Raw genomic sequence first — 52,805 nt, 5'->3', positions numbered from 1 at the left:
AAAAGCTCTAATACTGTTAATCTATAGGGCTAAACATGATTGTGATAAGAGTTAATTGCGTTATTGTTGCATTAGCAACAGCTGTTGATATACCATAAGTACCACAGTAACTACTGCGTATAGATATAAAAAATGTCAGAGCTGAATATAGACAGGCTGGTATCTCAGACATTATAAAGTAGAGTGGCAGAAGTTATAACAGCAGTTGTAATATTTGTCTGGAAAACATGCAGAGAAAAATACACAAGAAGAATGTTTGATGTGAGCTGAGAAGTATAAAATTCTGTGTACTTTTAGAAAGCTTTAGCTAAAATAGTATATATTCAAAACTTAATTTATTCACACTATAATTATTATTCACACTTCAACAGTTGCTACATTTTGTGATAGGTTCTAGTAAATTTGGAGCAGAGGTCCAAATAAATGTAAGGAATGAGGTTTAAAAACTTTAATAGAAACTTCAAATCTCTAAGCCTTTCATTTGGTCACCCAACTTTTCCCTGCTGTCAAAATATTTTCGAAGAGTCGCTGTCTGATTCGGTCATGCTGCAGTCTTGCTCTTTTGGAGGGTGCTTCTAGTTTTGGGCAACAGAAATGGTACATCAAAACTATTTTTACTTGTCTACCCCTTGTCATATAATGATTATTGTTACAGGTTTCATTTCCTCTCTGTCATGAGATGGAATCTGGTACAGCAAAAAACCAAAAATCACTTCAACATTCCCATGCAGTTTTATAGAATAAACTAAATGAATGCCAGAGGCAAATTGATAGAACTCATGGCACACGATTGCTAATAACCGATATACTATCACACTCAAGCCACAACCGTATGCTGTCTTAGCCAGCCGCATTGACGGACTGCAAGACACACCCAGCTAGCAGCAATACTTATAATTATATTGTTACATTTTATTCAACATTTCCTAACTACCCAACTCGTTTATGCTCATTCCATTTCTATACTTAACAAATCCATTTGGCTAAAAAAACTCGCTGTTTTACAAATATAATTGTGCTCACAAAGTAAATGGTTGTAAATTTTAACTATATTTTAATGGATAATAATATTAAAAAATAGTGTACATATTGATATCTAAAAGTATCAATTCAATAATATTGCAATTTAATTATAATAGATTTATATTAAATAAGTTTGCCATCACAGAGTTCGAGGAGAGTGAAAACTGGGTGACCAGTTACAAATACGTGTAGGCCTACTAAAGCTGACACAAGTGTGTGGAAAGGTTCTTTATTCGCGTTACTTGTAGAAGCTTTCTTATAGCAAGTTTTTGTTAGTGAATGAGGTCAATTGTAGCCTTTCCATGCATACGAGTTTACAGGACCCATCTCTCTGTAAATCGAGTTCCGTTGAGTTCTGTTTGTGTCTGGAGCTTTTTTGCCGCCATCTTCAGTCAATCTACTCACCTAAAAATCAATTTTTAATTCAAACTAGATGAAACAAACACAGACTTATATGAAGCGATGACCCATTTACTGCTGCCATCTACGTTGCTATGTCAAATTTCGAATACTGCAAAACATACAGAAACTAAACGTTCATGATTGGGGTGTAAAATGGATATTATTGTTTGTTTACATAGGTTCTGACACTGTTTGCTAAGGGAGGAAATGCCGTCTATACAAGTACAATGACTCTGATTGAAAATCAACCCAAGATTTCACGCACACAAAACCGAACTTCATGTAAAACAAAAGAAACACTCAGATAAAATTACCTTTTTGTTAAAAAGAAGACAGCTCCAATTTCATGTCAGCAAGTGATTTTGTTACATTTAAAATTCCTACTATTGTTATCTTTCCTTATTAAAAACAACAGTTTTTCAACACTGTTTTGTTGATTTTAATCGTTCATAATATATTTTATAAAACCGTTGCCACACTCTATAAAAATGTTTAATAATAAAAAAGCATCGGAATATTCAGTTTGTGAGAGAGGCCTAGGTCATAATAAAATTCTAATGAACCTTTTAAAGGTTTTTAATATTTTAAAAATTTAAATCAGGGGTGAGTAAATAGAATAATATCTGAAAATTCTTATATTTTCATTTGTTTTTTGGTATAGCCTTCTTGCTTGCTGTCACTGTACAACCATGATAGCAATTGAACATGCTCTGAATAACTAATGAGTTCAAACCGGCTAATTTGAGATATCCATTAACCATAATAGATAAATAGGCGTATCATGGTTTAAACTATCATGGAAGCTTGACCTTGTCAGTAGATCATAGTGTACAATCAACTCTGTACAATTGAGATGTTTAACCTTGAGTTAACTTTGTACAATCACTGCTTATATTAAAACTGTGAGACCTTTGATGAAACAATGATGACCATAAACATACCATATTGAAAGAGTCTTACCATGGTTTCTATTTGTGAAGAGCTCATTGGTCTACCTTGATGTCTATGGTATTCCCTTTCACGATAAGATTTTGTAGTGTACAGTCTGTTCATACTCTGTTCTAGTTCAAACTTAGTCATCTTCTGATAACCCATTCCAAAACTTGGTTTCAGTATTGTTCCCCAGGGCTGCTTTGAGCTTTCCGGTCGAACAGATGAACGTATGGTTGTCGCCATCTCAGAATCTTTTCTATTACCTCTATAAAAACCTCTATTATCTTTTTATTATCCTCTAAAACCTTTCTATTACCTCTATAAGTTCTCATATGCTTTTTGAATGGAGGTCAATAAGCAATAATTCATGCGACTTATGGTATCAAAGAAACTTTATTTAACTGTGAATAGCTCTTTGGCAGACTAAATTAGAAATGAGGCACTATTTTAGAGCTATCATATGTACATTAATGCATGAGCTACCATTTGCATGCACTACATAGTTCAAGCAAATGACAGCTCATACAGTAGCATAGTGCACTACATAGTGCATTATGTATGCACTACAATGCATGCATTACATAGCGCATGCAATCAGTGCCTATTGTATGCAACCAGATGGTAGAGCTGGGTGCCTTCTTAGTGGCACGTCAACAGATGCCTGTTATATATCACCTAAGCTCTAGCCTAGCAGTACTAGTAAAATGTTCCCATGTATATGTGAAAACCCTAAGCTTTGCACAGGTATAGCTATGCTATACCTACATGAAGTTATAGTGCTGCATTTTAAAGATAGCCTATGGTGCAAGTAAGTCAATCTTCCACAGTTCCCATGCAAAATAGTCTGTCTAGGACATGACATCAAGCCCCACATCTTTCACTCACTTCCACTCACTGTTCTACTAGTAAATACTTCTTACTATCTTTCACTCATTGATGTACCTACACTTACAAGACATACTCTTTCACTCACTGGTCTACCTGTACCTACAAGACATATTCTTTCACTAATTGATGTACCTACACTTACAAGACATACTCATTCACTAACCCTGCCTTGGCACTGAATCTGTGCCTATAGTTCATCACTCGTTACGCCCTACACTTGCTAACATACTTACATCCTCACTGATGCCCTGGCACTTACATACCATATCCTGCTACTTACCTCCGCTCTGAATGTGTCAGCACTGAGCAGCAGTCCCTTACTCACGTGTACTCTGTAGTGTACCTGTATTTATGAGACAGAGTGTCTGCGTATTGATTGGCGCCGACTTCATACTGCATGGCTTTGAACAAATTTATTTGCTAAACCAAATTAAATCTGTATTGACTTCTCAAACATAAAGCCAAATGAAGGAATGGCGGCTTAGCGTTTGATCAGGAAGCTATTGTTCTTTAACATAAAAGCCATTTATTATGATTGGTTAAAGTGGGGGTCATTAAAATATTCGTGATCAGATTAATATAAAGCCATTACTCGTTCCGAAAGTCTGTGAAACAAAAATATTACAAAGGTATTAGCTGAACCCGTACATTGATAAAGAGCTGACATACGCAAGTATCTTTTATTAAGAATTATTGTATCATTTCTATACATATAATATATAGTCTTTGTAGCTGCCTTATAACAAAAATTGTTTTAACAGCCTAATTTACTCAAATGGTGCTGATAGAAAATCATGTGAAATTTGAACTAGCTCGTGTTCTCTCTAAAATATATCACAAATGTAAATTCAGGAGGACAGACCAGCGGCTATATTTATGTTTTGCATTCCTCAACATAGAGGTTGTCTTATGTCTATAACTTCATGCATAGACACTAAATTAATTCCATTAATTACATGCAATCATTCATGCAGGTTACAAGGATATTAACTTCTGTGAAACTTCATTTTTATAAGGCATTTTTAATCAAAATAAACTTTGACAATGACAACTCTGTCAAACGCTTTTGTCAATTTTACACACAACATATTTTTCTTGCAACATTTTATGGCAAATAATAGGAATGTTTATCTCCAGAAATGACCCCGCTTTTCTGTGAGTCTCATCGGATGGTGTATTAAAATGGGAACACCAGTTTAATCTCATTGTTTCTCGGCTGGCTGGGAATGTTCTTCTGTTCAGACTTGTGTATATAACTCATTGTAACTCCCAGTTATATCAAATGAATTCGCTCAAGGAAATGTAGTGTTGGTAAGTCTATGACTAGACCTCATACTCTTTGTACTACAAACTTCAACCAATTCCAGTGTAAGACGATTAACTCATAATTTTACAATTCACTCTGACTAGAAAGCAGACATCACCATTATGTAATGTTATACAAATTGGAAACAATATGACACAAATATTCATTTCTTTATACTAATCTATATCCATATATAAATCTCAGTGTTTGTATTTTTTGTTAACCCCTGTGTTCATTAACAGCAATTAAAATCTAGATATGATAACTTCGTCCACCACCAGATTTGATCTTGGGACCTATGCTACAAAGAATGCAATGGATTAATTGGGCAAATAGCCATTACATTGGTTAAGATACGCTTAAAGCACTTGCTTGGGATTAATGACTAGCACTGTTGACCTTTACACCGTGTAACGATTGTTAAGCTGGTCCAAAACATGGGTATTGTTTTAGTAAAGATTTAGCTTTCCAGGGAAATTACTTAAATTCATTACATAATTTAATTATTCTATTACGTACTTATGCAGTGCTGGGCATTCAACTAGCCTTTACTATAATGAGAGTCGTGTCCACCTTTCCAATGCCATGGTTGTGAGTTAGTATGAATGATTGAATCGAATGGGTTTCAAACTCTCAACTTTCAGCATGGTACCGCCCATTGGATTTGTAGAATAATCGCACAAATATTTAACAGACAAGACTGGCGGAGTTGTAAAAATTGTATAAAATTAATAATTTCAGCATTAAAACAGTAGCTGCAACATCAGCTACAAGTCTGTGCCTTTCTGCCCTAGTCAACAGAGTTAACTCAACACACAAAGTCCTTACGAATATCAATGCTTGTGTCATTCTTGTTATTCCCATTAATAAATTGTAACGTCATCGAGAGACGTGCTTATGAAAACCAGGCAGCGATTTACTAATTATTGAGCTGCTGCCAAACAATGCAAAATACTATACTCAACAGTCTGCCACCAACAAACCACATGAAATGCCTTCAAATTTTCAAACAAAAACTTATGAAAAACCTGAACACAACTGTGTAAGAAATACTGATTATCAAAATTTTATAGGTTACTAATTGAGCAATTTCAAATCACCAAACAGCCCATTGAAAGAGCAAACAATATTTCAAAGATTAGCCTAGTCTACATACATAGCTGATGGAGATACCATGCCCTGTAACAGCCATGCGATGTGCTGAATATAGTAGAAGTGGTGCCTCTCAAGATTGGGCATTCCAACAAACAGTTACGTAAAGTGCGATCGTACGTAGATACGAGGCAGTGAGCGCTGGTAAAGTCAGGGCCTCTCTGGCAGTGTCAGCACCTTTCTGGTAAAGTCAACTGCTTTCTGGAAACAAATTTCCGGGCTGATATTGAGAATTGTAGAGCTTATGTTTCTGAATGTAGTCTATGACGGCGTCTGGTGTAAGGTATTTTACACTCTCGTTCCTCTTTATAGCCCTCCTGTACAGATACAGAAGTCTCAGTAAGATAGCAGCACGATTGATATTTCAACTTTGTAAACAAGAATATGAAGCTATAACAGCGGAAAATGATGAGCTTTGCTCAGAGCTATAGACATTCCTATAATTCTAAGTTTTCAAATTCATACGTGCTTTCTCATGCTCATGAGCAACATTCACCACTTGACCAGCAGAAGAGAACATAAACATATATTGGCAAAAATACAATTCTAGCCTTTATTTGAACGTCACCTCTAACAAAGCGCCACTCTAAGAAAAGGGTTGAAAAAGAGAGCGCCATGGCGTTCAAATAGAGGTTTGATGGCCTATGTATTGGTTATGGCAATCCAGCTACAAAGCACTGTAAGAGGGCAGCGTTAGACATTTTAACCTGCCAAGAATATAAACTTTGACAAGCACCTACTAGACAGTCAATGAATGACAGAAACAGTTTTGCTTATAGGTAACTTTCCTGTCACCCAACTTCATAAAGTTGTTTTTTCATGATGGATTTATTTACATGCCATATAGCTAGTCTTATCGATACTTTGTGAGAAAAATTTTCTCAGCAGTTTCCGCTACAAATGATCTTTATTTAAACGATGAGACGCATGAGACTCTGACGACTGACACTATTCAAACGCTTTATAATCCTGGCTATAGAGGTCGATGTTCTGTAGCAATGAAAGGTACTTCAGAAGGCATTGGCACTAGATTGAATTGGCTTGTCTAGATTCAAAATGCTTTTGTAACGCTATACATATACTATAAAGCTGGTTAATCCGTTAGCAACGAGCGCTTGCTTTATGTTGTCGAAAGTTACTAGCGACAAGAAGCTAGTCACTAATTATTTCTAGTCATTCTAAAAAAAGGATAACCAAAAACAGCTTAAAAAACTCAGTTTAGTTGGTCAATCAGCATAGGAATATCGAACAGCATTTTATAGGAAGTAAAGGAGAGAAAACCCCAGCAATATTAATCATTCACATCAACTAATTCAATTAGGTTTAGCTGGAGTTAAAAAATGAGGTGCATTGATCGACCTTGAATAAACTGTTATCTGAGCATGACAGACTGCACATTTCTACAAGGCGGTTTCTGCTCCACCTGGTTCTCTATCATATCTGCCAAGAGGATCTTTAGGCACATGCCCACACAACCACAAAGCCCAGGTGCATTTTACCCACAGTCACCTGACATCAGTAATAATTTAGGGTTGTTTTGCTGCCTCTGGTTCTGGTCAGCTTCAAGTTATTGATGGGACTATTAATTCAGCAAAGTACTGTAAATGAAAATGCTGCCATCGACCATTGGATAAATCTTCAAAAACAATGGAACAATGGATATCTCAGCAAGTTCAAAGCAGTCCATTATTTTTAATACCATTGTATATCTCGGGTTAGAAACTCTGGTTTCTTGGTTGATATACTACTAAGTCAGTCTTAGGATAGCGAGGTATTGATATGATAGGTCGATATACGTCAAAGCTAGTCTTAGAATAGCTAGATATTGATATGATTGGTCGATACATTTCTAAATCGGTCTTTGCGTAGCTAAGTATTGATATAATTGGTCGACATACTTCTAAACGAGTCTTATGATAGCTAGGTATTGATATGCTCACCTCATCTTAGTAGAGGACAGATCATCTCCTATCATATCATAAACAATGTCTATGTTATGCGTGTACTTGGATAGCATGTCACTCTCATATATGTACTTTTGTGGATTACTTCCTTCCCGTACTATTACCACCATTCCAAAGTCTCGTGCAATGCTCTCCATCTGTCAAAGAATGTAAGGGTTTGAAATACTTCTCACCAGGCCAATCAACAGCTACCAACAGCTACCGTGGTATTATAGTTCAGTGGAAACCAGTTTGTTCAAAGTTCTCCAATTGACAATGTGTCAAACCTGACAATCTCTAGCAGGTATAAAGCTACCAAATCACAAAAAACAATCTCAGACAAGCCAAGTATGTTGTAAATGCTCTGTAGCCATACATAATGTGCGGCCATACAGAATATTGATTATGCACATGCACAAGGAGTAAATCTATGACTTCTATCTTTAGTGTAGTAAGTCTATGAAGGGAGACAGCTTTATGGTAACCTGGGCATGGCTCTCGTGGGGGATTGGGAGAGAGAGCCTGGGACACATAACAACACGCGGGGAAGACAACTCTAAAAGTCGACTTCTGCAGTCGCTAATATCACAATCGATATTTCCAAAGGAGTATCATGTGACGGTCTTATTTATGATCTACGCGAGTATTATGTATTATTTTTAATCTGAATTGGCAGCAAACAAACGCTGGTTAGTAAGTATGAAATGTTGGTTGCATAATAAATCAATCCCGGGAGTTATATTATTTCATATATTCAATTAATTGTTTTGATTTAAGCATAACAAAAAATTAAATCAATTAAATGAAAAAAATCACAATAAAAATACAAACATAGCAAACGTATAGCAATAGAACAACAAAAATGAATTGCAAGCTGCTAGTAAAGAAAAGTTTATCTAGTAAAAAGTAATTTCAGTTTTATTTTACTCGCGAGTATTATGATTACTCGCGACAGTTATTATGAACAACTCGGACCTACCACTGCAAAACGGTGCCATCTGAAAGCAAATACTCTTTCCGAGGCCAGTAGAAAGAACTATAAATTGGTCAGAACCTGCGATAATAAGTTGTGAAGCTTGACACTGTTCTGATCTCAGTGTGACTATGTCTAGCTTTGATAGTAATTTTGAAACGCTCCATTTTTTGATCAGTATATGAAATGAAACTGCTAACGTGAAAACGCAAGAGAATAGTAACCTATGGTTTTTATCATTTTATTATCAAACGGGGTACTACGTAACCACCCAGCCTATCAAAAACATTGGACCTTTTACTAGATCAAGTCACGTGACCATGACGATAGGTTCTTAAACCCGCCACATCTAATACATCGTGAGATCTGAAATTAATGACACGCTTCCATTAGTATCAGTCTGAGCGTCATATGTAACATATGTCGCTAGTTTTGCAGAAGTTATCTTACCTTTTTTTCGCTATGTGTCCCAGGCTCTCTCTCCCAATCCCCTACGAGAGCCATGCCCAGGCTAGATTTATGGTAAGCTGAACCAATACCGTAAGCATATCAAGAGTAGCTCCATGGTTTTTATTCTTTATTTTGTAAGGAAATGAAAAGCATATCTATGATTTTTATTCTCTATTTTATAAAGATACTGGCCAAATGCTCAGCATTATACGGGTATTAAAAACCAGCTTATAAACAGTGACGGGTAATGTAGTTGCCTGGCACTTGCCATGAGCCTGGCATATTGCTAATGACTAATTTGAGTAAGCTATGATTTGAATTGCTAAACTTACAAATAAAAACCGTGAGAGCAAGCTTTAGTGACATTGGGTAACACCGAGAGCTCTGCATATTTTAACCGAAATAATGGCTCATATCGCCCAATGAATCCATTGCATCTAACGTAGCTTAATTGGTTAGGTTATCACCTGATGAATGGGAGGTTCTGAGATCAAACTCAACATGGCACAGATATTTCATGCCTAGATTTTAATAGCTATAGCTGAAAATACCGAACGACAGACTTTGAGATTTATATATAGATGGAAAGGTGTTTCGATGGTTTTTATTTCGAAGGAGGATCCATATATCGATGGTTTTTATTCTCAATTTTATACGGATATGAAAAGTATATCTATGGTTTTTATTCCCAAATTTATACAAATCTGAAAAGTATATCTATGGTTTTTATTCCCAATTTTATCAGAATATAAAAAGTATATCTATGGTTTTTATTCCCAATTTTATATGGATATGAAGAGTACATCTATGATTTTTAACCCAACTTTATAAGGACATGAAGAGTATATCTATGGTTTTCATTCTCTATTTTTATGAGGATATGAAAAGTTGATCTATGGTTTAACCCATGACAAACCTCTACTTATGATCGACTCTGTATTTGATTTTTCGATAACCAAAGTAATATTTGAGCAAATATTGTCTCGCCATACCAAGTAAATTTTAACTTACATCAGAAATTGCTTCAAGCATTACAGTTTTGTAGACGAAATTAAAAATGCTGATACCAATTAACAATCAAATGAAAAGTAATAAAACTATATCAAGTAAATTGATGTAAACTACTGTATATCTAGTGTAAGCTCCGTTGCACTTATTTGTCACTACAACTGACCCTACGCAATGCCAAGCCTTTGCTCTGGTCAACAATAAAAAACCTTTTATTTTTCATTTAGTTTTTAAATATAGGCTAGTTTAGATCCTTACATTTAGTTTCTCACATAGTTTTCCAAAATTCATGTGTAAATTACTTGAAGTATTTAACCTTTTTAAGGTCTGAAAAAAAAAAAATATTTCCATAAAATTATCTGCTTTAACAAGTAATGATTTTGTCATGCAAAACAAAAATCAGAATGGACTAGCTTGATATGTTAAAGGTTGACTTGCAACAAAATTCACATTACGGTTATTTGGTATCAAAAGATTCACCATGTCTTACTCTGCTGTGTTGTAGGTGCAAAATATGTGGAAATGTGATAAAAGCTCTTAAAAGCTACAAAATGAACAGTTAATCGCAGTCACACGAGATTGCCGTAGTTTGGAATCTCTTTCCAAAACGGCTCAAATGGGACGTAGTTGTACAAGATGGCTTCTGTTTACATTTTCACGCAAACTCATTTGTCGAAATATTTTTACAAATATACTTCACGCATTCAATAAAACCATGTCTATTGTTCTTACGCGTCTATTTCATCGTCATTGTAATGCTGTCACATTCAGCACTGATATCCTATAACCTACCGTAAAAATTCGTTTAAATTTTCAACCTTAGCTCGAATGAGTACATATCATTGTCTGATAATCATGGCGAGCCTGTTGGTCACTTGTGATAATCGAAAAATGCTGCAGAAATTAATCACGAAGTATGGGTCACATGATCAGATTACAATTAGACGATTAGACCAAGCCGAAACAAACTGTGAAGTAGCGAGCATCTATATTTGATACGGGGTCTTCGGTAAAACTGAAGTGTTGGTCATAAACTAGTGCTACGAGAAGTTTTATATTGAGCCTTTTATTGGCCTTTCAATTTACGTCAGAATATACGTGACAAAACAATAACCAAATGTAATGACTACGTCAGAGAAATAAAGATATTCCAATCTACGGCGGCTTTTCGTTTTTGAGCTTTTAAGAGCTCGTAATCACATTTCCACATATTTTGCACCTACAACACAGCAAAGTAAGACAGTGAATCTTTTGATACCAAATAACTGTAATAAGAATTTTGTTGCAAGTCAAACTTTAAGGTTTGACTGTATCCAAATGACTGCACAATTGGCTGCAACAAGTTTTGCCAAATGAATAAGTTGCTGCCGCTCAAAGAAATATTTAGAAGACTGACAGCAAGGGCTACTCACATGATCTGTAGCCCAAAGTTCCGGCACTGAGAAGGACTCCAACACATCACCTCCGATAAGTAGTCGCACCTGAGTTTCACTCGACAGCACATCTAATTTTGCATTTTCCTCGCCTGAATGCAACCAAACAGACACAATTAGCTCGACAAGGCATAATTAGAGCCTCACGATGTGGCGATTTAATTGCTTGGTGGCAATTTTAAGGTACAAGATTTGAAAATTGCTACCAATTAAAGTGATATCACCAATCGTATATATAAACGATATAATAGTGCAATGGCGATTTATCTCGTCTCTAACGATTTTTAGAGTGAGTGATACTGGAACTGAAACGCATGTATAGTTCTATAATAAGTTATAGTTCTATAATAAGCTCATTTCATGGCCTTTTACACACACAGGAATTCATGAAATAAATGTTTCTAATTATCATGTAGGCAAAACAGCTTCGCTTTAAATCTAAATATACAAAAAATATTAACACGAATTTTAAGTTATTTTACATAGTAATAATATCGTGATATATCGTGAATCGTCCATTTGCAATATCGAATCGCTTGATGATTTTGGGAAATCATGAAGCTCAAAGCAGAACTCTAACTAGATACACGTATTTGTATCATATATTGATGGTAACGTAAAGATGTAGTCAGTATTCAAAAGAGTTTAGAGTGCTTCCCCCTAAATCTCTAGCAAAATGCAACAAATAGGCATCAGTCAGAAAGGACACATACAATCACACGAGCAACATGCCATGTGGTATTCGCAATATAATGAAAAACATTTAAATCGCTACAACATTTGGTGGAGTAACTAACTTTGCCTTCGGCGTTTGGACTGTGGTTCCTCACTGACAGTCTTAAGCTCTTGCCCTATCACAGACAGAGAGCCTGAGGCTATCCTTTCCCTGAGATTGCATAAGGCTATCTGTGTTGGTGTCCAACCAGACTGCTCCATTTCCCAAGAGTCCACACTAAAATAAGCAACAAAATAGTATGCTTGCACATTCTTTTTCTTCTTTCCTAACTGTCTTTCATTACATTCCTCCCAAACCCTTTCCCATCTCCCCTTCCTCCTCACTCTCCCTCCCTCTCTATTTCTCTTCCTCACTCTCTCTATCCGTCTTTTTTCCTCTCCCTCTTCGTCACTCTCTCTCTTCATCCCCTTTTCTCCTTCACCAGTTCTTCCTTTTTCTCACTTTGTCTCAACATCTGCATTCCTCTCTCACCATCTCTCTTGCTCCTTCACCCTTTCCTCTTGTTTGTACTCTCAAACTGTTTCCCCTCTCTTACATTCCCCCAATTGTTTTGTTTCATTCACCCTCTTTGCCCTCTCTCTTTCATTGTTTTGTCCCTCGCTGTAACTACTGTCGCTACTGTAGCTAGTGTCCCCCACTCTCTTGATTGCTTCAACTTCTATCTATTGACACCTGTGGTCTAGTTATCTATTGTTTACTAATTCCTGATCAGCTTTCCTCTCATTTGGTTTCTATCACATTCTCTGACTAACTCACCAAAGCCATGGATTAGACTTAACAGCTAGTTTGGCCATTTCATATCTGTGGGTGGCTGGTAAGAGACCCTGCAACATACACACAATATGCAAACTAGGGTATTTGTTACTAATGCAATACCACACATCCAAACAAATATTTACACACAGTACTTGTAAGAAATTAAGAACTAGAAGTAAACGTACAGCTGCAGAAAAATACTTTTGGAGATTGCAAGAGAAAATAACACCAAGCCTTAGGTATTGGATCCAAAACTCATGTTATCTTCAGAAACACAATGTGCAAACGCAAATAATGATATAACTAAAAAAAGCATATGTACCAACATTACAAGAACATATTTGCGAAGACCAGTTACTGAGTGTGTAACAGCTAGCTGACCTGCTTAATATTTAACTAATTGATAGAAAACAATTCTGAACATGTGATACTGCCATCGCAGCGTTTAACCTTAAAGGTTGGCTTGCAACAAAATTCACATTACAGTTATTTGGTATCAAAAGATTCACCATGTCTTACTCTGTTGTGTTGTAAGTGCGAAATATGTGGAAATGTGATTACAAGCTCTTAAAAGCTCAAAAACGAAAAGCTGCCGTAGATTGGAATCTCTTTACTTCGATGACGTAACCACGAAATTTGGTTATCGTCTTGTCACGAATATTCTCACGTGAATTGAAAGGCCAATACAAAGCTCAATATAAAACTTATTGTAGCACTAGTTTATGACAAACACTTCGGGTTTTACCGAAGACCCCGTATCAAATATAGATGCTCGCTACTTTACAGTTTTGTTTCGGCATTATTCAATCGTCAAGTCGTAATCTGATCATGTGATCCAATACTTCGCAAATAATTTTTGCAGCACTTTTCGATTATCACAGGTGACCAACAGGCTCGTCATGATTATCAGACAATGATATGTACTCGATATGATATGATTCGAAGTAAGGTTAAAAAGTTTAACGATTTTTTACGGTAAGTTATAAGATATCAGTGCTCAAAGTGACAGCATTACGATGACGATAAAATAGACGCGCAAGATCAATAGACATAGTTTTATTGAATGCGTGAAGTATATTTGTGAAAATATTTCGACGAATAAGGTTGCAAGAAAGTGTAAAGAGAAACCATCTCTCACAACTACATCACATTTGAGCCGTTTTGGAAAGGGAATCCAAACTACGGCGGTCTCGTGTGGCTGCGATTTTCTGTTCGTTTTTGAGCTTTTAAGAGCTTGTAATCACCTTTCCACATATTTTGCAACTACAACACAACAGAGTAAGACATGGTGAATCTTTTCATATCAATTAACGGTAATGTGAATTTTGTTGCAAGTCAACCTTTAAGTGACAGACAAATGCAGTGGCAAGATTTTCCTTTTGAATGACATAGAGACTTACTGGCTTATTATATTTGTCGTGCGCTGGAGAGAAGATGCCTTTTATCACTTTATATTTACCAGTCTTGTGGAGTGCATCTCTAGCTAGCTCTAAAAATGGGAAAAGTATGCATGAGCAATGCAACACAACTGAGAAAGATCTGGGCTCTTTAAATTAACTTAAAGCACATAAATTACATAATTTTTTTATTATATATTTCAATACATCAGAGTCTTGGCTTTCGAATGAGCCTATATTCAATACACAAAGAATAATAGAACTATGAAAAACGGGGTGTCAAAAGTACATCCTGCAAAAAAAAACACTTGGTTCAGGTACTCAAAATGTGGCGTCATAATTCTCATTTAGCCTCAGGTCGTCGATCTCTTTCGCTGCTATTGAGGCTGCGTTTTTTTGCGACAATCGGTGCTGTTAAACCCGGAGAGCGCTAACAATAAACTAAGATTCTAGATAATCAACAATGCCCGCGATCGTGCTAACGCCCGATCAATACAAACACATTTTCTGGGTTAATTAATTATGCTTCAATAAATATACTGTCGTTGATAAAGGTAATGGAATCACATCGATTAAATTATGACCTGCGGTTGCGTCGCCCTTGGACTAAATGTCAATCGCACTTTCGCGAGATCACGCAATGCTTGAAATTAATTAATCTCAGTCGTCACCCTTAACATCGCATTAAAAATAAAGAGCTAGTGCATAATATCATCGAGAAAATATAGTATGGTTCTTGGAGTCTGAGGTACTTGTCATAGAAATAATATGTACATGGAAAACTAATGACACCGATTCCTTTGTCATCTTCATTGGTTCTCTGAAGTTGTCCTATCTTCGCCTGCCACTAGCGTCATTATCGTCACTTTCGTAGTTGATAAATAAGCGGTAAGAGTACACAACAACGAATATGAGAATTGTGACGTCACAATTTTCGATACTATGCCAGTAAACTTTTTCGCGGTAGAGCTCTGGGGAAATCCTATAAACACCAACCAATGCCTGTCTCACCATAGAAAACAATAGCTCATTCGAAAGCCAAGACTTTGATGTATTGAAATATACAATAAAAAAATTATATAATATATGTGCTTTAACTTTTTTAGACACAACTGCCTATCAATTAACACTTCTAATGATCACCAATCAAGCTCAATAGAGGTTACAACAGAGGTTAATCAACCATTCAATGTTTTCCCAACCGTTTAATTGATTATACTGATCGATTACACTGGATACAAAGGGATTCCCCTAAAACCCAGCTCAGTTGTTAGCAATCAAATACCAATTTCATAACAAAGAAAGATAGATTAATGACAAGGCTCAGATATTGACGATATTTGGATAAAATGTGTTTATAGTAAATCTGTTATTGTAAATGGTAAACCACTAGTTCTCGGTGAATTGGAATTTCGCGTTTACACTTCCTCGTTGTGGCTAAATAATTGTATAATACATGATATAGTAAAGTTGTACATAGCGTGTTTTATGCCAGCCAGCTAAACCTACTTCTTATTCTGCTTTCTGTGAGTCTATTCTTCGTTTTTTCGTGACGTCATTTTATCGTTGTCGGCCATCTTTATAGACAATTTTATCGTTAAAAACACGAAGCTTTTGGAACGATAATTTGAAAACGATGTTTTTGTTTGCAATTTTTTATTATAGTATCAAAACAACATCTAAAAGTACTAATAAATAAAAGAAAAACGATCGTTTTCTACAAATATGGCGGCTTTTTCGTGAACAAGCGCATGTGCAAACGACTTGATGACGTCAAAAAAACGATGGATTGTATTCATATATTCATATTATATTCATTTACATTCATATAATATTGTTGTCTTAGCTACCTTTGCACTAAATTGACAGCTGTGTCTTTATTATCACTTGTGGCTACATTGTCTCATTATGAAATGTTGGATTATTTTCCTTGTGTGATTAGCTCATTATTTTAGCTTTCTGGTGGATATGTGAAATTCATTTGAATACAAGTAGTCATTTTAGAAAGTCCATATTAAAGTTTACTTATCACAAGCTATTTCGGCAATGTTACAGTATGTCATTTAAATTGTCCGATTTGATGATTACAATTTAACCTATGAAGACAGCAACACCAGTGGGGAGTTTAGGTCTTGGATTAGTAAGCTTGAGCTGGTGGCTAAGTTACAGAAGATAGATGATCTAAAGTCATTCGTGCCATTGTTTCTAAATGGACCAGCATTTTCATTGTATAACCAGCTCTCAGAGGACATTAAAGGTGACTAGGCCAAGTTGAAGCAAGAACTGCTGACAGCATTTAGCATAAACTGTTACAGTGCTTACGATCAGTTACGAACAAAGTTTTGCAATAAGGTGAAACGGTGGATATATTCTTGACTGACTTGAGGAAGTTAGTAGATGCTATTGGTCAAAAGGAATCAAATCCACTTCCTAAATGTGCTTTCGTATCAGGACTGCCAGTAGACATAGCAAATCAACTCAAAGCTACAGCAGCAGTAGAAGAAATGAGTCTAGATATATGAACTAGTGGCTCGAGCTCGAACAATCCTTTCTTCTACAAACAGTGGTAATAGTTCTGCTTATGTGTGTAGCGCGACCATTCAAAAGGAGGTCAAGAACGCTGTGCAATGTCACTCTTGTTTAGGCTTTGGGTATATTTCAAGAGAGTGCCCTACTCGAAGAAAGTTTAGAGGCTATAATGGGCAACCTCGCTGCTATAACTGTCAGGTTATTGGACATGTTCAGAGACAGTGCCCCAACAAACAGGGAAATGAGAACAGGGGAGTATCTGCAACAGATTTTTGCCCGAGCAACCAGCAGTAAATATGGCGCTACCAATCATCACTATGACTGTGGATGGATTACCAGTAAAAACACTCATTGACAGTGGATGCCAGCAGTCTGTTTTATCAAGAATGGTAGTAATTAGATTGGAATTAGTTACTCGGAATCAGCAAAGGACATTCAGATGCCGCTGATGATTGGCATAGGTTGGCGACGGACATAACTCATCACAATGGTATTCCGTACCTAATAGTGATAGACTGTGGACCCAGTAGATATGCGATATGGCGGAAACTAAGAAATGAAACATCGCCGGCTGTTTCAGAGCAGTTAGAACACATATCTACTGAACGTGGCTCTCCTGCTGAACTACTGTCAGATAATGGACCATGGTTTAGAGCTTTGACACAAATGTAGAGCAAGTGGAATGTCGTGCAATTATTTAGTTGCGCATACAGGCCGTCTGGGAATGGCATCATTGAATGAAATCACAGAAATATTAAACGGATGTTGGCATGGTCAGGAGGCAGTGTGAACAAAATAGTTTACTGGTACAATAACTCGCCTAATTCAGATGGTGTTGTGCCATTTGAGAGACTACACAAATATAAGCCAAAGTACTTGAAAGCCTCAAAAAGTAAAAAATAATACCAGCTTGAACCCATATAAAATAGGCGATCATGTAGGTATATGTGAAACCAGGCAATGCTAAGAGTGCTTCAGTATGGAAACCAGGTATAATCACAGCTCTCGTCTCAAACACAGTAGTTAAAGTGAATAATATGTCTAAACATGTTAGAGACGTTAGGTTTGGCTGGCGTCCTGACTGTATAGATCAAGCGCAGCCAATGTTTATACATGCAGACTTAGACATTGGGAATGACAGTGAACAAAGTAATTCGTCTGATGGTGAACATAGCGAGCCTGATGATAACGAAAATGTTAATCGTCCAACACGTCCAGTTAGAACTCGGAAACCCCATCGTTGCAAGCAGACTTTTACATAACAGACTAGGTTGATCATAGAGATCAGGTGGGAATGTGGCTAAATAATTGTATATATTGCATGATATAGTAAAGTTGTAAATAGCATGTTTTATGCCGGCCAGCTAAACCTACTTTTTATTCTGCTTTCAGTGAGTCTATTGTATTCATGTAGGCTATTAGTATTATATAATATTGTTGTCTTAGCTACCTTTGCACTAAATTGACAGCTGTGTCTTTATTATCACTTGTGGCTACATTGTCTCATTATGGAATGTTGGATTATTTTCCTTGTGTGATTAGCTCATTATTTTAGCTTTCTGGTGGATATGTGAAATTCATTCGAATACAAGTAGTCATTGAAGAAAGTCCATACTAAAGTTTACTTATCACACTCGTAACCTTTGTACATTTCCAATTTGGTGGTTAGGGGATATCAATGTTTAAGAATGACTTGAAAGGTATCCAGTTTATAGGCGACTACAATAGGCTTGGTGACAAGTGATACAGAGTTTAGGTTAGAGAGGTGGTGGTCTCCATACCTATAACGGATCTACTATCACGTTAGTGTTTCCAGGCAGTTTAGGTCTTGCTAGTCAAGTTATCAAAGCTGTAACATACCCTTTCGTCAGTTATTATTCTTTAGGATGGCAAACAACTTGCATAAATAGGAATGTTACTCACCCATAATCCGCAAGTGTTTGTTTGTTATCGGATTAAAACAGCCTGCACAGTAGAGTACAACCGGTTTAGGCACGAAGCTAGCCATTGCAAGGCAAACGTGCAGACGCAAAACGTATTCCAGACGCTAGCACCTATGGATGTTTCCAACAACGAAGTTATTATTCTCGATGGAATTCTGAATAGGTAACAGTTTACGAAGGTGTAATTGGCAAATTGGTTTTAGCACTGCAAAATTTGTAGGGTTTGAAAGCTTTTTTAAATTCCGTCAAGTTTGCTGCAACGAATAATAGCGTAAATATTTAATACTGCAATAGCAACTACTATTAAAAAGCGGAAGTTTTGAAGGTTCTTTTTTGTTTAGTTGGCGTAGTAGTTATCTCCTCTTACAAATGCAAGCGCCGTCATAGTCTAATTAATTAAGGCGCACACAATTTTCAAAGGGAATCTCGTACTACAGTCTATGCATGAACATGTACATAGATTGTCCACCAACCGTTCAAGGTCATTGTCTCCACGCACGACCGCTGCCATTAATAAGTTTTGCTGTACAGCCATTTGTAGTCAGATAGTAACATATAAGATAGTTTTTGAAGATGCTATCTTGTAAATGATGGATTTTTTATTTTGTTCCTTTGTTCTTTGTGTTAAATATTTTTTCGTTGATTGTAGGTTTTGTTCATATTTTGAGTTGCGATTGCAAAAACATGCCGTGTAATAAAATCCTAATAATACGCTCATACTTCCATTAAAATCTCACAATTTTTTTATACAATCATTTTTTATCGTAGAAATAAAGTTAGATTTGTATGCAACACTATTTGACAACAGAGTTGTTTCAGTTTTTAAAACGACAAAATATTCGAATCACGTTTCTAAACACCTACAAACTAGTAATTTTTAGACATTCGATATAAGAGTTCTAAAACTATAGAAAACGCCCAAGTTGTTGTTGTTTCACTAAGATATAAAATGTAAATGATTTCAATATCATGTTGAAGTACAACTTTGTTGGCACAAAATTAGTCATACGTTTTCTCTTGCTTTTGTCATTCGCCAATTTAATTTCAAACTGCAAATTTATAAACAGTAAAATTAGTACCATTTTTACTTTCTTTTATGGTAATTTCTTATTTTTAGGTGATAAATCTTTGATATATCACTCAGCCTTGATATTTTTGATTTGTTGCTATTGTGCAATGATTTTGTGTTGTCTGCATTGAGCTTTGAAGCAACTTTTCACGATGTTATTAAGACCCTCTCACAGTTATTAAAAATTACTTTTTACATTTCGCAATCACTTTTTTCCGCTACATGCTCCACCATTTTTAAAATATTTGACTGATTGTTAAGCAAGTAGATAGCACAAACCCTCAAAGCTCTACTTAGCTAGAGAGTTTTGGATGTATGACAGAAAATGCAGCCAGGAAACTAGCTTTGATGTCAATAATGGTGGTTATAAAATTGAAGTAATCTATTTGCGCAGCTTATCCTCAAGGATGTGTATCAGTAGATTGTTTTCTAACATATATGTCGCTTTGCCATTATTATATGCCAGGATGCATATATTGCATTATCTATAATTGCCAGTTAAGTACTACCTAAAGGTTTTGCTGTTTTATTTCAAAGCAAACTACGAAAAACTAGATAAATAACATTTGGATTCAGGAGTCACATGGAAATTGAATGTCTATTTCAAGCATACTGTGTCACAACTGAACTGTAAAAATGCCCTACAAATAGACATTTCACTCGCAATTAGGTAAAGAAATTCAAAATATATAGAACTCACCTGCCCAGTTAACAGTAAAAAAGTTCACTGAAACATAATAGATGAAATATGACTCGCACAACTCTCACTCCTATGGTATATTATATAGTCAAATGTGAATACAGCATTTTCATTCAGTTTTAAAGATTCCTGCATAAACTCTGGTTGAAAACCATTTAAAAGAATAACTCTCTGCGTGTGAAAAGCCATATTGATGAAGAGCCGTGTTTCAGTGCTTGTTTTTATTAGGGCTGCTTTCAATATCTCATTGAAACATTAATTCTCGTTTGATTGAAACATTTTTGTGTGAAAGCGTCTTATGTACATACGTCCATGAAGAAAGCAAGAGTCTAGTGTCACTTCACTAGGGAATACTTGATTTTGTACATAATTCTTCATAGCAAGTCAGTGAAGGCATCCAAGTTACCCAAAGTTGGTTCAAGTACAGCTAAGCTCATACATTTAAAACATACACATCAATGTGTATGTTCGCACATCAATGTGTATGTATGTACACATCAATGTGTTTTGCTCATACATCAATCAATGCTATTGATGCTTCATCTCCAACAAAATTTGTTAGGTCTAGCTGCTTTATCACATAAAGAAAATGTTCTACATTATTCATGCCTTAGGCAGTTTTACTTCATTATAACACTAACTAAAACTTTTTATAGTTGTAACCTTCAGGTCGATTATAAAGTTTGGTAGCCTAAGTTTCTTAGGCAGTTGTAAGAAAGCTTTTGTTTTGGAGTAAGCGTATGTACTGTTGACAAACTTGAAAAACCTGGTAAGTTTAAAAAAAAGTTAATCAGATCTACCCTACAGGATGAAAATATTCGTTGGTCATAAAAATTCGCGATTTCGTGAACAGTCAATCCTGCGAATTATTAAATTCAGTGAATAATTAGTTCTATTTTTAATCACAAGAGAGATTAACTACTGCATCAAATTGAAAACTAGTCGCTAGCCTAGTTTTTAATGTAAATACTAAACGTAATTGAGTTCCAAAACATTTTTAAAATCATTGCCTGAGCTTTGAGCTAACACCATTGGCAATGCATCACATTTATTTACAAAATTATTCGAGGTTGTCACAAGATATGCAGAATGGCGTCATCGCGAAAATAGCCGCGAGGCAGAAGTACTAAACGTAGCCGAGTTCCAAAACTTCTTTAAAATCATCGCCAGGCTTCGAGCTTTATTGCCATTGCGTCAAACTTTACAAAATTATTCAAAGTTTTTACAAGTTATTCGGCATGGCTTCAGCATAGAAAAATGCTCTCCTAGTCTTTCTACATTAGAATCAACTTCATCAATCTCTAGTACCGAAGTCAAGGACGATCATGATTCTGATCTGGACATTATGGTATGTATTTGATTTGCAGTGCAGATACGTTTTTTTATAATCAACTGCATTAGTTAATTCTTTTGTTTAAAAACTGATCGCTTTCATCGAATACTTCAGCTATTGTTTTTGTACTTCCTCAACACTCGTTAATATTTTTTCTCTTTTGTGTTTACTGCAGATTGAGAATGAAACAACCTACTCCGATTACGAAAACTAGAGACAAGTAGTAATATTCATCAAGGCAGGAATATTGGCAGAGAGGCAACCAGTCAACCTAGATCCTTACATCGACAACAACTCATTGATATCGCTGCAGCAAACGTGATTAAATTATATATTTTATTTCATGTATAGATATATTATAATTTATTACAAACTTGAGTGTACAAATAAAATATTTCAAATGCAAATAAAATTTTACAAACGATGAATGGAGTAAATATGAACAGTTTAGTCTATATGGCGGTTGTCTAGCAATAAAATTAAACTGGTACTCATGATATGTGAATACTAGCGTGTAATGGTGCTTTCTGACTAGTTATTTTACTAATAGCAGGTCTGTCACTGTCTTGGGTAGGTGTTGAAGGCGATTCTCTCGCTACTACATGGCTGGTAAGGAAATTATCATCAGAACTCTCCTCGTGGCTTACTATTGCAAAGTTCTGCCGGTTGGCCAAAGATTTGTGCTCGTAAAGGCGTTTTTCTTCCTTTTTTAAAAACAGATATATTCTTCTCGTAAGTAGCTGCGGTCACTTCAACCTCAATTTCCGGACCTCCCTGAATGATTGGTGATCTTCTAAGAATGATATCTACCACCCTTGCAATCATTGTTCTTCGGTGTATGATGAAAAATCTCTCTCTCACACTAAAACAAATAATGAAGCAGTAGGGATGGAAAAAAATACGGTAGTATTGCGTTTTACCGAAGAACCAAAGTAAAATTCAACTAATTTAGTAAATGTAAAAACTCATTACTTACTACAAGTTGTTGGCTTATCAAAGGCCTCCAAAGCGATGAATATTCGTGAAAACCTCTGGACGCAGCAAAAATTGTTTACCGTAGAATAGCATGATCGCCTCGCAGTTGTAAGCTAAATATAAACCGGAACACACGGTGTGCGCATGCGTAGTAATAACTATTACTAGCCGCAATAGAGTTAACTTTTCCTAGAGAGCGGCAGTTTTCAGCCGCGAATAAATTCATCCACGAAAATGTATGAAAAGACAATTTTCGCGAAATATAACTCCGCGAATAAATTCATCCTGTAGGGTATTTGTTAGAATATAGACTAAATTAAGTCTTCTCTAGATGCACTTGCCTATCATTGCTTATGTAGGTTTAGAAATGGCAGAAGTTGATGTTGTCTTGGAAAATAATGAGCCATCTGATAAGCCTATAGAGAGCATGACAAACACCACTGATGATAGCAACATGGAAAGCGAGAGTGCACCTACGGATATGTCAAATCATGTGACCAATGAAGATGAATCTTTGGTGACCAATGAAGATGAATCTTTGGCAACCAATGGTGATGACAGCGAGGTCCAAGCGAAGAGTGAGATGAATGACATGCAAGCATCGGATGACTGGGCTTCTCTCGATGACGACCTTGTAAAGTCTGATGACGCAGTAGAGGCTACACATGAGAGCGAGACTTCAGCGTAAGCACTTTACAATAAATTCTGTGGCTTTGGAATTGTCCATCAACTTTTATATTATTTTTAGTTTTGGCTGTTATGAAAAGGTGTAACATAGGCATGCACTGGATGTTTTCTTTAATACTTTTGGTACATCGCGAAAAGGTTTGCATGACTGTGTGAAATAGTGTCATAAATTCATTGACCAATCTTATGAGCTCTCTCTCTCTCATCTATGTATATAAATCTCAAAGTTTGTGTGCGGGTTTCAGCTTGTCCAGCTACAGTTATAAAGTTTAGGAATGAAATATCCGTTTCGTGCTGAATTTGATCGCGGGATGTCCCATGTGCCAGACAAATGTCTTACCAATTAAGTTACATGAGATTAATGGATTCATTGAGCGATACATGTCACTATGTGGGTGATAATATGCATACTACTCTACGGGGCTCAACATCATTTTATACTCGCTCTCACAGCTCTTATTAGTAAGTACTAGCTTATTGAAATTAGCCATTGGCAATGTACCATGCTAATGGCAAGTGGCAGGCAACTACATGACCTGTCACTGTTTATAAGCTGTTTTTAATACCCGTGCAACGCCGGGAATTCCGTTAGTCTTCCAATAAAAGATGCGAGTTTGATCTTATTTAATATGTTTATTGCTGATGGCAGTCTAATCGCCTATAGTTGTTGTCATTCTCATTAAAGCCTTTGTAGAGGCAAAAAAAAAATTATTTCATGCACCTCATCAATTTCATTAATTCCAGTTGCAAAAATGGTTATTCAATCACATTTGTCGCCATAATATTGCGTGATTGTCTATGCTCATTTTTATTTGCTTTTGACTATTATAATTCAATATTGTTTAGTCAGCAGTACTAAAGAACTGATTTTGGTCTATCTATTCCCCTTTAAAGTTATGTATTTGTAAGCAAGGCGAAGCGTTTGCAAGCCGAATTGGTATTCAACATTGCAAGTAAAAAGGGTTGGTTTATTAATGAAAATACAATGTGGCCTGCTATTGACTAGTTTACCGGGACAAATAATCTTCAACTTGACGCAGAGGATTTGCTGGGAATCACCATGGATTCAGTTTTCATGACTTGCAACTGTTTCCTATCAACCCTGTTGTAGAGAGTTTGAAATCGTATCATTGTTAAACGAATTTCCTAGTGTAATCCTGCCTAGGTATACTCCTCAGTTTTTTCAAGTACACTAGACGCTCCTATAACAAGGATAGGAGCGTTTACTGTATATGAATTTAGTCAGGGCTGATTTTTAATTGACTAATTTTTTAGTAGTTATAAATATGTCCAGTAGAATGTTTAGGAAAGCATTGAAGTTTTCAAAGTTCAAATACAGTAATTGCAATTAAAATCACGCTTACTATTTGCCTACCCTAGGACACTTATATTTCGCTAGTATTTAGTTTCGTGAGTAGCATACAGAGTAAAATTTCGCAACTCTGATCAGTGCGAAAATATAATGATGTGAAAATAAATGCAGTGGAACAAACATAATTATATTCCTCAGGTTCTGTTCGCCTGTAAAAAAAAATTTTCATTTTGGGACTAGTTTGTAATTGTGAACCGCAGGTAGAATTGTATGGCCAAGATCGATAATGCAATGTGATCGCTTGCTGCTATTTGTTTCTTGGACTACTGTAGAATGGAATTTAATTACGCTGAAAATTTTAACTTTTTTGTCACAATTTAGCTTGTTTTTATATTAACGTATTTTTATTTTAATGATCAATGGTGTTGTGTATAGGTATTAATTTTAACGTTTTCCCAAACACTCAACTGCTGCTAATAATTGCTGAACATCTTTATTACAGTAATTACAAGTTGTAAAAATACATACATGATACAGCTGCTAGTAATACAACAGCTACAGATACTAGCACAGTGTGTAGTTATTATAACTTCTTCTCTTCCTTTTTATTAGTGTTATTTATCAGAGCTAACTCTTTCTCTATTGCCTCATCTTCTGAACCATTACAAGTTATTGAAGAGGTGTCAGTGGTGAATCCAAACCTTTCCAGAGCCATGCTGCTTGTGTAGTACTGTGAGTGTCAGTGTGTCTTATTTTCTTTCAACACGCGGTGCTCACTGCATTGATTGGTGTCCCCAACAAACGATAACGCTACTAATGCGTGTGCATTGACATCAAATTCCTATCATTATAAATCACTCTTAATGGGGAAATAATCATAATTAATTGCAAAATAATAACGTAATAAATTTTGACAGTCAAATTATTTTGTTGGTTTATATTTTAACGATGTTATAGTGGTCGTTAAAAACGTTAAAATAAATGTCGTTATAAAATTCCATTCTACAGTATCAATGAACAAGGCTATTTAATTCCGCGTTTTCGCTCGTTCGTTATGATAGTTTAGTTTCGCTCATGAAATTTTCGCGAAAGGATGACTCCGCGAAAACGCGAAAGTTAGATGAGGCGAATACATAAGTGTCCTAGGGTAATAAAAACACAGGGACAAACTATAAATACAATTTTTTAAACTTAATTTAATGCATTGTGAATTTTTCAACCCTTCCATTTTGGTTTGTAAAATACTTTAAAAATGTTAATGTTAGTATGGTATTACAATCTCCCTGGTGAGATGGTGCACCATCTCATCAGGGTTATTTTTTCTAACAATGGAAGTTGTTGGCTTTTAGGTGTTTTATAAATGACTCGCTGTGCATAAACTAAGTTGAGCAAGTTTTCTTTTTACTCAACCATTATAAATAAGAAAAGCATACAACGCTATTTCGACTGAGCACTGAATGTCCTGAGTGATGTAACCGCACCTGGTCAGTGTCACTCCGCAATTCCCAGGCATCCTAGTACTTTTCTAATGCTTGGTCATTTCTTCTTGGATATTTTTAAACATGCTAAAAAGTAGCCTTCCTTTTCTAGAACAGTGAGTGTTACAGTTTAACCGTTGAGGCGTTGACATACATCATGACACATGACGCAATTTGACATTTCTTGCTTAATTTTTAGGTTGCAGCTTGTCATATTAGTTGTCGAATATACGTTTAGGGATGCTGTAGGATTCAGTAAATTATATGTCCTAGTAATAGAAACTGCTTTGAAGTAGGAATAGGTTAACAATCTCAGTCAGAGTGGATAGAGCTCGGCTTAAGGTTATTAATTTGTGGGAACCGTAAAAGTGTATCATTTTTCTCTAGGAAGCATGGTATGGTGAATGTAAAAAAGTTTTTTAAACATATATTGACAAGATTGTTGCACAATATTTGCTATAATAATGAGACCTGTTATCTGCTGTCTGAAGTCATGATTGCAATTGTAAAAATAAATTGTATAATGCGGGATTCAAACTCGTGGCATTCTGCTTCGCACCCTGATGTGAGGACATCTTCTCCAGTCGGCCGGATTAGATATTGCCGAATAATTGTGAATGCAGTTATTCTCTGTCTGTAAAGCCTGGTTCCCATATACGCCGCAAGCACTGGCGACAGCATCGCAGGCTATCAGCGGTGAAATGTGAACCTATGCGTCGAGTTCCGCCGGTAGTTACCGGCGGTCGACGCAAGAGTTTAGCGTTATTGAAATTTCGCGAAGAGCCGCATGCAAAACCTTCTCAAAATGCACGGTGAAGGTGAGAATTATTAAAATGGCATGGCGAGCGAACATTTTTATGCGATCATTAGCGATGCAGTTTTATGTGAACAGAAGCCGCCTAGCATTGCAAGGGTATGCTACGCAAGATTACCGCCGAGGTCTCGCAATAGATATGGAAACCAGGCTTTATCGGCTCATTTGACAATTTCTCACAGTGCACGATAGGGTACTATCGGATATAGAATTTATTCATAAATTTTAGTGTGGAGCCAGAAGCTGTTGAAGAAACCAATCCCGAGGCTGACGCTGGTATAGTTATGGAGTCGTCTGAGTCAGGAGAGAAGGAAGATGACGGTATGAATATTATGGCTAGTTTTCAGGGCTGCAGGCAACGGCCAACCAATATCGATATTCATTGTTGCCTCGTCGTTGCATGATTTTATTTATATTATTTTGTTGCTGCAGGCAAACCGAGGAGGTCCAAGGATGCTGCCAAGTACTGGGCTCTGGTAGACAAGAACAGGCAAGATTTTACTTCCTGGACACAGCTTATTGCCATTGTGGAGAAGGAGGTTGGTTTTCAGAGTTGTCGTCTCTTCCCTGGCTCCAGCCTTCATGTAGTTCGTTTTATGATTTTTCAACAGGTGTTTGTCGGTATTTGTAACAGTTGTTTCTTAGCTAGTATATACACATATACAAGGCTCTGTTCAAATGTTGGCTACAAAAACGTATTGACCATTCATCTTGGCATGCATTGATTCCCTGAAAAATACACCCCGTTCCAGTCACTCTAGATAACCTGCAACCAGTTGTGCAACTAGTTATGCTGCTGTCATGTTGTATTGTTATCGTTCTTAGTTCTTTGGATGCTAAAAAACCATGAATCTGTCTGTAGTGTTGAATTCTTTTCGGGGATGATAACTGCTTAAAAGGCAAATACTACAACTATTTGTTTGAATAACCTGTTTAGTTTAATAAGACCTTTTATTTGGTTCAGCTGAGTTTTTTTACTGTGAGTAACCACAATAAAACTCACTTCATCTTTTATCTACCATTAAGACCCGTTGCAAATGTTTTACAAAGTTTCAAGGTAAACATGAACTTACACAAAATTCTCTTAGACTTTATCAGAAAATATCGGTGTTTTGTATAGTTTGAGATTGTTTGAGGTGATCTCACTGCCAGGATGTTTTGAGATTAAAATCGAGAAAGTTGATTGTGGTTAAAACGCTCAGAAGAAAAATATGTGTGACATATTGTCACTAGTTGCTATAGTTGATATCGGATATTGCGTTTAAGTTGCAGCATTATGCGTTGCTATTCTGTCAGTCTTTTTGCATGCATAGAATGATGTCATAATCGCACTCTCTTGATCTTGTAGTTTTATCCGTGATCAAGTTTTGTCAATTGTAATCTTGAAACATTTTGCCAGTCAAATCACCTCAAACAATCGCAAATGATAGAAAATTACCGACACTTTTTATAAGATGTACTAGAATTTTCTGCAAGCTCTTCTTCAAAACATGCTGATAAAAGCTTCCAATAGTGATCTCTTTCTTGCTAACAATAGCTGCCAAGAAGCTTGTAACTCTGTTCCATAGATAGACACAATTGTGAAAATTGAACTGATTCTATGTAGCAGCAAATGTAAAATCTGTTATATTGTCGAGGTGCAAATTAGTTTTATCATCAATAAACTAGGAAGATCTATCGTTCTTGGATTATGGGTAAGGTATAGATGGTAGTTTAGTACCCTAGGACACTTATATTTCGCTAGTATTTAGTTTCGTGAGTAGCATACAGAGTAAAATTTCGCTGCAACTTAATTTCGCAGCTCTGATGAGTGCGAAAATATAGTGATGTGAAAATAAATGCAGTGGAACAAACATCATTAGATTCCTCAGGTCCAGGTCACTGGTACGAAATATTTTTCAATTTGGGACTACAGTACTTTTCAGACTATAAAACGCACCTCTATATAAGCTGCATCTGCTTTATTTTCCAATAAACGATAATAAAACAATACATAAGCCGCACCTTTGAATAGGCCGCAGAACTAAGGACTATGCTTTTTAACGTGGCAGCAACTTTCCTGTATAAAACGGAACAGTGGAGAACGGCACAGTTTCGTATTATCCGACGCTTTTTAACTTAGTGCCTAACGGGACAGTACCGTGAGGCATTGTTTCGTATTTTCTTTCACCGCCAGAAGCCACTAATTGGAGATTCCCGTTAGTGCGCCCTAGCGGTTAAAGAAAAAGCCACAGATTAGCCGCACCCTTATATAAGCCGCATAGCTCAAATCATCAGAAAAAATTAGCCGCTAATAGTCAGAAAAGTATGGTAGTTTTTATTTGTGAACCACAGGTAGAAATGTGTAGGCGATTTCAATAATACAATTTGATCGCTTGCTGCCATTTGTTTCCTGGACTATCAATGACATCGAGGTCCCTGCCGTAGTGACCTATGTGGTACCGATATTAGAATTCAAGTATTTATAGCACGCGGTGGCCATGGCTCCAGGTTGTTATTGCTTTTGGCTGGTAATAAAATTCATCACCACAATAATTATTATTCAATTTTATGACTTTCCCTATTAGACTGTCATCCTCATCAGTTACAAATTCAATGACTAAACTAATATCATCATCTTCCTAATTTGTCTAGGCTTTTCCAAAAAAACTTATTATCTTAATTTGTTTTGCCATGCTGCTCAGTCGGTGTATTAGCTATAATGAGTTTGGCAAAAAATTACCCAATGAGCCAACCACACACGAAACTTGCCTGCATTTCTAATATGACGATTTTATTGTGAATATCAATGAACAAAGCCATTTAATTTCGCGTTTTCGCTCGTTCGTTATGATAGTTTAGTTTCGCTCATGAAATTTTCGCGAGAGTATGTTGCCGCGAAAATGCGAAAGTTAGATGCCGCGAATACATAAGTGTCCTAGGGTAGTTTGTAATACTTCAATCTGTGCTTTGGTCATGATTTTGATAGTAATGAGGTGGAGATAGGACTTTATGGCATGTTTAGGGACAACTGGAAGGTCTGAAGGAAGTGTACGACGAGTTTCTCCTCTACTACCCTTTTTGTTACGGCTACTGGAAGAAGCTCGCTGATTTCATGAACAAAGAAAAGGGCGAAGAGGAGGCCATACAGGTACTGTAGCTGCTTTCCTTGCATTTTTTCGTTTGCAGGTATCTCTGGTGGCATAGACGCGAGGATGAGCTTGTAGTCTTGCGTTTGGTATCGTTGCTGTTCCCTTTCTCTCTCTCGGTCTATGGCTGAAGAGTTGACTCAGCTAAGAGCTGTTTGTCATCATGTCATGTACCTTCTTTCAGCTTCTCGTCTGTCGCAGACAAACACCTACTAGTCATATGGATTGAGAGGAGGTCAATGTGAGGATAGATTGGTTGAGAGACACATCAATGAGGTCTCCCCTCGCACTCACCCATGAGTAAGATGGAAATAAAATGAAAATGCAATGCAAATACAACACGTTTTGAATACCATTAAGCATTGACAATGGTGGCTAGACAATGTCTTCTCGGTGCTTGACTGTTAGAGTGTTTCATGCAGGTGTACGAGGCCGCTGTCCTTGCTGTTGGACTCAGTATTGACCTGTGGGTAGCATACTTGGAGTTTTACATCAACAGTGGTAAGACGGAGGAAGAAGTGAGAGAGTAAGTTTACTATGTCGAGTTATTGAGTCTAATCACCTCCGCTGATCTCAACTAAAAAGTTGACATGCCAACGCTGGGCCATTTTGTCTTGCCAAACTGAAAAGGCAGTCATATTACTGCAACGGCTTCAATTGTTATTCTGGGAAAAATAATTTATTTTCTTGGCCTTTTCACTTATTGTAGGTATTGTTTCCCAACGTCTAAAGTATTAAAAAGCCTAACATAGCCGCGGAGTCGAGAAAGTTTAACAATTTACAAATACATTAGATGAAAACTAAAGTTGTCCAACATAGATGACTCTTATGACTACCCAATTTATAAAACGTATGTGTGAATAATAACAAGAACGTGATCTTTGATATTCTGTATTCAGAGTAAAATGTAAGGAAGCGTTTATCAAAAACAGCTTGATGGGTAACTCATGTCAAATTTCAAAATATTTAGGAAAGTATAGAGAGTTTTCTATCATTTGAGATGTTTTTTTGTTGTGTGAGGTATATCTATGCTTTAATAAAAAATATTTTTATTTGACACGAGTAACCCTCAGGCAAGGCGTTTAAACGTCTTTCCGTAGCAAAAAAGTTGAGAAAATATGATTGAAATTAGTGCTGCTGATTTATTCTATTACCAAAAAAATTCATGTACCCAATCTGATGCTGCAAAAGCTTAAATGTAGATATTAAATTGCACAAAATAGAATTTTATTTTCAAAATGCTTGTGCATGATATGTTGCTTGTTCAAAATATTTGGGCCAATAAGGGAAGACAACTTGTAATAAAGAAAGATCAATGAAGTGTGATACGTAAGACATGAATGTGGTACTATGGACTGATGTATTAACATTAACATCTGATCACACTACGCTGCTTTTGTTCAGAAATAATACTACGTAATACTAAAATCAGCTTGTAATACTTACACTAGCATGCTTTCTGGTCACGCACAACCTTCATGTGAAATTGGTTCAAATTCAGGAAAATGCATTGTTTCTGACTTGCAACATAGTTTCAGGGTTGTTAAATTTTTATTGATTTCATTATTTTTAAGATCTAGTGCAAAGTTGGTTCTTTTTCAGCTTAGTTTTTGCCTCGCAAGTGTTCAGCCTGTTGTATGACTTAATTCTCTTGGAAAATAAAAACAGTAATGGTACCATCTGTCAACAAGCTCGATGCCTCCAATCGCAGAAGGATATAATCAATGCTATTTGTTAAACTTCCCTCCCGTAGTTTTTCTGTGTTTTTATTTCTGTTCCGTTGTTGCAGATTGTTTGTACGCGCCATCCACTCGTGTGGGCTGGAGTTTAAATCGGACAAGGTATGGGATATGTATATAGATTGGGAGGCCAAACACAATAATCTGATTCAGATAACAGAAATATATCGGCAGCTTCTGTCTACTCCAACCAAGTGCTACACAACACATTATGATAAGTAAGTTTTGTTTTAAATTTTGACGGTAAGTATACAGCAGCTGTTGTGATACATAAATGTTATTTTGTGGAGTGTAACTTACATGTTGGTCATTCCTATTAGTATGTTGCTAACTGAGTACTCTGTGTGGCATGCTGGAGGAATGGGCCTATCACAGATTTACGCTAGTATCGAGATCATCTGACCCAAATTCCATATGTAGCCTGCTGTGTGAATGAGTAGTCATTCAATAGTCAGTAGACTGGTCAAAAACCTAGAACTAATAGCAAAATTGTGACTCGAAGCATTCTACGCAGCATCAAGGAGCACATAGACAAGCACGAACCTTGGGAGATCATACCTGAGAGTAAATTACCAGAGACACGGATACGAGCTACAGAAATCATGGCCACTCGCAAAGAGGAGCTCGGTGAAACAGATGCTCCTCCTGGTGAGGAAACCCTGCAGGATGACACGGAAATCAGCACAGAGAATTTTGGTTAGTATCTTTTCGCGATTTGTAGCGGATTGTTAAGGGTAGGATTTCTTTGTACGTCATTATCCCCTCCTTTAAATAACAATTTGTAACAGTTATCCCCACCTTTAAATAACATTGATCAAATTGTTCCATGATTTTAATTCTACACGCTGATGAATAAGAACTCGTCACAATTCATCTTGCAATACCAATAATGAAAGCGTATGCTGGGACTTTTTTCTCAAAAAAATTTATATATATAAAATCAAGTATTTGTCTGCCGTCGTTCGTATGTATGTCCAGTTAATAGCGATTGGTTAGAATACGCAGGCTTGCAGTCCAGTGTGCCGTGAAAAAGCATGATGCGTAATGATTATACATTAGACATTCCTATAATATATACCTCCTATAACTTAAATTCCAGATTATGTAACAAAATTTATGCAAAGTTTTTGCTTCGCACTACGTAAAAGTTCCATATAACGTAATGTCAAGCCAGGACAAGTTCTCAAATCTGATTTGAATGGTTACATATCTCGCCGCACTCGGAGAAAAAACGACGTATGTATAGCGATGCATCTATTATATATAAAACTTCCATGTCATTTTAGTTCATCATGATAGATGTGTCACAACAGAATAGGTAGCTGCGCAATTTTTTATAAATATTTAAAGGCGATCGATTGACGCAAGTGTTGCTGCACCTATCTACCAATCTGAATGTTACGTGTTGGAGTATCGTTGAAATGCATATTTTATTCCAACCTTGACATTTGGATACAAATGACGCTGAACAGGTAGACAACTCTTTTTATAACCAAAATATATTTTGCTTTATTGTATGCTAGAGGAAAGCTCGACATCGCCCGGGTAATAATAGTTTGTGCACAGAAAATTTTTATTTAACATATAACAACAGTTAGCATTCTAACTTTCAAACTTCATATCATGAAAAAGTGTTTTGTGCAGTTAAAATAAATTAAGAAAACATAAAACAGCTTTAAAGGTTTTCAAATTTTGTCAAGTAACTGTAACTTTCAAACTTCATATCATGAGGTAAATATTTTGTGCACATCAAATAAATTATAAAACAAAATAAAGCAACTATAAAAGTGTTTAAATATAAATGAGAAATAATTAGCAAGTAATAGCTAAATTAATTCTGTTTTGCTATGATTACAATAAAAGGTGATTTGGTCATGATACCGTCAATACGAACTGAGAATACACAATAAAAATTCTGAATATGTTGAATTAATAATAACAATTCTTGCATAAAAGTGTGTGTATAAAGAAGTTACTGTTCCACCAGCAGCTATCCATCAAAACTCTGAATCTGACGATACTGGTACGACGATATGTAAAAATGAGATATTGTCGTGTCTTTGTCTGATCGAAGGTGAGAGAATCTAGAGGCTTTCTTACTCGAGATAATACAATTGTCTGCGTGAAAAGTATTAACCCAGCGATTTAGCAATTGAACCTTAGGAAAAGCCGGAAATTGAGGCCCACAAAAATGCAAACAAAGCATCGTGTTTCATAGAATTAATAGAATTTAATCGCCACATTCTAGTATCAAGAAAGTTTAAATGTGAAATAATTAGCAAGTAATGGCTCAATAGTCTGTTTTGCTACGATTACAATAAAAGATGATTTGGTAATGATACATTGATAAGAACTGAGAAAATAAAATAAAAATCGTTGTAGAGCCTCTACTGTATGCAAGACTATCCCGAAGTGCGGCAAGGTGGCTGCATGGGTTAGTAGTGCGCATGGCTTCACATCCATGCATCTGAATGTACAGGTTCGATTCTTGTGAGGTGCGATCTTTTTCTCTAACGCGTTTAGCTGGCTTCGGACAGATAAAGCACTATTTATAGTAAAAACTAGCTGAATGCTTGGCGTTGCACAGGTTTTAAGAAACAGCTTATAAACAGTGGCAGGTTATGTAGTTACCTGCCATTAGCCTGGCATATTACCAATGACTAATTTGAATAAGCTGCTATATGTATTGCTAAATTTACTAATAAGAGCTGTGAGAGCAAGCTTTAGTGACGTTGCTTAATGCAGTGTGCAATTAGTATTTTAACCCAGGTAACGGATTCGTACCGCCTAATGAATTCATGATTTTTTCAAAAAAAATCATGATTTTTTTCAAAAAATGATTTTTTTCAAGAAAGTAATCTACCACTAGTGTAGTAGATTTAGTCTAGCAATAAACAACCTGTTTTGTACTGCTTTTAACTGGATAGTATAAACTCATTGACCAAACATTCATTTACTTAAGAATTTAATTAAATAGGAACCTACAGGGAGTGAGAGTTTACAGAGGCTTGCAGTCTTGAATTGCATGCTGCAGCGCTAATCCCTGGTATAATACATTAAGTACAATAAGTACATTGTTTGTCTCATCAGTGCACAGCAAACTACGTAATCGATTGGGTACAGTAAAAGCTGGTAAACTTGTATTTCTCTTTAAACTCCTCAATTAAATTGCGAAGCCGATGCATTCTTATCACTGACACTGATTTTCGCTATAGATTATCAATTATTGTCAATTATTATCAATTATTATTAATTATCAGTTTCTTATCGCAGAATAAAATGTAATTCTTTACATAAAATTGTATTAGCATTCTCGTTGCAAGATACTAAAACAGTTATTGGTACAAAAATTCGTAAAAATCGATTTAAATCATTTAAATCGATTTAAATCATAAAAATCGATTTAAATCACAAAAAATCCGATTTTTTGCAAAAAATCATTGATTTTTTCCAACCCTGATTAAAACGCTCAGAAAAAATACATACGTATTTTTCTACCGAGCGTTTTAACCAAGATCAATTTTGCAGTAAGTCAGTTATTACAAAACTGTTTTACTATTAAAAACCCATTATCAATTTTGCCGATTTTACTTTAAATTTATCCGAATTTTACCTCGCTTTTCTTGCTTTCGGAGGGTTATCACTATGCGGATGTTTGGTAAAATTTGATTTTTGCAAACCTTTAGAAAAGTCGTTAATGAAAATATTTTGCCGATGTTGGTAATAACGAGGCCTAAGAACTACTAAAAGTCGATGTTTATTTCTATGGCTTGGAATAAAGTGATACTCTAAAGCGATAGTAACAACCGTCTCGGTAGCCGTTTGGCAAAAAACTGTTCAAGTTAACCGAGTTTCGGTCGAGTTATCTAAAGCCATTTATCATTGCATGGGAACGGACCAAACAAATACGTTGAGTTAACCGTGTTTTCGAGTTATCCGAGGGCGAGTTATCCGAGTTTCACTGTATATATATAGATTAAGATATTAACTCAAGGATCTCAAATTCATTGAGTGAAGAAACTTAGCCAGTGGTAACAACATTACCTACGACTGTTTATAAGCTGTTTTAAACCATAAGTGAATGTGTAGCGCAAAAAAAGATGTTTTGCAATAATCTGTTTTTCCTACACCTCGAGCTTTCGAATATTTGGAGTATGCATTGGCCGGACATACAGAAAAAAAGCAAATACCATCATTTAAAAGTTAGAATGGTAAATATTTCATATGTTGATTAAAAATAAATTTTCTATACAAAAACCTTTTTTATACAATGCCAGGCATTCACCTAGTTAGATCATAAAACAATCACCTAACAATCATCCTTTCGGATTTGTTACCGTAAAATATGATCCCTCCCCTTCCCATTTACCCAGTATTGGCCATGTCCAATAATTGAGCTAACTTTCTTGTTTACAATTTGTGGGCCAACACTAGTTGGTTTATGTAATTAAATCTTCCACAAAAGATACAGCATCTAATACAGTTGTCTGGGGGAAACAGTTTATCTTTGTCAATGGCATTTAATCCGACACAGTACACACATGTAATGAAATAATGCGTGGTGTATCTGTTTCTGCTTGACGAATGCTGGCTGATAAAAAAACCAAAATATTTGACCGACACAACGCTAACTTTATTAAAGACCTCTAAGCAATCCAATAAAACATTTTTTGCATACAGTGAGTGTATTTGTTGTAAGGCAAGCATTCGGTTATTCTAGCCTAAAACAATCAAATATTGGTAACGACTTTGTACGACGGCTCACGCTCTAGGACCATACATGCTTATCCTTATCGTAACAATCCTACTTGATTTGTTTATTGTCTACCCCAATCACGGCAAAGTATATCCTAAAATTGTAAAGGTGATTTTTTTTTGTGATTTATTTTTATCAACAATAGTAATTAAACAAAAGAAAAAAGCTGGAAGAGTAATGAAGCCCATAATACACAATAGCATAGCTAGTCGTGGCGTCGGGCTTGTCGTCATCGCCTAATCAAGATCAATTTTCATGAGTAATTAGGTGTTATTCACTTGTTAAAAAATGTAATTTCAGTTTTTTATTGAAACTGGCCACCTTCTCTATGCTTTTTACAGTATTAGGAGTTGGTTCCAAAAAATGGCCTGTTAGTAATCCACCCTGTGGATGGCCTGCACGGGAAGAAGATTGTAATTTGATTTTTGATTTGAATTGATTTGATTTATTGATTTATTATCATCAACAATAGTAATTAATAGTTGAGTTGGAGTTCGGTGTTGATCAAGGCTGTCCTGTTGCAGAGAATATGAATGATAAGATGAAATTTGCCCTCAAGTCTGCTTTGCAAGAGGAGTTCGAGACGCTACTGAGTGCAAATGAAAAGGAGGTGAAACTGCGCTGGGAGTTTGAAGAGGGCGTCAAACGCCCCTACTTTCACAATAAGCCTCTCGGTAAGGCTAGGTTAATATCTATCTCAATAAGGTACTAGTCATCCGAGAGCCATCATGGACTTTTTAAAAAAGTTTTAGAATTATTTTATCTATTAATATATCTGATCAGATCTCTACTCAGCCACGATTGGTTTGCAGCCTTTTTTAATGGTTGTGGTTGCTTGAGAGAAGCTGCATTAATTTGCTGTTGGCCATCAGAGTCGTTCCCTCCATTTTTTCTTTCGTACAAACTTTTAACGTATTAAGACATGCCAAACAACCAAGATTTAAATTTTCTAATTGTGCTGTTTGAGAATGTTTATCCATTGAAGAATCCATGGACTAATTAAAGCTGGAAGATACGTTATATATATACCTACCGTACTTTTTGGACTATTAGCCGCTACATTTTTCTGATGATTTGAGCCATGCGACTTATATAAGGGTGCGGCTATTCTGTGGCTTTTTCTTTCATCGCTAGGGCGCATTAACCAGATTCTCCGGTTAGTGCGCCTCTAGCGGTGAAAGAAAATACGAAACAATGCCTAACAGTACTGTTCCGTTAGGCATTAGGTTAAAAAGCGTCGGTTAATACAAAACAGTGCTGTTAGGCACTGTTCCGTTTTAAACAGCAAAGTCGCTGCCATGTTAAAAAGTACTGTCCTGAGTTCTGCAGCCTATACAAAGGTGCGGCCTATGTATTGTTTTATTATCATTGTTTTTGGAAAATAAAGCAGATGCGGCTTATTTAGGGGTGCGGTTTATAGTCCGAAAAGTATGGTAGTTCTGTGAGCGATATTTGGTTTATATTCATCACCAGGCATAATTTCTACCATCGCGGCTCATGTGAAGTGGTTTTAGTTTCAAAACCTCAAAACTGAACATTTGAGTATGAATACTTTGTAAAGCTAATTGCTGACATAGTAAATTGTCTACTGTAAGCAGCTTTAATTAGCTTACAACTATGTAGAGTGTGCTCAGCAGTCTTATTAGAGAATATTCATTGATTTCATCATGATATCCAACTGGAATTTCGAAAATTTAGCTAAATACAATCGTCTCTATCTGTATAGAAATGCTTTTATAGGAATAACAACTACAAAACATGAAAACCATAAAAATGTTCTTTGAGCATCACGTCTGCAAAACAAGGCTTTATTGTCCTTGTTAATGTTTAAACTATTCTCTCTGCAGAGCTGAATTGAAAATAGTGTTTGTAGAGTGCTTACTTCTGTCGTTGAACCAAAATTTATTGATCACAATGGATGCTAGGCAGGGCTATTACAATTATCACCTTATTACTAGGCGCTTAACTGAGCTTATTTTCCTGCTCTTCATATTGCTGTAAGATATTTCTGTTAACAATTGCAAATAATTGATTCTCTTCTTAAAGCATAGTTTATGTTGTTTTACAGATTCAGCCCAACTGAAGAATTGGAGAAAATACCTCGACTTTGAGATAGCAAATGGAGGGGAGAACCGAGCGATATTCCTGTTTGAGAGATGCGTCATAGCATGCGCTCAATATGAAGAGTTTTGGCTCAAGGTTAGCCGTCAGCACACAATCATGAATTCATAGACCTCTAAAGCTTTTTTGTTGCAATACATCATGCATTGTTCATGCACCCCTGTGGGTATGTTATTAATCAGAGTTATTTGGTTTGTCCTTATATGATGAAAGTGTCAAGTGTTTGAGTTTCAAGACAAGCTCATAGGCGGGAGTTGTCACGCATTGGTTTAGAAGCTTAGCACTCGGAATAAAGAGGTCTGATTGAAAGAGTTGCTATATGTCTCAATGCAGATCGTAGAACTCGTAACACAACTACATACACATGTCCTTTGCTCAACTGGCTCTGCTATATCCCTCAAATTTCTTGATTGCTTTACATAGTTTTTGCTTATACTCCTGGTTTGACCGTCCAACCCTTCTACAAATGTTAAGTAAGTTGTCCGCTTCAAGATGGCATCACAAAAAAGTTTGTATCTTAGACTCTGATTTCAGGCCAAAAATAATTTTGGAGTTGTCTTCCTCTTATGCTATGTTCGAGTAATGTAAATTATGCTTTTAGCAAGTTGATTATACTAGAGCTCATATGTGATTATATTGAGACGAGTTGATATACAAGTACGGGTCAGTGTTACTTCCCTAGTTGCGACAGGAAATTTTGAGTGATTCAAAAATTGTTTATTACAAAATCATAAAGCTACATTTGTTACTCACTTTTCTAACACAAAGTTTCGCAATATCTATGTTATATGATGTGCAACAATAGCTGTAGATTAATAGACAAATTCTTTATTAATATTCATATAGTTAAACTTGGCTCGGCAACTTAGATTGTTGCTGATAAATATTGCAAATTGTCTCCAATGCTCTATGATGACATGAAATATAAAACTCATTTGTTAGTTTCAGTTAAAAAAAATTTTGTTAGTAAATTGCTTTCGTATCGGATGAAACTAAATTTGGAAAAAAAGACGAGGACGATTGAAGTCATTAGATCGCTTTTCTGGTTGCTGATAAAATAAATAATTAGGTATTAGGTCTCTTGTGTCCACCATTAGGTCTCTTGTGTCCACTATTAGGTCTCTCATGTCCACTATTAGGTCTCTCGAGTCCACTATTAGGTCCTTCGAGTCCACTATTAGGTCTCTTGTTGTTCTCTCACAGTACACAGCATACCTAGAAGGCCTAGAAAGACATGAGGATGTCAGGAATGTATATACACGGGCCTGTCGACAGCACCTCCCTTACAAGGCCTCAATCCATATTACTTGGGCCTTCTATGAGGAACGACAAGGTGGGTTGTCTGCCTTTTGTCTTAGAATATTCACCAATTACAGGGGAACCTCGGTTTCCCTGGTTCTCCACCTAGGTTCTCGACCAGCTCGGTTTTCGACCAAAAAACTTGAGATTTGCTCATCTTGGATCTCGAACATAAATTCGGTTCTCGACCAAACCGGAGCATGCGCATTGAACTTAAACGTTCAGAACAGCTCTGGAAACATTCGTTAACAAAGGGAGAAACAAGTTAGGCTTCATAAATTCTTTACTAAAGGAAGGAACCATCTAGGACAGCAATTCACCTACTGAAGGGATTTGCTAGGGAGACAACTCCTCCAGTTGAGTTACCCTAAATTGTTTTGGAAGAGGGTTCTCCTTCAAACATGTGAAGTAAACCTTCCATTGCTGTTTATAATTTCTTTTTCACACGATTTATGATGTAACTAATCTGTTGCATTTTTTGATGTTGCATTATCAATTTCTGCAAGTTTTGGTATACTATCTTAAAGGTTGGCTTGCAACAAAATTCACATTACAGTTATTTGGTATCAAAAGATTCACCATGTCTTACTCTGTTGTGTTGTAGGTACAAAATGTGTGGAAATGTGGTTACAAACTCTTAAAAGCTCAAAAACGAAAAACCGCCTTAGATTGGAATCTCTTTATTTCTCTGACGTAGTCATGAAATTTGGTTATTGTCTTGTCACGTGATGTTCTCACATAAATTGAAAGGCCAATAAAAAGCTCAATATAAAACTTATCGTAGCATTAGTTTATGACAAACACTTCTGGTTTTACCGGAGACCCCGTATCAAATATAGATGCTCGCTACTTTACAGTTTTGTTTCGGTTTGGTCTAATCGGGAAGTCGTAATCTGATCATGTGACCCAATACTTCACAAATAATTTCTGCAGCCACTTTTCGATTATCACAAGTGACCAACAGGCTCGTCATGATTATCAGACAATGATATGTACTCCTTCAAGCTAAGGCTAAAAAATTAAACGAATTTTTACGGTAAGTTATAAAAGATATCACTGCTAAAAGTGACAGCATTACAATGATGATACAACAGACGCTTAAGAACAATAGACATGGTTTTATTGAATGCGTAAAGTATATTTGTGAAAATATTTCGACGAATAAGGTTGGATGAAAGTGTAAACAGAAACCATCTACCACAGCTACGTCACATTTGAGCCGCGTTTTGGAAAGAGAATCCAAACTACGGCGGTTTCGTGTGGCTGTGATTAACTGTTCGTTTTTGAGCTTTTAAGAGCTTGTAATCACATTTCCACATATTTTGCACCTACAACACAACAGATTAAGACATGGTGAATCTTTTCATATCAAATAACTGTAATGTGAATTTTGTTGCAAGTCAACCTTTAACCTTTAATGCTTTCATATGCTCAAAACATACAAAATGTTTACTTTTTGTTTTCTCTTTTCATCATCATAGATAGAAAATCTTTTATTAAAATTAAACAGGATCTATATCCACCCGTTTTCATTTATAACATGCAGTATACAGTACAGTTTATGGTGTGAAATGTTAAAAAAATACTTTACCAAAGTGGTTTTCTCGACTCGGAATGGATTAAAATTTACATACATTAATTCTAATGGAAAAAATTGTTTCAGATCTCGAACAACCCGATTTTCGAACAAGCTTCTGTAATGGATTATGTTCGAGATCCGAGGTTCCACTGTACCTCTTTCAAGGCCAATAGGCATACAATCTTTTTAGTTGATGTATTGCGACAGAAAGATGCACCCTAACCATATAAGATGGCCATTGTATATGATAACGCCATATATGGTATTAGTAATTACCATATATGGTATTACCATATATGGCATTACCATATACGCTTCTCTCAGTATTCCTATTATTGATCATGTCTGTTCACTAGGATTGTCGTGATTCATTCTGCTTGAAAAACTAGCTAAAGCTGTTTGCATGATTCATCATAAAAGAAGTGCTATGGGCACGGCTTAAATTTATATTCTTGTTGCATGTAGATGGTTAGTGACATTGTTAACATTGCTGTTCATGTTTTGGCACACTGCTAGATGACCAAGATGGAAACATTTTTACCGAGATTCGTCATACCTATATATGGTTACTATGAATAAATGAACTACATTATTTTAATGTATAACACCGACTATGACCTTGCGTAGGGGAATATGAACAGGCACTAGCCGTCATTTCCAACATTGAGCTGCAGACACCTGACAACATGTGTGTACTCAATCACAAGCTCAATCTTTTGCGACGTCATGGAGATGACCTCTGCGACCTTTTCAACTCGTACATAACCTGCAAGGGCCTCGGCGCTGAAAGCGTAAAACTGCTGATAAGCAAGTACGCTCGCTACTTGCTCAAGGTTAGTACTTGGACACTAGAATTTAATTCTACAGGCGACAAAGTATTCAACTCCCCTCCCCGTAAGTTGATTAACTTTCATTGGAGTCATGGCTGTGTTGTAGGTGCTGTAACTTAGTATTTGCTAGGTTAAATTGCTATTGGGAACAAAAATTAAATATTGTAGTTTTTCTTTGAGTTATTCTGTGAATTATTTTTGCATTATTGTATAAAATACAATTTTATTTAAGAATATTTTTGTTATATATTCAATATCTGAAATCTTTTTACATAATATGTGTGACTGTATATATTATAGAAACATTGTCGCAACAAGTTTTATGTGTGCTTAAAAATAAATGTATAATTACAAAATATTTTAATGGGAAGTTGTTAATTACATAGTAGTTTTCAATTTTCTGGATTATTAGGCATTTACGGACATAATTGGTTTTATAGGCTGTAGTTTCAAGTTTTTGAAATAATTTTTCAACTGAAGCCTAAAGTTAATGCAAAACCTACTCAAATCAACATAAATGATCGTTACATGAAAATCTATGTATATAAATAAATCTCGTGTGTGTGCGCGCGCATGCGTGTGTGTTTGCGTGTGTTTGTGTGTGTGTTTGTGTGTGTGTTTGTTTGTGTGTGTTTGTTTGTGTGTGTTTGGTTGTGTGTGTTTGTGTTTGTTTGTGTGTTTTTGTGTTTGCGTGTGTGTTTGTGTCTCCAGCTGTAGCTATTAAAATCTTGGAATGAAGAATCTGTATCGCAGAAGATTTGATCTGTAGCCCCCCTCGTTCTCCAGACAACATGCTAAACCATTGAGCTGCACGAGATTGATAGATTCAGTGGACGATATATGTCGCTATTTGGGTAGAAATACGCATACCGCTATGCATTACGCGCAATGTCACTTTCTGTTTGTTCTCACAGCTCTTTTTAATAAGTTTAGCTTACTAATTTAATACTAGCTTTCTCAATTTCGCCACTGGCAATGTTCCAGGCTAATGGCAAGTGGCAGGCAATTAAATTTCCTGTCACTGTTTATAAGCTTTTTAATTTTTAATACCAGTGCAAGGCCAGGCATTTCTCTAGTGTTTTCATAAATTTTTAGATGCCCTTGATTACAGATTGTTTGAATATGACTTTTCCAATGAAAACAGTTTTCAGAACTGGATTAGTTCTGAGAGTGTTATGCTAGTGGTGATAGGGTGATGATGCTATAGACCCATATGGTTGTAAAGTATATAGTTGCTCAGACGTGTTATGTACCAATCAATCCAAATGGTTCTCCATCTGGACGAGTATTTAATCTCAGCTAGATCAAAGTGTTTACTAAATCTTATGTCTTAATGTTGATACAGGAACACGGTAAATACTATCCTAATGTTGATATATGAACAGGGTAAATACTACCCAATGTTTTATATATGAACATGGTCAATAAAATACTATATGTTACTGAATGGTTGTTGCAGATAAAGGGTGATCCAGACAAGGCAAGTGAGGTGTTGAGAAAAGCGCTGGAGGAGAACTCTGTGAGTAATTTGCTATTAATTCTCTTTGCGTGGTAAAAGAACCACTGCAGATTCCCTTTTCAACAATATAATTTCTTTTTAAAATATCTATTTGATAACCACGATTGATGATAATGGAATCAGCACTTGAAAACCATTGATCGAATATTTCCAAACCGCAAGTTCATTTTGCCTGTTGGTCATAATATCATACTAAGTGCTATGTAAGTTGAGATTGTTAAGGGTGCAAGCGGATGTAATGTTCGGAAACATATTTGGCTAGCATCAAAAGAACTTGGAAAAACAGAAATCCTCTAGAGTTGACGGTGCTTGGGCTATGTAATTATTATTAAAATTGTTGAATTTATTTTTGCTCTGACTAAATGTTGCTGGTATGGCGCTCAAGCTGCTTAGAATATAAAGTTGATTTATCGTTTCAGTACTGCTATCAAAGGTTGTTAGTATATGTTTTATATGATCTCGTCATCCACGCAGCTGTAATTTTAATTGATTTTATGCCAACTGTTTGAAGGGTTAAGATCCAGACTAGCGTCAACGCTTTTTTAGCTGCATTACGAGTTGCAAAGAAATTATGAAATTTAGAGTTGTCTGTTCATGGCTATTTTCTTTTGTAGGAACAAATTATGCTGTACATTCAAATTATAACTCCTGTAGAGCCAAAAACTAAACTATTTCTTCTTGCTAGATCAAACATGAAACAGTTAATTCTGGTTACCATCAATCAGTCATGTTTTATCAGAGTAATTAGACTTTAAAATACTCTTTGTTTTTAATTAATTCAGGAGCCAATTTTCTACGGGGCTGTTTAAAATCTCATTAGGTGAGTAAAACTTGTATTTCAGTTTGTGCACTCATATCTTGAGGGAAATAAGTTAGCTCACCATTCATGAGCATTTTTTAAATAGTATCAATAATAATATAGACATTACTCACTTGAATATAGCATTTAAATGCAATGTAAATATTTTAGCGGTTAAAGGCGTATTTATTAAAGCTGTGAATAACCAAAGTATTGCATTACTAGTGTAGGATTGCTGTATGATTGTGCAGGCACATGAAGCCTTCTACACGCAGCTCCTAGATGTAGAGTATCAGCGTCAGCCACTGGATGAAGATAAGGTACTCGACGTGTTTGAGCTCATCAACGCCAGCTCCCTCTCCCCTGAGGTCAAACAAAAGTTCTACTCAAGAAGATATGAGTTCATCGATGATCTTGGTTCAGATGTGAAAAGGTCTGTAGATCTGCTGTCGATCTCGAGTTGACCGAGTGTGCTCGTGCATTGGGATTTGTGCAGTGCAACTGTTTGGAGATGCTTTTCATGGTGTTATCATACTTGTCGTAGTGTTAAGCTCCATTAGATGCATACACAATGCTTATTTAATGCGCATATAGTGCCTTTGCAGAGCTTATGTCTTGCCTTTGTTAGAGCATGTGCGTTTTTGTGTCTCTACGTCGGATAGGCTGCGTTAAAACATTTATGGTTGGTGCTGCCTCGACTGAGTGTTGTCTTGTCCTATATTTAGTAGGCTTGTCTTGTTTTGTTTGTTTCAACATTTTGAGTTTGTTGCTGAACTTATGACCCCCTGCTGATTCATGTTTGGCTAATATGGAGTGAGGCTGATTGTTGTAACCGATTAACAGTTACTAACAGGTCAGAAATACTTTGTCCTTATACTGTTGAAACCCGGCTCTCTAATATGAGTGATTAAACAGCTATCGGAGTTACTCCCCCTAGAACACCTTGTTTAGGCAGATGCGTTTTCATAAGAATACTGTAGGTAGGCTTTCATAGATCGACCTTCAATGATTTAATGCAGAATCGATATACCTTTGCTAGCAAAATATGAACTCGCCTTGTAGATTAATATCGTACGTATGGTCAAGGTTAACTACGGGAGCTGTCTGTTTTGCTTTAGTAGAAAATTATTGTGTGGATTTGTTCATTCAGCAAGCAACAACCGATAATGATGAGAAAAGCAATCAACAATGATGATGTCAAGCATTTTGTGCCAGTTTGGTTGTTTTAGCTCCTGTGTTTAGTGTTGCCTTTTTCTCTAAGATGTGGGAGTAGCTTAACATTGAAGAGGGTGAGCAACCATTAAAATGCTCCAAACCTTACCATTTTTCTCCTAGCAAGTTGGAGAACAATCCATTTTCTTTAATTTTCCAGCTACTACTTGCACTGAGATCTGTTTTTTGCCACTGCATGAAATAAACCTTCCAATGCTCGACCCAAATGGATCCACGAGAATTCAATTCGGAGATATGGAGTAAAAAAGTTTATTCTCTACATTTTTTCTTTTGAATTTGTAGGCAGTCATACGCAAGTTATTAGGTATTACTTTGCTTAGTTCTTGTGCTACGATGAGTTCTATGAAGCCGCTTCATAGAGCTCTTGAAGCCTGTTTGTTACTGACCCTTGTCAATCAGTCGATCAGTCAATCATTAGGATCTTTTAATCTAATCTGGAATGGAATGTCATCCCATGACAATCACTTTGTTCTTGTTGCTCATCTACTATCCGCCAACTGAGTGCTAAGTGTGTAGGCTGAGCTATTGCCAAACTTGTCTGTTGAAAGAAACTTGATTAGCGGTTATACTCCTGTTCCGTCTAAGGTGCTCGCATTTGATTAAAGATTATGACAGAATCTCCCAGAAGTTGTACTGCTGTTTTTAAGAAACTTTATGTTTGCTGTGGAGTTAGGTTCATACGGGATCAATAGTTTGTATAATTGGTTTTCGTGATGGCTACTCTGTCTTTCTGAAAGATCAGACTCTTTAGCCTCTCCTAATGACCCTTTGTCAAGCATGAGTTTTTAGGTCTATTAGCCATTTGAGTGAGAGAGCACAAGCAAATTGGTTTCAATTTTTTATGGAAGCAGGGTTGCAATTTAAAGGTAACATCGGCTAACATTTTGAATGTTTGCTTGATCTGTTAATTTTTTTCACATGCTGTGACTTTACCGATAACTGTGCTTCTTGTGTATTTGATGGTGCTTTATGTGGTAAATAATCCCATTTATTATCTGATCACATCTTGTATCCCTTCTGCTACTATGAATATATCATTTTTAATGCTCACTGTCTCTACGCGGTAGGATTCATATGTTGCATATCTTCATGTTGTATATGAGCATGTCTGTGTATTGTCATGTTTCTGCATGTGTATTCCAAATTGTATTATAGGTTACATCACAAGTTTTCATTTGTAGGTTATATTCCAGGTTGTCTGTTGTAGGTTATCACAGGTTGTCTATTGTAGGTTATACTACAGGTTGCCTGTTGTATGTTATATTACAAGTTGTCATTTGTAGGTTATATTGCAGGTTGTCTGTTGTAGGTTATATTACAGGTTGTCATTTGTAGGCTATATTACAGGTTGTCTGTTGTAGGTTATCACAGGTTGTCTATTGTAGGTTATACTACAGGTTGTTTATTGTAGGTTATATTGCAGGTTGTTTATTGTAGGTTATATTACAGGTTGTCTGTTGTAGGTTATATTACATGTTGTCTATTATAGGTTACACTACATGTTGTCTATTGTAGGTTATACAACAGGTTGTTTGTTGTAGGTTATATTACAAGTTGTCTATTGTAGGTTATATTACAGGTTGTTTGTTGTAGGTTATATTACAGGTTGTCTGTTGTAGGCTTGATTGCAGGTTGTCTCTGTTGCGGGTTGCTTGTTTTTGGGTTATATAGCAGGTTTTCTGTTTATTTCATATATCACTGACTTTGTTTTATACATATATGCATGTTTTATACATTGCTCCTACTGTACACGGGTTGTTCAGAGCACTATGTACATTCAGGATTATATGTTGCAAGGTGAGCGTTACAGGTTATGTATTGTATATTACAGGTTATGTACTGTGTATTACAGGTTATGTATTGTGTATTACAGGTTATATATTGTGTATTACAGGTTATATATTGTGTATTACGGGTTATGTATTGTGTATTACATGTTATATATTGTATGCTGCAGGTTATGTATTGTGTACTACAGGTTATGTATTGTGTATTGCAGGTTATATATTGTATATTACAGGTTATGTATTGTATATTACAGGTTATGTATTGTATATTACAGGTTATGTAATGTGTATTACAGGTTATGTATTGTGTATCATAGGTTATATATTGTGTATTACGGGTTATGTATTGTGTATTACAGGTTATATATTGTATATTACTGGTTATACATGGTATATTACAGGTTATGTATTGTGTACTACAGGCTATGTATTGTGTACTACAGGTTATGTATTGTGTATTGCAGGTTATATATTGCGTATTACAGGTTATGCATCCTTGGTTGCATTGCACTTTAGGCATTGCATGTTTTACATTGCAGGTTGCAGTGTGTAGAACAGGTTGTGCATTATATTATCTTTCACAAATCATACAGTATGTTACATTACACAGATCGTATCGTAAGTTACACATTAGAGATTTTACAACAAGTTACGTATAGTTTGCATGTTGTATTATATATCACAGGTTGTACAACATAATGTATAATGCATAATGTACAGTATATTATATATTGCACATATGTCACAGACCATATAGTATGTTATATGTCACAGACTGTATAGTACAGTATATTATATATATCATGAGTTGTACATTCTATTATATATCACTAGCTGTACACTCTATTATATATCACTAGTTGTACACTCTATTATATATCACTAGCTGTACAGTCTATTATATATCACTAGCTGTACACTCTATTATATATCACTAGTTGTACATTGTTGTGTTATTATATATGACAGGTTATATAGCATTTACCAGGAGCATGAGGAAGCTGCTACTGCTGCTAAAGAGAAGAAGCGTGCGCTGTCAGCGAGGTTAGTCACTCATATTTATAAAGGACAGAGCTCATTAGCTCCTAACAACTGTGCTGGGTTTGAAATTATTCCCATTTTGCTGGGTGGGAGGTTCGGTTCGCTAGGTTAATTTTTAGCTAGTTTATAACACCAAGTACAGCTTCAGTAGAGTACCTTTTTATGCCTTTGTGGCATACCGTTACGTGAGCTAACATTCGCTCTAGAGTCATACCTCGACATACGAGCTTGATGCATTCTGTTACTGAGCTTGTATGTCGATGTTCTCATATCTCAATGCAGTATTTCTTACGTAAAATAACTAAATACAAATTGTTCCATTCTCATACAATGAACAACCACCTAAAAACAGGATGTTACGATGGGAGGTGTTTTTAATTGTCATAATCTTTCACTAAACTTGACTTTAATTTTGTCTTTGTCTTAATTTTTTATCATGTTTTCGGCTTGGGGTTTTTGCCTCCGTCTTCACAAACTTTTAGCTGACCCTTTATAAGCTTTTTCCAAACTGATTTGATGAGAACGACCGAGCAATGTTGTTCTCGAAAACGGTCTCTCATATACTCGGCCATTTAGTGGCCATCGAGAATTGGTTCGTATCTCCAAGGTTTCTCATATCTCAAGGTAGAAACTTGCTGGAAATTTTCCTCGTATCTAGATTTTCACGTATGTTGGGACACCCGTATGTCGAGGTATGACTGTATAAACATATAATTTTATGGCTTGTGCTGATTTTCTGTGACGGAGAAGCTTGTTAGGAGTTTTGGTGTGGAAGAGTGCAACCACATGCAGAAGTTGTCACATTAACTACGACAGTGGTATATAGGACATTTCAGGTGTTGACATTGCTCACTAACAGATCAATATTCATATCAGATGAGTCATCACCTTATTTGCAAAGGATAGCTCAACATCTGATTAGTAATAGAAAGATTGTAAATCAATCCATTTAAAATAGTTGAGGGCAGTGTGAATCAGTCTTGCAGAGTTAAGTCATATAGATACAGAACAGTAGTTCTTGATATTAAGTCCACGACCTGCACTCATCCAAAAACTTGAAAGAATTTGTGTTCTCCAGTTGTTAAGAGATTTATTCAGATAACTTTTAAAGTGTTATGGATGTTTTCCCTTCTAATTATCGCCATGTCTAAAATTGTTTTCTTGAATAAAGTAATTAAACGGAATTTAATGACTCTGGGTATCATCAAACAAGAGGAATTTCCCTCAACCTTAAATAATTACCATTTCCATACCTAATGACAATGCTGTTATTCAAACAGTTTGAACTTTGTTAGCAATGCATTTTATAGTTCTACTACGACCATTCCAAAAATGGTTTTTAAATATTTTTTGTTCAATCGACGAATTTTGTTTTGGTCGTATCACATTTCCAACTATTAATGAAGTGTTGATTTATCGTAAAATGATGTTAATACACCTAAAAAGATGTCTCAAAATAAAAAGTATGAGTCTCTCCTCGATTCTGTTTAGTATAGTTTCAAAACAGTAACTTTTTGTACTTGCCAAAAAGCTCCCAACCTCATATTTCCAATGGTATGCGGTATGATATGATTATCTACACATGTATGTTTATAGAAACACATTAGTGTCACTGAATGTTTCTTAAGTTGTTTGGGGCTACAAGTGTTCAAACTTTTATCAGCATTATGCATGTTATCTACTTGTAAAATGTCATGCATTCACTGGTGGCCAAGGTTGCTTGTTTAATCTGGGATGCAGATAGTCTAACTTAAAACAGTGAAAGACTAGTTTTTCCTTAATTTTTAGTCTTTTCTGGTTTTGCAGAGTTTTTTCGTGTTAGAAGCACGGGCAGTTGCTTTGTTCTGATTCATGTGGTGGTGCTTTTAGTGACAAAACATACAGTGACCCTAAAAAGGCTAAAACTACTGCACAAACGTACCCTAATAACGGTACGGCTATGAACTACAACCAGCAATACCAACAGCAAGGTCAGTACTACGGAGGCCAGGCTGCCGGTTGGGGTCAGCAGTATTACCAGCAGACTCAAGACTACAACCAGTACGGCTATGGCCAGCAGTACCCGCAGCAGCAACAGCAGCAAGCTTACGGTACCGGCGGGTACACAGGCTACGATTATAGTGGCTATTATTAGCCACCCGTTTAACGACGAACAAAACTGTATATAAGAGGGGCAGCCGTGGTGGGTGTATCGCTCGAAGGACATTATTCTCAGGTTGATCTGAGTCTGTATAGACAATATGTACATAGTCAGCCTTGCAGACTGCCCCTGGCTTTTATTTGCCTATCCAATGAGACCGTCTGAGTCAGCTAGTCTAACCTTGTTAAACTAGAGCCTCTGTCTGTGTATAGTAAAGCCACTGGCTCAATCAATGACATTGAACTTGACTGTTAGATCGAGACTAGCCTGTTAAAAGGTTAAAGATTAAGCCATTGCTCTGTATTGTTCAGCTGATTCATCGGCAGCCGATACTGAACTGTTCAGGTGTTGTACTCGTTTTGTCAACAAGTTTGCTGATCTTATATCGAATGTAATAATAAGGCAGTTCATTCTATTCAACTGTACAGTTATTTCATTGATTGCTGTTGCGACAATACAAATTGTTGGCTATTAATTACGTCTAGCTTTCTTTATTCAAGTGCACAAACTGAAATATCTTAGATTTTTTTACTAATCAAGCAATCACCTAAAAGGCCTCATTTCAATCTAGTCTTTGTTATAAATACTCTCCGCCTAGCAATTAGCTACGTAACTGAATTTCCTGCTATAATCAGCTACGACGTAGGAGAAATGGTTTCTAAGGCTATCCTAACTCAATCTCTTCTCGCTATCATAAATTCTTGTTGCCAGGAGGAGGGCTATTTAGAACAATTTGCTATTTTAAGCGTTGGTATTCCGGAAAAAGTATAGCGGAATTTGATAGGTTGATGAGGTGCACATATACCAGGTCTATTTGACAATGCTGCCTCGTCTAACAGGCACACGTCAGCGCTGTTGCATGCCCTTTATTCAAGTAGAATATCTGCTGTGCGGCACATTCCTCGGCGTTTTTACAAATAGCACTTTGTTTCAGCCCTCATTCACTCGGTGGTGTCATACTGTTGGAATGTTCCGGTATTGCAATCCATTTATGATATTTCTCACACTGGTCGTAGTCTAGGAATGTTATTCCTACAACAGAGAAAGTACAGCAGAAATATGTCTGGACATGCAGAAGTGTATTCCAAACATTCGTACTGATAGAACAACCCATACAGAGCAGAGTTGTTGTTCAGAACACAATCTTGAGGTTTAAGTTTGTTGTGATGTTGTAGCCATACCCTCTGGAGATAGCGCATGGCTTTGATTTGCCTCGGTCTTTCAACATCAAAAAATTACAATCGCTTAAGCTGGATGTTTTCAATTAAATGGAATGAAAATAACAAGCCGTATATGATAATATCTAACAGCTCACTGACTAGCTAGTTAGTTGTAATGTAATATTCTTGCCAACTTCACACCCTATGGATTCCTCCTAAATACATTTTCATAGAGCCGTCTGCTGAATTGTTGTTTTATTGTTTTATTTATACTTGCTCATCATCCTGTTGAACTTGTTTTCATCTCTATAAATTCAATCGTTTCTCTACCAGAAGCTCATCAAATTCTTTTTCACTGATCGGTCATCATTTTGGTTAGCTATTGAAGAAATCATCGGATATGGTGTACCGTGTTAGATACGCCATGCTTTTAT

The 52,805-nt window shown here is 36.1% G+C and overlaps 3 protein-coding genes across 3 annotated transcripts; 1 reads left to right on the top strand and 2 right to left on the bottom strand.

Moving 5' to 3' along the window:
* Nucleotides 1–1,298: 1,298 nt before the first annotated feature.
* On the bottom strand, nt 1,299–2,601 carry LOC137397465 (uncharacterized). The gene is made up of 2 exons (XM_068083753.1): nt 2,386–2,601; nt 1,299–1,428 (listed from the first exon to the last, which is right to left on the bottom strand). Exons 1-2 carry the CDS (start codon nt 2,599–2,601, stop codon nt 1,309–1,311), a joined length of 336 nt encoding a protein of 111 aa, XP_067939854.1. The 3' UTR covers nt 1,299–1,308.
* A 2,672-nt stretch (nt 2,602–5,273) lies between these two features.
* LOC137396507 (nicotinamide/nicotinic acid mononucleotide adenylyltransferase 1-like) lies at nt 5,274–19,158 on the bottom strand. Its single transcript, XM_068082810.1, has 7 exons — nt 18,853–19,158; nt 14,404–14,492; nt 13,004–13,071; nt 12,309–12,463; nt 11,491–11,603; nt 7,645–7,805; nt 5,274–6,021 (listed from the first exon to the last, which is right to left on the bottom strand). Exons 1-7 carry the CDS (start codon nt 18,935–18,937, stop codon nt 5,895–5,897), a joined length of 798 nt encoding a protein of 265 aa, XP_067938911.1. The 5' UTR covers nt 18,938–19,158; the 3' UTR covers nt 5,274–5,894.
* Nucleotides 19,159–19,355: 197 nt separating this feature from the next.
* Nucleotides 19,356–51,674, top strand: LOC137396134 (pre-mRNA-processing factor 39-like). The gene is made up of 16 exons (XM_068082290.1): nt 19,356–19,455; nt 23,309–23,633; nt 27,470–27,561; nt 27,673–27,779; nt 30,245–30,370; nt 30,791–30,894; nt 32,158–32,325; nt 32,622–32,803; nt 37,388–37,537; nt 38,932–39,062; nt 40,188–40,317; nt 42,490–42,695; nt 44,152–44,211; nt 45,262–45,443; nt 49,000–49,074; nt 50,941–51,674. The coding sequence occupies exons 1-16, from the start codon at nt 19,446–19,448 to the stop codon at nt 51,203–51,205; spliced, it is 2,313 nt and encodes a 770-aa protein (XP_067938391.1). The 5' UTR covers nt 19,356–19,445; the 3' UTR covers nt 51,206–51,674.
* Nucleotides 51,675–52,805: the final 1,131 nt, after the last annotated feature.

This window comes from Watersipora subatra, chromosome 5 (genome assembly GCF_963576615.1).
Source record: "Watersipora subatra chromosome 5, tzWatSuba1.1, whole genome shotgun sequence".
NCBI classification, from domain to species: Eukaryota; Metazoa; Bryozoa; class Gymnolaemata; order Cheilostomatida; family Watersiporidae; genus Watersipora; species Watersipora subatra.
This window is presented reverse-complemented; position numbering and strand designations above follow the sequence as displayed.

Bases quoted from the DNA above. Each gene is read 5' to 3' on its own strand.
- LOC137397465 (XM_068083753.1), bottom strand. From the start codon at position 2,601: ATGGCGACAACCATACGTTCATCTGTTCGACCGGAAAGCTCAAAGCAG. The intron at 1,429-2,385 runs GTAAGACTCTTT...ATTGATTTTTAG, and splicing joins CTTCACAAATAGAAACCATG to GTGAGTAGATTGACTGAAGA.
- LOC137396507 (XM_068082810.1), bottom strand. From the start codon at position 18,937: ATGGCTAGCTTCGTGCCTAAACCGGTTGTACTCTACTGTGCAGGCTGT. The intron at 13,072-14,403 runs GTAAGTCTCTAT...TGTATGTTGCAG, and splicing joins ACGACAAATATAATAAGCCA to GGTCTCTTACCAGCCACCCA. The intron at 7,806-11,490 runs GTGAGTAGCCCT...ATTCTTTGACAG, and splicing joins AACTTTGGGCTACAGATCAT to ATGGAGAGCATTGCACGAGA.
- LOC137396134 (XM_068082290.1), top strand. The intron at 32,804-37,387 runs GTTAGTATCTTT...GTCCTGTTGCAG, and splicing joins AATCAGCACAGAGAATTTTG to AGAATATGAATGATAAGATG. The intron at 37,538-38,931 runs GTAAGGCTAGGT...GTTGTTTTACAG, and splicing joins CTTTCACAATAAGCCTCTCG to ATTCAGCCCAACTGAAGAAT.